The following is a 53,615-nucleotide window of genomic DNA, read 5'->3' as shown; positions in this document are numbered from 1 at the left end:
AGAGGGAGAAGGGGATAAAAGTGTTAATCCACCCGAATTAATGAACCCGGGTGTGGGGGATTTTTATTTTATTCCGCTTTAAGTTCCACAAACTTGACCATCGAAGCTGTAAAGTTGCCATTTTGGAATTTTCTCTGGGAAAGAAAACTGTCAAGTGGCGAGAGAGAGAGATAAACAATACCCCTGGAGAGGGGGGGGGCGGATTGATTGTTCGCGAGGCCCCCGAATATGAATAATTCATATATGCTGATTAGGCGTGGTGACGTCACGGGCGACGTGGGATTCCGTTAGAGGACGTAACGGCGACGTGACTTTGGGCCGAGGGCGGGGGGGAGGGACTCGTCTAGTGGGGAGGGGCTACTGTAGTGGGGGTGTGGCTTGTTCTGTCAGGGAGGGGCTACTGTAGTGGGGGCGTAGTTAGTTGATTGTGAGGGGGTCTTTGGGGGAGTGGCTTGTTAATTGGGGGTGGGGCTTGTTGGGAGAGGGGCTACTGTAGGGGGGTGTGATTAGTTGAGTGGGGGAGTGGCTTGATTATTGGGGGTGGGGCTTCTTTAGTGGGGGGTGTGGCTTGTTGGGGTGGAGTGGGGCTACTGTAAGTGGGGGGTGTGGTTTGTTTAGGGAGGGGCTGTAGTGGGGAGGGGCTTCTGTAAGTGGGGGGTGTGGTGGTTTGGGAGGGGCTTGTCTGGTTGGGGAGTGGGGTCAGTTGATTGGGGGTGGGGCTTGCTGGGGGGAGGAGGGGCAACTAAGTGGGGGTGTGGCTTGTTGATTGGGGTGGGGCTTCTAGCAGGGAGGGGCTTGTCTGGTGGGGCGGGGCAGACTCTGGTGGGGGTAGGGTTGGGCTGGTACATGGGCTGCTGCCCTGTTGGCGTAGGTGGTGGTTAGGCTTAGACCAGTGGAGTTTGGCTGCCCGTCACTGCCGCTGACACCTCCCCTCTCGGCTGCCCAGGGCCCATGCCCGCCTGACGCCTGGGATGGCGACTTCAGTCAATGAAGACCCCCTGCGGGAGGTGACCCTCCTGAAGCCCGAGTACCTGTCGGCCATCGGGGCGCGGGTGGAGGAGCTGAACCGCCCGCCTCACCACCAGCACCACCCCCCTCGCCGGCACCCGGGCCGGGGCCTGACGCCCGTCAGCGAGGAGGGGGCCCTGTCGCCGGGCCCCAAGGACGGGCTGGGGGGCGACGAGAATGTGGCGGAGCTGAGCCGGCCCAGGAACGGCCTCCAGCCGCAGCAGCAGCAACAGCAGCAGCAGCAGCGAGCCTTCAAGCGGAGGAACAGCCTCAACGTGGGCTTCAAGCACCCAGGCTTCAAGCGGCGTCGCCGGGCCAACTCCGACTGCGACCCGGTGCTGCCCAGCAACTTCCTGCTGGGCGGCAACATCTTCGACCCGCTCAACCTCAACAGCCTGCTGGACGAGGACGTCAACAAGGCGCTGAACGCCGAGACCCCCAAGTCCTCGCCGCTGCCCAGCCGCAACCGCGACCCGGTGGAGATCCTCATCCCCAAGGACATCACCGACCCGCTCAACCTCAACACCGACTCCGAGGTGCTGCCGTCGCCCCTCAAGCTGGGCCGCAAGCGCCGACACCGACACTACCACCACCCGCCCAGCCAGCTGCCGCAGGCGGCGGCCGCCGCTGCCACCGAGCCGGCGGAGAGGGGGCAGGCGTCCGCGCCGGACCCCGGCACCCGGGACTGCGCCGCCGGTCAGAATCCGCCGGCGGCAACGGCGGGCGGTGTCGGTGAGGCCCCCCCGGAACCCGAGGGGCCCCAGCCTTACGAGCTCAACACCGTCATCAACTGCCGGGACGAGATCGTGTCGCCGGTGCTGCGCGGCTCGGGGGAGCCCGCCTCCGCCGGCAACCGGCACCGCAAGCGCCGCAGGACCTCCAGCAAGTCCGAGCCGGGCAAGGCCGGCGGGGCGGAGGAGGAGCCCCGGCCGGCGGGCGCCGAGCCTAAAAGGCAGCCGCCGGAGAAGCCCAGAGGGAAGGCGTCGCACCACCACCACCACCACCACCATCACCACCACCAGCAGCACAGCTACCAACGGCACTCCAGCCTGCACCGCGACGGCAAGGCTCAGCCCCTCTTCCAGAGCAAGCACAAGAGGTTCCAGTACGGCAACTACACCAAGTACTACGGCTACCGCAACCCCGGCCGCGGCGAGGACCCCCGGCTCGGCGTCTTTAAGCCGGACTGGTTCCGGGGCCGGGACGTCCTGGACCTGGGCTGCAACGTGGGCCACCTGACCCTGCGCGTGGCCAAGGAGCTGCAGCCCTCGCGCATCGTGGGCATCGACATCGACGGGGGGCTGGTCCACTCCGCCCGCCAGAACATCCGCCACTTCCTGTCGCAGGACGTGCTGCCGTCGCAGGGGGACGGTCCGGCCAAGCGCCGCTTCCCCCTCTCGTTGACCAAGTGCAAGGGGCCCATCGCCGCGCCGCCGGTGGCCGTCGACCGCTGTGTGTCCGAGTTCCCCAACAACGTCACCTTCATCCAGGTGGGTGCTGCGGGGAGGCGGTGGGGGGGGGAGCACAGGGAGGGAGCAAAGGGTGAGCTGGGGGTGGGGCTGGAGAAGGACTGGGCGTGTGGGGGAGGAGCTGGCATTGTGGAGGTGGGGTAGCATGGGGGAGGGAGAGAGCAAAGGGTGACAGGCAGGTGGGAGTGGGAGGAAGAGGGGCGAGAGGTTTGGGAGCGTAGAATGCATGATGGGCAGGGGGAGGGAGACTTGGGAGCGGGGCTGTAGTTGGGGTGCACAGGAAGGGAGAGCCCAAGGAGCAGGAAGCACGGGGGTAGGGGGAGAGGAGGAGGCGGGGTGAGGGTGCATGGGGCATGGTGAAGGGGTGTAGAAGGGAGGGGGAGGGCGTGAGGAGGATGCAAGGGAGAGGAGGGGAGGAGGAGGGTATGTGAGAAGGGGTGAGGGGACATGAGGAGAGGGTGGGCTTTATGCAGGGAGAGTGTGTAGGAGGGGATGCGGGGAGGGAGAGGGTATATGGCAGAGGGAGGGGGCACAGGGGAGGGTGGATGAGGTGGGCTTTGTGCGGGGAGGGTGTATAAGAGGGGATGGGGAGGGAGAGGGTTTATGAGGGGAGGGGTGAGGGAACCTGGGAGGGGATGCGGGGGTTGGGGGGGGGGTTGGAAAGAGGGTATATGGTGGGGGGAGGGGGTCCAGGAAGGAGGGGAAGGGTGTATGAGGGAGCGGGCCTCATGTAGGAGGGGATGGGGAGGGAGAGGGTTTATGGGAGCGGGGTGGGTGAGGGAACCTGGGAGGGGATGAGGGGGGTGGTCACAGGAGGGGATCCATGGTGGGAGTGGGTAAATGAAATGATCCTGTGTTGACCCTGGTCGCTGGAAAGGTGCAAGTGTGTGTTGGTTACTGAGAGGGCTGGCTGGAAGGTGTCCAGGGCTGTTGGTCTCTCTCTGCCTTTGCCAGACGGGGCAGTGGGTGATGTTCAGACAGGTTTGGAGGGTGTTAGATAGATTGGCACTGCAGGATCCTGCCCATGTGTCTCCAGCATGGTCGGGGGGAAGTAAGGAGATTGGGTTCAGCTTTAAACAGCGATGCCTCTCAGACACGGTGGCACAGTGGTTAGCACGGCAGCCTCACAGAGGTTTAATTCACAGCTTGGCAGCACGCTCCGCACTTCCCCCTCAGGGCTTTCCCCTGATCTCTCGTTGCTGTGTGGTTTTAGTGGGTTTTGAAACTCCATTTTTTTTTTAAATGGTGCTCGACTGACGCAGTGAATGTTCACGGCACACACGCTGCCTGCTCTCGGCCTTGCTGAGCTGAAACACTTTTTGAAGGCCTGTCCACAGTGTGGTGTTGAGCGTGGGGCAGTGGCTTATTGCTTCTCCTTCTTGGAGGCTTCCTCACTTTGTCTGCCCGGTGCATTAAAGATGCAGGTTGATCTGTTGCTCGGAAAGCACTGCCCCCTCTCCTTCTCCCTAACATCACTCCTCCAGCTTTCAAATTTCTCCCTCTTGCCACCTTGGAACTTAATTGAAAAGCTTCTTGGCCTCTGAAGCTCATTCCAACCCCATCTTCACTTCCCCCACTACCTGTATCCTCTTTAGGAGGCCGAAGTTAACTCTCAAAACAAGTAACGCCATCGATGTAGTTCAGTGGTTTAAATTCTCAACGTGTGGCACCTCCTGCAACCGTTTGACCGAACCTTTCGAAGGTGTTTGCCTTTTTTTTTTATTTGAAGCACCCCCTGGGAGGGCATGGGAAATACAGAAGCGTGCGCACGCTCGCAGATTGCACTGTTGCACTGAAGTTGGACACTTCAGTTCAGGCGCTGGGAGGTGTCCCCCTACCATCTGAACAACTGTGCGGGTGGCACATGTTTAGCACTGCCGCCTCGTGGCACCAGGGACCCGGGTTCGATTCCCAACTTGGGTCACGATGTCTGTGCGGAGTCTACACATTCTCTCCGTGTCTCCGTGTGTTTCCTCCGGGTCCTCCCGTGGTCTGAAAGACGTGCTGGTTAGGGTGCGTTGACCGTGCTGAGTTCTCCCTCAGTGTTACCCAAACAGGCGCCTAAGTGTGGCAACTAGGGGATTTTCACATTGACGTTGCAGTGAAGTTAGAAGTGGATTGACTCTGCTAAATTCTCCCTCCATATACCTGAACAGGCGCTGGAGTGTGGCGACTGGGGGATTTTCACAGTAACCTCATTGCAGTGTTAATATAAGCTGACTTATGTCACTAATAAATAAACTACAACTAACCGAGCTGTTGAATTTGCTGTGTGCCCCTCAGTTGGGATTTGGCAGCGAGGAACACTTTAATTGCTTCTGCACGCTGGATTTCTACTGTTTACACTGCTCTATCCTAGAAGGACTATCCTATCCCAGGAGCTCACTGGTACTGTTAGTGAACTAGCAATCCAGAGGCCTAGATCAATGATCCGGGGAGACGCGGGTCGAAATCCCATCACGGGAGCTGGGGAATTTAAATCCAATTGCATCTAAATATTTAATTAAATGAATACATTTGGAATAGTGAAATTAGCCTTGTTACCGGAATAAAATCCCATCCGGTTCGCTAATGTCCTTCGGGGAGGGACGTCTGTTCGTCCTTCCCCTGGGCTACACGTGACTCCCGGCCCACAGCAGTTGGCTGGCTGGCTCTTTTAGCCAATCCCCTGAAATGGCCGAGCTAGTCCAGTTGGCCGTATTGAAGGTGGCACACCTCCAGGACTGTCGTGGGTGGATGGACGACGAGGTACCCGTAGCGTGTGAGCCAAGGGACTCAGCGAGTTTCCGTTTTTGACATGTACTGGGATACGGTGAAAAGTATTGTTTCTTGCGCACTATACAGACAAAACATACCATTCATAGAGAAGGAAACAAGTGCAGAATGTAGTGTTACAGTCGTAGCTAGGGTGTAGAGAAAGATCAACTTAATGCGAGGTAGGTCCAGTCAATAGTCTGACGGCAGCAGGGAAGAAGCTGTTCTTGGGTCAGTTGGTACGTGACCTCAGATTTGTCGGAGGAGGCTGTTTCACCCATCGTGTCTGAATTGTCTCTCCAAATGAGCATCATGGCATTTTGTTTTTGCATTCCCCCACACGTGGTTTCTATTCAAATAACCATCCAATTCCTTCTGGGAGGCCTCGATTTGTACCTGCCTCCACCACGCTCCCAGGCAGAGCATTCCAGACCCCAATCATTCGCTGCTTTTGCAAATCGCTTTCACCCAGTGCCCCCCTCGTTCTCAATCCTTTTCCAAGTGGGAACACTTTCTCCCCCTCTACTCTGTCCAGCTCTTTCATGATTTGAACTTCTCTGTCAAATCTCCTCACAGCCGCCTTCTCTCCCAGGAGAATGGTTCCAACCTATCCAGCTTCTCACCCCGGGACCGTTCTTGTAAACCTCTTTTGCACTCTCTCCAAAGCATTCACGTCCTTCCTGCATTGTGGCCCCCCAGAACTGTGCACAGACCCCAGCTGAGGTCTAACTTGTGTCTCAGCTGGACCTCCTTTGGTTGGGGGGGGGTCCTGGATTGTGGAGTTGCTGCAGAAGCTCTGCAGCGCTTTTCACCCTGTGGGGGCGGCGCAGTGGTTAGAACTGCTGCCTCGCAGCGCCAGGGACCCAGGTTCAAATCCTGGCTTGGGTCACTGTCTGTGCGGAATCTGCATGTTCTCCCTGTGTCTTGCATGGGTTTCCTCCAGGTGCTCTGGCTTCCTCCCACAGTTTGAAAGACGTGCTGATATTAGGGTGTGTTGACCCATACAGATGCCAGAGTGTGGCGACTGGGAGAATTTCACAACTTCATTGCAGTGTTAATGTAAGCCATACTTGTAAGTAAACTTCTGAGGGCCGCTCAGAAGTTCCCAGTCCTTGGGTCTTGACTTGGGACCACGTTGTGGGTAAGCTGTGTGCATGTGTGGCTCTCACTGGCAGCTAACAGCAACCTCTGATCTCAACAGATTGTGTGTTTTCAGTCCTGACTGACCCCTCTGGGACTTTTTTTAAATGGCTTGTAATCTCAGAAAGCCCTGCCCATTTCCTTCGCCCAGCTGTTTTAGAATAAATCGCCCTCTCTGCAGTTCTGTTTTGCCTGTCACCCAGTTCACGATCGATCACTCGTGTGTTCCGAAACCAGTTCCTGACCCAGTCTCAACTGGATAAATTGGCTCGCTTTTGTTTTTTGACAAGCTCGTCTGAGCAGGCAGACTGGAGCAGTAAGCACAACCGCTGTCACTAAAATGCTCCAAACACTTGCCATCTGACGTGACGTGTACACGGTGCCTCGCTGTGTTTCGGACATCCCCGGTCCAGCCTCACGGGGAGTCACAGAATCCTGAGGACAAGTGTGGAAGGAGGCCGTTCTGGCCCATCGGGTCTGCACTGATTGCAAACCCACCAGTCACCCCACACGTTTACCCTGCTAATCCCCCCTGAGACTAGGATCAATTGAGTACCCTAACCAGCACGTCTTTGGGACTGTAGGGGGAAACCCACGCAGACACAGGGAGAGTGTGCAAACTTCACACGGTGACTCAAGCTGAGAATTGAGCCTGGGTCCCTGTCGCTGTGAGGCAGCAGTGCTAACCCACTGTGCCACCATAAACACAGCAGCCCAAGCGCTGAGATGAGTGATTGCTTGAACTTCTTTTTTTAAATTGTGTCAGTTGAAGGGAAAAATGTTGGCACGAGCACCAGGGAGGTTCACTACTCTTTAAATAGCACCACGGGATCCTTCAGCATCCTTCAGAATGAGCAGGGGAGGAGGGTGGGTTTATGGCACATTGCCAATGGAAATCTCCTTCAGCATGCCACTGTCTCCAGAGGAGCAACTCAACACTAGAACATAGAACATTACAGCGCAGTACAGGCCCTTCGGCCCTCGATGTTGCGCCGACCAGTGGAATCAATCTCATGACCCTCTAACCTAAACTATTCCAATGTTTTCCATATCCCTATCCACTGACCATTTGAACGCCCTTAAAGTTGGCGAGTCCACAACTGCTGCAGGCAGGGCATTCCACACCCTTACTACCCTCTGAGTAAAGAACCTACCTCTGACATCCGTCCTATAATTACCACCCCTTAATTTAAAGCTATGTCCCCTTGTGTTAGCCATCACCATCCGAGGAAAAAGGGTCTCACTGTCCACCCTATCTAATCCTCTGATCATTTTGTATGCTTCAATTAGGTCACCTCTCAACCACCTTCTTTCTAACGAAAACAACCTCCAGTCCCTCAGCCTTTCCTCATAAGACCTTCCCACCATACCAGGCAACATCCTGGTAAACCTCCTCTGCACCCTTTCCAGCGCCTCCAGCGTAACGTGGCCACCAGAACTGTACGCAATACTCCAAGTGCGGCCGCACCAGAGTTTTGTACAGTTGCAACATGAACTGTCAGACAAGAACCCACAGCCTTCAAATCTTGAGCAATAATAACAATTAGCCCAGGCTGATCAACTTATCTCCCTCGGGGGAGGGAGGGGAGTGATTACTGCCCTGCTCTGGGACTTTCTGCTCAGTTTATCCCTCACACCTGGGAGGCATGGTGGCACAGTGATTGGCACTGCTGCTTCACAGCTCCAGGGACCTGGGTTTGATTGCCAGCGTGGATCACTGTCTGTATGGAGTCTGCACATTCTCTTGGTGTCTGCGTGGATTTCCTCCGGGTGCTCCGGTTTCTTCCCACAGTCCAAAGATGTGTGGGTTAGGTTGGTTGGCTATGCTAAATTGCCCCTTGGTGTACTGAGATGCATAGGTTAGAAGGATTAGCGGGTAAAATATGTAGGGATGTGGGGGTAGGGCCTGGGTGGGATTGTGGTCGGTGCAGGCTCAATGGGCCAAATGGCCACTTTCTGTGCTGTAGGGTTTCTATGATTCTGTGAAAATGGTGGCCGGTGCTGAGCTGATGGCTGCTCTTTGCTCATCCAGGAACAATGAGTGCAAGATTCCAGCTGTCAGGTCGACAACTTTGCACAGACATGGGTTTAAACTTCCATCAATGCTGCAAAACCTGGTTCTGGGAGTTGTCTGCCTTTTGTAAGGTTTAAAATCAGCTTATGTTAACACTGCAGTGAAGTTGCTATGAACATCCCCTCGTCACCACATTCCGGTGCCTGTTTGGCTAACACTGAGGGAGCAGTAAGGAGTCTGTCAACACCAGGTGATGAAGGGGCAGTGCTCTGAAAGCTTGTGATACCAAATAAACTTGTTGGACATTAACCTGGTGTTGTGAGACTTCTTATTGTGCCCATCCCAGTCCAACGCTGACATCTCCACATCACTGAATTTAGGGAGAATTTAGCATGGCCAGTGCACTTAACATAAAGTTCATTTATTAGTGTCACAAGTAAGGTGACGTTAACGCTGCAATGAAGTTACTGTGAAAATCCCCTGTTTACCACACTCCGGTGCCTGTTTGGGTAACAGAGGGAGAATTTAGCACAGCCAATGCACCCTAACCAGCACATCTGTGGGAGGAAACCCATGCAGACATGGGGAGAATGTGCAGACTCCACACAGACGATGACCCAAGTTGATCTTTTTCTGAGGAAGGATGCTCTTCCTTCAGTGGGAGTGCAATGAAGGCTCCCCAGGCTGATTCTGGGGATGGTGGGACTGATGTACGAGGAGAGACTGACTGACGAGGTTAGGATTGTTTTCACTGGAGCTCAGATGAATGAGGGAGGCGGGGGTGGGGAGCAATCTGAGACTTATAACATTCCAACAGGACTAGACCGTAGGTGCAGAGAAGATGTTCTTGATGGGGGAGTCCAGAACCAGAGGGTCACAGTCTGAGGATTTGGCATAGACCATTTAGGATGGAGGTGAGGAGACATTTCTTCACACGGTGAGCCTGTGGAATTCATTACCAGAGCAAGTCATTGATGTCAAAAACATTGAATGTCTTCAAGAGGCGGCTGGATATAGCAATTGGGGCAAATGGGATCAAAGGTTGTGGGGGAGAAAGCAGGATTAGGCTATTGAGTTGGATGATCAGCCATGATCGCAATGAATGGCAGAGCAGGCTCAGTGGGCTGAATGGCCTCCTCCTGCTCCTATCTTCTATGTTTCTATGTCTATGTGAGCTGGAAATTGAACCCGGGTCCCTGGTGTTGTGGGGCAGTAATGACGTACCACCTGTTTGTCTAGCTGTTCCTGAGGGGAAGCCCCAGCTTAAAGTGTAACTCCGTCGCGCTGAGCGGTATTTGGATGGAGTGGCTTGTCCCAGGTACTCAAACAGTCTCTCTCTCTCTCTCGACAGGGAAACTACGTCTTGGAGAAGGATGAGTTACTGGAGACGCAGAGACCAGAGTACGATGTCATTCTGTGTTTGAGCTTGACGAAATGGATTCACCTTAACTGGGGCGATGAGGGTCTAAAACGGATGTTCAAACGCATCTACAGGCACCTGCGGCCTGGTGGGATCTTCATCCTCGAACCACAGCCCTGGTCTTCATATGGGAAGCGGCGGAAACTTACAGTAAATATTTTTATTTTAGTCATTCATGGGACATGGGTGTCGCTGGCTGGGCCAGCATTTTATTGCCCATCCCTAGTTGCCCTTGGAGGACAATTAAGAGTCAACCACATTGGCTGTGGCTCTGGAGTCACATGTAGGCCAGCCAGGGTAAGGACGGCAGATTTCCTTCCCTAAAGGAACCAGATGGGTTTTCCATCAATAGGTCATCAGTAGATTCTTAATTCCAGATACTACTTGTTGAATTCAAATTCCCCCATCTGCTGTGGCAGGATTTGAACCTGGTCCTTCAGAACATTTAGCTGAGTTTCTGGATTAATAGTCCAGCGATAATACCACTGGGCCATCACCTCCCCACATATGTATATTTGCTCATGGACTAGACCGAGCATTTATTGCCCATCCCTGATTGCCCCTTGAGAAGATGGTGACTGAGCTGCCATCTTGAACTGCTGCAGTCCCTGAGGTGTCGGTGTACACACGGCGCTGTTGGAGAGGGAGATCCAAGATTTTGACCCACTTACCTGGATGGATGCGGCTCCCAACAACACTCAAGAAGCTCAACACCATCCACGACAAAGCAGCCCTGCTTGATTGGCACCTCATCCACAAATATTCAATCCCTCCACCACCAACGCAGCCGTATGTACCAGCTACAAGATGCACTGCAGCAACTCACCAAGGCTCCTTCGGCAGCGCCTTCCAAACCCACCACCTCTTGCATCTGGAAGGACAAGAGATACCTGGGGACACCACCACCTGGAGGTTCCCCTCTAAGCTACTCACCATCCTGACTAGGAAATATACTGGCCATTCTTTACTGAGTATTCCATCACACTCCTGATTTATGTCCTTGTAGATGGTGGACAGGTTTTGGGGGAGCGTTGGGAGTCGGGGTGAGTTACTCTCTGCAAGATTCCCAGCCTCTGACCTGCTCTGATAGCCATAGAGACACTGTGGCTGGATCCAGTTCAATTCCTGGTCAGCAGTAACCCCTCCCAGGATGGTTTTGTGCTGTTACTTGGGTCCAGGGGTGGAAATGTGTAACCTAGTTATCTACTTGCCCTTTGTGTAATGGCGGCTCTGGGGGAAGAACAATGATTGTTCCAGCTGCCTGGACACACTTTTTGATTTACTATTGTCACGTGTATTGGGATACAGTGAAAAGTATTATTTCTTTTGTGCTATACAGACAAGGCATACCGTTCATAGAGAAGGAAAGGAGAGAGTGCAGAAGGTAGTGTTACAGTCACAGCTAGGGTGTAGAGAAAGATCAGCTTAATGCGAGGTGGGTCCATTCAAAAGTAATGGTAGCAGGGAAGAAGCTGTTCTTGAGTCGGTCGGTACGTGACCTCAGAGTTTTGCACCTTTTTCTCCACGGAAGAAGGCGGAAGAGAGAATGTCTGGAGTGCGTGGGGTCTTTGAATATGCTGGCTGCTTTTCCCAAGGCAGCGGGAAGCGTAGACAGAGTCAATGGATGGGAGGCTGGTTTGCGTGATGGACAGGGCTACATTCACGACCCTTTGTAGTTCCTTGCAGTCTTGGGCAGAGCAGGAGCCCATACCAAGCTGTGATACAACCGGAAAGAATGCTTTCAGTGGTGGATGGGAGGCTAGTTTGCCTGATGGACTGGGCTTTGTTCACAACATATTTAAGCTGTGTTGGGGAATTTTACTTTTGAAGTGATTTGCCTCTATAGAATTGAGCAAAATCCTGGTGGCAAAAGGCGGGTGAGTTTACAACAGAGAGCCAGGGTTTGACTGGTCACTTGGGATGCTTCACCTGGCCTAAGCGTAGGTGGTGGGGGGATATCTGGCCAGGATGGCTGCTGCTCCAAGCAGCCAAGATGTTGGGCTTGACAGTGATGCTACCCCTGCTGTTCGGTGTCCTAATCTGTGGCCATGTGCCAAATCCGAGCCACAGCAGCTCACCAAACGACTAAAGCAAAAGACGGCACCCTCAGGGAGGGTCCCAAGGTCTGAGTGGGCAGGCTGGGAACCTGACCCCAGATTATGGGCACAAAAAGTGGCTGGTGTCTACTTGTCAACTTAACAGCTCCTTCCCTGCTGCTGTCAGAGTTTTGAATGGACCTACCACGCATTAAGCTGACCTTTCTCTTCACCCTACCTCGACATTCTGCACTCCTTTCCTTCTCCATGAACAGTATGCTTTGTCTGTATAGCACGCAAGAAACAATACTTTTCACTGTATCCCAATACACGTGACAATAATAAATCAAATCAATATTTGCACTTGGCAGACACAAGAAAGCTTACCTCGTTCCCGGATCAATGTTCTAGGGTTATTCTCATAAAAGACTCTGGGGTACAAGTACCAAATGATAGCATTAAAAGTCGATTGTTAATTCTCCAAAAAATGAAATCCCCTTCACGTCAGTCCACCCTGCTCTGGGGTAAATGGTATTGAATGTACTTGGAGGCGTCTGATCTGACACCGATTGTGGAGTGAGAAACTGTTGTTGACTGTAGCCGGAATTCAACACTGAATCATAAGAGCGGTGAATTTAAATACGGGAAAGTTGTCAAGTGCACTTCCTGTTACCATAAGTGGAACTTTTTACTTGGTGCAGAAACACCAGTCCGAAAGCCCACACCATGAACGCTGGTGGTGGTTGCTAATGGGATCGTTGGCCGTAGCACCAGAGAAAAGCTACAGCACAGACGGAGGCCAATCGGCCCATCTTGTCCATGCCAGTTTGAGGGCTCCCAGGTGCCCTTTCTAATCCCACCTTCCTGCACCCGATCCATAGCCTTGTAGCTGACAGCACTTCTTAAGGTGCAGATCCAAGTTCTTTTTAAAGGACTTGAGAGTCTCTGCCTCCACCACCAACTCAGGCAGCAAATTCAAAACATCCACCACCCCGGTGTCTTTTTTAAAAAAAATTCTTCCTCATTTTCCCCTCTGCACCGACTGCCTCTCACCTTGAATCTATGCCCCCGATTCTGGAATGGTGGCACAGTGGGTTAGCACTGCTGCCTCTCAGTGCCAGGGACCCGGGTTCGATTCCCAACTTGGGTCACTGTCTGTGTGGAGTATGCACCTTCTCCCTGTGTCTGCGTGGGTTCCTCCGGGTGCCCTGGTTTCCTGAAAGATGTGCAGGTTAGGTGGATTGGCCATGCTAAATTCTCCCTCTGTACCCAAACAGCCTAGAGGAGCCTGTTCTATAACCGAACATCCCTGTTCAACCTCACCACTTCTTGCCATTACCATTGACTAGGGGATTTTCACAATAACTTAATTGCAATGTTACCGGAAGCCTACTTGTGACACTAATAAACTTTAAACCAAAACTGAATAATGACTATCCCAAACTGGCACAGTGGTTAGCACTACTTTTCACAGCGCCAGGGACCTGGGTTCGATTCCCGCCTTGGGTCACGGTCTGTGTGGTGTCTGTACGTTCTCCTTGTGTCTGCGTAGATTTCATCCGGGTGCTCAGGTTTCCTCCCACAGTCTGAAAGTTAAGTGGATTGACTGCAAAATTACCCCTAGTGTCTGGAGGATTAGTGGTGAATTATGTGGGGTTGTGCGGATAGGCTTTGGGTCGGATTGTTGTCGGTGCAAATTCAGAATAGCCTCCTTCTGCACTGTCGGGATTCTGATTGTTCTCTCTCCCCTTCCTCACCAGATAAAGACTAATCAGGTTCCAGCGTCAAGGTCACTCGCTCGCTTAATCCTGTCTGATCGCGAGTGTTTACAGTTGTCCAATTCCGGCCACTGAAAAGATTTTTTTTTTCCTTCAGGAGACAATCTACAAGAACTATTACAAGATCCTCTTTAAACCAGAACAGTTTACGTCTTACCTGTTGTCCCCGGAGGTTGGATTCTCGAGTTACGAGCTGGTGGGAACGCCTCAGAGCACCTCTAAAGGTAAGGGGCAGGCGTAGCTTTGACCGTGTTACTTGCCGCTCAGCCAGCGGGATGTTTGGGCTGTGGTGGTGCTGGCCCATTGCAGAATGGCCCATAAGCAGGCCAGCATCATGGGCCAAATGGCTGCCTCCTGATCTAATGATATATCGATTGGCTGGGCTTTAAGGTTGAACGGCAGATTTAAGGATACCCTCCACGTTGCTCTAACAAGAGGTCTCTTCCTCTTTCACTGTTTTGGACCCTTGCAGAAGCAGGGGCTACTTAGGACGGCGCCCACAAACCAGGGCGGTATTCTGAGATTCCCAGTGCTACAAGCCATGGGTTGTTACCTGGAGGCAGTTTTGGCTTCCTTTTCTGAGGAAGGATGTTCTTGCTCTTGAGGGAGTGCAGCGAAGGTTTACCAGGCATGGAAACAGGCCCTTCAGCGCAAATTGTCCATGCCACCTCTTTTTATTTTTTAACCCCTAAGCTAGTCCCAATTGCCCATATCCCTCTATACCCATCTTAGCTGTGTAACAGTCTAAGGCTTAAAAGACAATTGCCTTGACTACAACCTCTGGCAGCTCCTTCCAGACACTTGCCATCCTCTGCAGTGAAGAAATTGCCCCTCTGGCCCCTTTTTTTTTTCTATCTCTCCCCTCTCACCTTTATATCTATGTCCTCTAGTTTTAGACTCCCCTGTCTTCTGTGATCCAACAAAAACAACCCCAGCCTATCCAACCTCTCTTCATCAATCATAGGCTCCATCCCAGGCAGCATCCTGGTGAATCTCCTCTGCACACCCTCCAGTGCGTTCACGCCCTTCCTATAATGTGGCTACCACAACGGCACACAGTATCCAGTCCATCTTGTGATTTTTCTCCCCTTCCCCCCAGCTATGTTGTAGTGTGGCTTTGCAAAGTCTAATGAAGGTACCTGTTAATAGTAAATAGATTTGATGTTCTGTTTGGCAATATTGTGTTCTTCCTTCCTCCTATTTAATTGGAAACATGTAGCCACGCTGCAGATTGCTGGGAGTTTTAAAGAAAGGCAATGGCTTGCACATAAATGCGATACTCTTGACAAAAGCAAACTTGCAAATACTCAGCAAGTCAGGCAGCGTAATGGAGAGGGGAAACATTGAGTGAATCGTCTGAAATGAAAGTTCCTTCTCCAAAGGACGTCCATGAATCAAATATGTTTTTAACATGCGAATGTTGTTGATGAAACTTTAAAGTTTATTTATTAGTCACAAGTAAGGCTTACATTAACACTGCAATCAAGTTACTGTGTAATTTCCCCCAGTTGCCACACTCTGATGTCTGTTTGGGTCAACGCACCCTAACCAGCACATCTTCCAGACTGTGGGAGGAATCTGGAGCCCACGGGGGAGAAACTTCATACTTTCGTCTAGACTTGATGCTGATTTCCCCAGTGGGATTGGAACCCCTGTCTTAACATCCCAGCCTTGCAATTAGAAATGTCCCGTTCCCCATCCGTCTGTCTGTCCCCAGGCTGTCTCCTGTGTCTGGAAAAACTTGCCATCAACAGCCCCAGGCAGAGGGGCGACCAAGGGGGTCGTCCAACCCGACTGTCTGCCCCTCTACTGCGGCTATATTTGTGGCTGGGTTTCCCTGAAGTGAGGGAGCACGTGGTGTCTGAGGATGCTGTTAATGCTTTCCGTGCCTGCTGGGCACTGTGAGGACTGGGGTGGAATATTGACCCTTTTTTTTTAATCACATTTCAATTTGATTTGTTTCTTTTCCGTGAGCGGTTGGGGGTGGCACGGTGACACAGCGGTTAGCACTGCTGCCTCACGGTGCAGGGTTCGATTCCTGGCTTGGGTCACTGTCCGTGTGGAGTTTACACATTCTCCTCATGTCTGCGTGGGTTTCCTCCCACAATTCAAAATACGTGCTACTTGGGTGGATTGGCCATGCTAAATTCTCCCCCAGTGTTACCCAAACAGGCGCCAGAGTGTGGCAACTAAGGGATTTTTACAATAACTTCATTGCAGTGTTCCGACTTGTGACAAGTAAACTTCTTCCCCTCCTTTTGGGAGCTGCCCCTTTTAATTTGTCCCCTTGCTGATTTGATTTAGTTTATTTGGTTGGCCGAGAGGATTAGAACCTGTGTCTCCACACCAGTCACCCAGCTTCACGATTAGTCATGTCCCATTTTCCCCCAGCTGCCTTGGTGGGATCAGAACTCGTGTCTTGATGTCCCAGCCTTGCGATTAATAACATCACCGTAACCGCTGTCATTTTTTATTTATTCACGGGACGTGGGCATCACTGGCCAACCAGCATTTATCACCCATCCCTTCTTCAAAGGGCACTAAGTCAACCACATTGCCGTGGCTCTGGAGTCACATGTCGGCCAGACTGGGTAAGGTTGGCAGATTTCCCAGAAATGTATAAGAGGAGGCCACTCAGCCCTTCAAGCCTGCTGCACCATTCACTACGATCATGGCTGATCATCCAACTTGACCTAATCCTGCTTTCTCCCCGTAATCTTTAATCCTATTTGCCCCAAGTGCTATATCCAGCTTCCTCTTGAATACATTCCATGTTTTGGCATCAACTATTTCATTTGGTAATGAATGCCACAGGCTCATCGGGTGAAGAAATGTCTCCTCATCTTGGTCCTAAATGATCTACCCCGAATCCTCCAGACTGTGACCCCTGGTTCTGGATCCCCCCCGCCTGCCCCCACACCACTGGGAACACCCTCTCTGCAGCTACCCTGTCTAGTCCTGTCAGAATTTTATAGTTCTGTCTTGAGATTCCCCCCTCATTCATCTGAACTCCAGCAAAAATAATGCTAACTTAATCAATCTCTCCTCATGCATCAGTCCTGCCATCCCCAGAATCAGCCTGGTAAACCTGGCTTCCCTAAAGGACATTAGTGAACCAGATGGGTTTTTCCGCCAATGGGTCATTAGTAGATTCGTAATTCCAGACTCTTTTTTTAAACTGAATTCAAATTCTACCATCTGCCGTGGCGGGATTCGAACCCGGGTCCCCCAGGACATTAGCTGAGTTTCTGGACTAATAGCCTAGCAATACCACTAGGCCATCACCCCTCCAACTGAATTCAGAATCCACCGTCTGCCAGGACAGGATTTGCATTCTGGTCCCCAGGACATTAGCTGAGTTTCTGGATTAATAGTTTCGCAATAATACTGCTGGGCCATTGCCTCCTCTAACAGCTCCACAAGTCCTGCAGGTTTAAGATAAATGAAGTGGCGTAGGGTGGGGGCTAACGTTTGGATTGCCCTCCCTATACAGACGCTGACATTGTCTATTTTACAATGTTTTTTTTTTATTTGTTGTTGAATGTCTGACGAAGCTGATTGTTCTTCCTTGCAGGGTTCCAGCGACCAATTTACCTCTTCCACAAAGGTCGTCCATCTAATGCGAACTGAGACTTCCAAAGCCAACTCCTGGCTGCCACTTCCCGTTTCTTTAATTCATTGGGTGGCTCTGTCCTGACCATCGCACCTCTCTCTGTCTCTGTCTCTCTTTCTCTTTCTCCTGTCAAAGCCAAGGGGAAGACCTTGCCCTGGACATGCGGCCTATCGTCACGAGCACTGCCTGCCTTGTTTTTTTTTCTCTTTGGTTTTAAATTGACTGGATATTCTCCCCGATCTGCTTCACGTTTATTACAAAAAAAAGGCTCAACGAATGTATAAAAAGAGGGAAAACGTTTTAGGGTTACGAAAAAAAACTGCTTTTGCCGACTTTGGGCACCTCCTTGGATGAGGAAAGACGTTGTGTGATTTTTTTTTTCGGAATGGGGAACTTGAATTTACACGCAGAGTGCCAGTATTATTGGTGCTTTGCCTCTCTGAGGAGCTCACCCTCCCCGCTTTCTCTGCCAAACTGTACAAGCAGGCTACTACTGCATCTGTTGTGGATCGGCGAGGAGAGGCATGGACACTTAACGTGAACGGACGTCACAGGAGGAACTACCAAGATGGGCCGATGTCTTTTTGCATTGTTTTCTCTCTTCAACGTGAGATTTTGCCACCCAGCACGGCGGCCACTCGTCCGTAGGATCATTTGCCACTGCGCTCTTTCCTCCTCCCTGCTCTCCCACTAGAAAAGTCTTGCTGGAGACTGTAAACCAACCGGTCCCTGAGACCTATTGGGCTTCCAGGAGCAATCAAAGCCATCTTCGTTCTGCTGGCACGGTCGGCCATGTAAGAGTCTGAGGCCGGATCGGGATGATGGGAGGGGCTGCTCTGTTCTGGTGGCCAGTTTCCATCGTCCGGTTTAAAACTGGTTTTGGAACACCCGTGTGTCACGTCATCCAAAGAAATGACAAAAGGAAAAACAATCGCCCGTGTCGTCGTTGCTGAATCTTCCTCCCTGCGTGACTCGGAGCCGCTTCCGGCTCTCGCAACCCTTTCTTTTGCGGGGAGGAAGTTCGTTACTATTTTTTCCCCATCTCTCTCCCTTTCCCTCCCCAGACTCCCCACAAATACATCCTAGTATATCCCTGCCACCTCCCTGAGTTTAAAAATACAGAACCACTGTGCGTGCAGTAGTACAACATGCCCCACATACTTGTAAACAGACAGCGTGTGGTGGTGCACATTAGCAACAAGTATTTGGAAGTGGGGGGGGGGTGAAGTCAGGAGGTCACTGAGCTGCTGTGGACAGGACCTGCACTCTTCCCCGACTGCTGCTGTGAGCCGGGGACGGGTGTGGTTTGCCTCTTTTTTTTGCTCCAGTTTGTAACTGCCAGGCCCACAGAATGCCGTCACAATCATTTTAACACCATTAGTCTGAGCCCACACCCCATACAAAACAGCCCACTCTTTCAGACTGCAGTTTGGCCTTCTCCGCTAACAGATAAGAGTGGGATTGTCCTAGATACAAAATCTAGCAACTTTTAAAATAAATAAACCCCTTCAAATTTAGTGTGTGTGTGTGTGTGTATGTATGTGTGTGTGAGGGCGAGAGAGAGTAGGGAATGAGCGTAGTGATGGGATCGGTCTGTAAGCAAAACCTTAGATTAGGAGCTCCTTTTGCAAAAGGATAATTGCAATGACGCAGGGGAGACTGCACCTGTTTTTTTGTTCTCCCTCACTCTCTCTCTCTGAAAAGTTCTTCTGTTTTTATAAAACCCAATTTTCTGAAAGTTTGGCTTCTTTAGAAACAAGCCAAGACCTCGTGTGATTGCGTGCGTGTGTGCGCGCGCTCATGTACTGGAAAGGATTTACTGCATCGGGGAGACTTAAACCCCCACCACACAACGCATGCCTGCCCACCCCACCCCAGCCCCCAAATTTTGTAAACCTAGGGCTAATCTGTACAGATACAAAATTAAGTGCATGTTAACACACTCTTCCTCTTCCACCACCCTCCCCAAATCTGGACCAATGAGTTAGATGATGAGTGACACAGTTGGATGAATGCAGTAACCCCTTTGCCAGGCGCTTGTTGCGATGCACTTGTAAATATTCCCTGCAGTACAGTATGGAAATGAATGCTGTTGTAATTTTTTTCTCTCTCCTAAAAGTTTTAAGATTTTTCTGACTTCCATAGGCCATTTGCTGCTTTGTTTCCACATTGTAACCCTCCTGACTGCTCTCGCCATAACACTTCCTCTCATCTTAGACCTCCTACGCTCCTGTTTGTAAGGCCAGTGTGCGGGCGAATGGGGAGGGTGGCCAGGGGAGGGGGAGATCTAATGCTTAAAACGTGTTGTGCAAGTGAGGGGGAAAATGTTTTAAAAATAAAAGGTTGGGAGCTCATAGCCTTACAGGTGTTTTGGGTCCACACACACACCACCCACCAGGATCTGAGGAGAGTTAACCATCCTGCTGTGCTTTTCACGGAAATATGATTTGTTCTCTCTCTCTCTCTCTCTCCCCCCCCCTCCCTACCCCAATCATTGGGAGACCAGTTCAAGCTTTGGGGCTGAGGCCAGTCCCAGAAATCGTTTTGGCATAAAATGAAAGAATTTGCTTTGCTCTGAGCCTCTTGCTGGGATGTTCCTATGTCTCGGGTGCCACTCCGATTTGTAGAATCCACCCAGGCGGTGATCGGGAGGGGGAAATGACCTCTGTAGCCGATCGGACCTGCAGCCCAGCCAGTCCAGAAGATCAGTATCAAATACGGGGGGGGGGAACACGGCCTACAGGCTTCTGATCTGAAGGTCTTGGTCGTTGGTGGCTAGCGCGGAGATCCAGGGAGCACTAGCACGATCAGTTTTACTTTGTGGTGGAGGGGAGGGGACGTTTTTGTGTTCCCATTCTCTTCCTGTCCCCTCTCTCTCTCGCCAGTTTTATCTTCAAGGCACTTAAATGATTTTTGTTTTGGCCAGATTAGAATTTCAACCCCCTGGCCCCAGTCACCCTTCCAAACACTCACCCGTAATTAGCTTCTGAATCCAGCTGACGTTCCTAACTCTAAAAACTTAGCAACGCCAGGAATTTTAGCATCCATTTATGGGCAGTCATTCTCAGTCTGGGTTTCAGGTGTTAAGGATCCTTACTTGTATTTTGAAGAGGTGGGAGGTTTCTGTGCACGTGGGTGATGTTGCCTTTTTGGGTAAAGGAATTGCCGGAATCCCTTTGTTTGCAGACACAGATGGCTTCTATCTTTTTTGTTTTTTTTTTATTGAAGCATAACCTGGGAGTAGAGAACTTCCTTCAGGGGTGTGTCCAGCTGATCCCGCTGTTCAGATCCGACCTCCCATACAAAAGTTGGAGCAATGCTGCCTCACGGCACCAGGGACCCAAATTCAATTCCAGCCTCATCACTCTACGTGTGTGGAGTTTGTACGTTTTTTTTCCCCCTCCTAACTGTGGGTTTTCTTAAGGTGATCTAGTTTCCTCCCACAGTTCAAAGATGTGCAGGTTGGGTGAATTGGCTGTGCTAAATTGCCCTTTAGTGTCCCAAGATATGCAGGTTAGGTAGATTGGCCATGCTAAATTGCTGCTTAGTATCCAAAGATGTGCAGATTAGGTGGATTGACCATGCTAAATTGATGTAGTCATGGCAGAGTGGTTTAGGCGATGGACAAGAACTCCTTTTGGGGTTTCCCCGCACAGGTTCAAATCTTGCAGATTCCGTATTTCATAGTTAGGTTCCCGAAAAAGACATCTTAGTGTCCAAAGATGTGCAGGTTAGGTGGACTGGCCGTGCTAAATTGCGCCTTGGTGGCGTGGGGGAAAGGAAACTAGCAGGGTAAATATGAGAAGCTCAGGGCCTGGGTGGGAATGTCGTCAGTGCAGCCTCAGTGAGCAACATCAAGGTTGTACAGATCGTCCCGCTCAGCGTCTCAATTGAGTTGGCCGCGGCGTGTGCGTTTTGCCTCCCCGCGGTCCCACTCTGTCCTCCTGCGCCCTCCACGGGTTTAGCAATCCTCCCATGAACAAACAGATCGGTGCTCCTGTTTTTGGGGGGGGGGGGAACCTGTGTGGCTGCCTTTCAACCTGGGCCACAACCTGATTGGAACCTAGAAATTGACTGAGCCCCCTTGGCAACTTGCACTGGTCTCTCAATAATTTCTCTTTCATTCTATTTTTAAAAACTAAATGAAGCCACGGCTTGTAAAAGAGGTGCTTTTTTTTTTCTCTGACTATTTACCAGCTCTTCGTACAGGATGATGATGATGATAATATGATAAAATTGTATCTTTGACAACTGGTTCACTGCAGCTTCCAAACAGGGAGGGTGGGGTGGGGTGGGCAGCTGTATGTACGTGTCTGCATTACAGGGGGGCTGGTTAAGTGCAAATAAACTTGAGATTCTAGATTTTTAAGAAAAAGAAGTAAATAAAATGTTGTCTTTGATATAAAAAAAAGTTTCAGGAATAAAATTGTCATTTGTGAATTTTTGTAAAAAAAAATAAAATGCTGCAAAAATCCAATGTCAAAAATACATCAAGTGTCATTACAATAAAGGAATATAAAGTGTTAATGCTGCCTCCCTGTCTGATTGTTATTTTGAAATTGGCCCTTGTTCGTGTCCGATAACCATCTCTCTTTCTCCAGCCTGTCCTCACGAACTGCGGATCGAAATGAGGCCTGTTGCTGACACTGTTGTGTTTTTCGTTACAAAGTAGACCTTTGACTTTCTGTGTGGTGGCACAGTGGTTAGCACAGTTGCCTCACAGTGCCAGGGACACAGGGTTCGATTCCCGGCTTGGGTCACTGTCAGTGTGGACTCTGAGTGTTTCTTCTGGGTGCTCTGGTTTCCTCCTCCAGTCTGAAAGACATGCTGGTTGGGGTGCATTGACCGTTCTGAATTGTCCCTCAGCGTCCAAAGATGAGTACGTTAAGGGGCAATTTAGCATAACCATTCCACCTAATGTCCAAAGTGTGCGGGTTAGAACAAAGAAAATTACAGCACAGGAACAGGCCCTTCAGCCCTCCAAGCCTGCACCAACCATGCTGTCCAACTGAACTAAAACCCCCTACCCTTCTGGGGAACCATATCCCTCTTTTCCCATCCTATTCATGTGTTTGTCAAGATGCCCCTTAAAAGTCATTCATCTCTGCTTCCACAACTGCCCAGCAACGAGTTCCAGGCACCCACCACCATTTGTGTTTTTAAAAAAAACTTGCCCCTTGTCCCTTAAACCTGTGCCCCTTAGTAATTGATTCATCCATCCCAGGGGCAAAAGCTTCTCACTATCCACTGAGTCCATGCCCCTCATAATCTTGTAGACTTCTATTAGAGTGCCCCTCAATGTCTGTTGTTCCAGTTTCTCCAACCTCTCCTCAGAGCTAATGCTCTCCATACCAGGCAACAATCTGGTAAATCTTTTCTGTACCCTTTCCAAAGCCTCCAATATCCTCCTGGTAGTGTGATGACCAGAATTGAACACTATATTCCAAGCGCAGCCTAACTAAGGTTCTATAAAGCTGCCACGTGACTTGCCAGTTTTTAAACATAATGGCCTGGCTGACAAAGGCAAGCATACCGTATGCCTTCTTGACTACCTTCACCTGCATTGTCACTTTCGGTGAACTGTGTATCTGTACAGCCAGATCCCTCTGCCTGTCAATACTCTGAAGGGTTTTGCCATTTACTGTATATTTCCTATCTATATTAGACTTTCCAAAATCCATTCCCTCACATTTGTCCAAATTAAACTCCATCTGCTATTTCTCCGTCCAAGTCTCCACCTGATCTACATCCTGCCGTATCCTCTGATGGTTCTCTTGCTATCCGCAAATCCACCGACCCTTGTGTTGCCCACAAACTTACTAATCAATCCAGTTACATTTTCCTCCAAATCATTTATATATCTTACAAACAGCAAAGGTCCCAGCACTGATCCCTGAGGAACGCCACTTGTCACAGCCCTCCATTCAGAAACACACCCTTCCACTATTACCTCTTTGACTGAGCCAGTTCTGTGTCCATCTTGCCATCTCCCTTCTGATCCCATGCGACTTCACCTTCTGTACCAGTCTGCCATGGGAGATCTTGTCAGGTGGATTGGCCATATAAAATTGCCCATTAGTGTCTAAAGATGTACAGGTTAGGTGGAATGGCCATGTTAAATTATCCCTTAGTGTTCAAAGATGTGTGGGTTTGATGGATTGGCCATGCTAAATTGCTCCTTAGTGTCCAAAGAGGTACAGGTTAGGTGGATTGGCCAAGCTAAATTGTCCCTTAGTGTTACTCAAACAGGTGCCGGAGTGTGACGACTGGGGATTTTCACAGTAACTTCATTGTTGTGTTAATGTCACACTTCTTGTGACACTTGTGATTGGCACAGTGGTTAGCACTGCTGCCTCACAGCACCAGGGACCTGGGTTTGATTCCCAGCTGGGGTCACTATGTGGAGTCTGCACGTTTTGCCCTTGTCTGCGTGGGTTTTCTCCGGGTGCTCCGTTTTCCTCCCATGGTCTGGAAGACGTGCTGGTTAGGGTGCACTGACCCAAACAGGTACCAGAGTGTGGCAACTCGGAGAATTTCACAGTAACTTCATTGCAGTGTTAGTGTAAGCCTTACTTGTGACTGATAAATAAACTTTAACATTAACTTTAAAAACAAACCTTAAAACTGTGCATTACAGTTAACAAGAAACTTGGTTGTCTTTGGGATACGTTCAGCAAGTCAGGCCTGTACAAGTTGCTAAGAAAAATGCCAAGTGATCTGACTGAAGCATGTAGGATCCTGATGGGGGTTTGATAGGGTAGTTACTGAGTGGTTGTTTCGCATGGGGGAAATCTGAAACCATTGGGTACTGTTTAAAAATAGTGGTTTTCCCATTTAAAGTGGAGATAATATATGGGATACTTGCCTTTCTTAGCCCTTGCATAGAATTTAGGGACAGGGAGGTAATGATGGAGCTGTATAAAACACTCATTTTATACACAGCTAGGGTATTGTGTGCAGTTTTGGTCCCTACATTATAGGAAAGATGTGATTGCACCAGAGAGGGTGCAGAGGAGATTCACCAGGATGTTGTCTGGACTGGGGCTCTGGAGAAAGGTGGGGTTGTTTTCCTTAGAGTAGAGAAGACTGAAGGAGGACCTGATAGAGGAGGTGTACAAAATTATGAGGGACACAGATTTAGATTTGTGGATCCTGAACTGGAGGGGGACTAATACCCTGGTGGGCAGATTTGCTAGAGCCACTCGGGAAGGTTTAAACTAGTTTCACAAGCGGGGGGGGATCCAAAGTAATAGGGAGACAGAAGAGAAGTTTGAGCACAGTGCAGAAGTTAAAGAGAGCACATTAAGTAGTACAGGCAGTGTCAGCAATCCTCATACCAGACAGATCAGGCAAAAGCAAGTCAGAGAGCAGGGGATGTCCAGATTAAACTGCATTTATTTCAATGCAAGAGACCTGATTGGCAAGGCAGATGAACTCAGGGCATGGATGGATACATGGGACAAGGATGTGATAGCAAAAACTGACACATGGCTAAGGAAGGGACAGAATTGGCAGCTCAATGTTCCAGAGTACAGATGCTGTAGGAAAGATAGAATAGGAGGTAAGAGACGGGGGGGGAGTTGCACTGTTTATCAGGGAAAACATCACGGCAGTAATGAGAGGGGATATATCCGAGGGTTTGTCCACTGAGTCTTTATGGGTAGAACTGAGAAATAAGAAGAGGGAAATCACTTTGATAGGATGGTACGAAGTAGCAGGAATATGTAAGGAGATTACAGATAGCTCCACAAAAAATAGGGGATTTTTAACTTTCCCAACATTGACTGGGACAGCCATTGTATTAGAGGCTTGGATGGAGAGAAATTTGTTGAGTGTATTCAGGAGGAATTTCTCATTTAGTACGTAGATGGCCCGACTAGACAGGGGCAAAACTCGATCTCCTCTTGGGAAATCAGGAAGGACAGGTGACAGAAGTGTTAGTGAGCAATCACTTTGGGACCAGTGGCCATAATTCCATTGCTTTTATGGAGAACAATAGGTCTGGCCCAAAAGTTAAGATTCTAAATTGGGGCAAGGCCAATTTTGATGGTATCGGACAGGAACTTTCAGAAGTTAATTGGGGGAGTTTGTTGGCAGGCAAATGGACGCCTGGTAAGCAGGAGGCTTTCAAAAGCTTGTTAACCAGGATTCACGGTCGGCACATTTTTCTTAGAGTGAAGGGCAAGGCTGGTAGAAGTAGGGAACCCTGGATAACTCGGGATATTGAGGCCCTGGTCAACAAGAAGGAGGCACATGACATGCATAGGCAGCTGAGATCAAGTGGACCCCTTGAAGAGTATAGAGGCTGTAGGAGTAGAGTTGAGAGAAATCAGGAAGGCAAAGACAGGACACGAGATTGCGTTGGCAGATATGGCAAAGGGGAATCCAAAGAGATTCTACAAATACATAAGGGACAAAAGAGTAACACTTAAGGATCACCAAGATCATCTATCACAGAATCACAGATTACTATAGTGCAGAAGAGGCCCTTCGGCCCATCAGTCTGCACTGACACATGAAAGGCCCTGATCTGCCCACCTAATCCCACTTGCCACCACTTGGCCCAATGCCCTGAATGTTATGGTGTGCAAAGTACAGATACTTTTTAAAGGATGTGAGGCATCCGCCTCCACCACCTTCCCAGGCAGCACATTCCAGAGCCTCACCACGTGCCTTTTTCACCACCCTGCTAACCTACCTTTCCACCTTCAGAGATCTACAGACACACGCACCAAGGTCCCTTTGTTCTTTGGATCTTTTCAGTGTCAGACCTTTCATGGTATACTTCCTTGTCAAATTACTCTTTCCAAAGTGCACCACCTCACGCTTTTCAGGGTTAACTTCCATCTGCCACTTATTTGACCATCTTGTCTATGTCTTCCTGTAACCTAAGACACACAACCTCACTGTTAACCACCCAGCCAATCTTTGTGTCATCGGTAAACTTACCGATCCTACCCCTCCACATAGTCATCTATGTCATTTATATAAATGACCAACAATAGGGGGCCCAGCACGGATCCCTGTGGTACACCAGTATTTAGATGTTTAGATGAACACTTGGAATGCCCGAGCTCACAAGACTACTGACCAAGTGCTGGAAAATGGGATTAGGATAGAGGGCTTGATGGCCAGTGCAGACACGATGGGCTGAATGGTCTCTTTGGGCGGCACGGTAGCACAGTGGTTAGCACTGCTGCTTCACAGCGCCAGGGACACGGGTTCGATTCCCGGCTCGGGTCACCGTCTGTGTGGAGTTTGCACATTCTCCTTGTGTCTGCGTGGGTTTCCTCCGGGTGCTCCGGTTTCCTCCCACGGTCCAAAGATGTGCGGTTAGGTTGATTGGCCATGCTAAAAAAAATTGCCCTTTAGTGTCCTGGGATGCGTAGGTTAGAGGGATTAGCGGGTAAATGTGTAGGGATATGGGGGTAAGGCCTAGGTGGGGTTATGGTCTGTGCAGACTCGATTGGCTGAAGGGCCTCTTTCTGCACTGTAGGGTTCTATGATTCTTTCTGTGTCATAAAATGATGACTTAAGAGGAATTTCTAGTGAGACAGTTAATAAATCTAGTGGAACTGTAGGTTGGTAGATAAATGTTGGCAGAAGAGCTCCCCCCACTGCCCTTCAAACACCACTGTGAGATCTTTCTTCCCAAGATGGCAGCAGAGTGTAGCAAGTGTTTGCAAACTGTGCCCAGCATTCCTTCTAATTCCGACTTTTAGTCTCGTTCTGTGCTTCTCAAACTTCATTCTAACTCTTTAAAACCCTTTAACAATGCTCTAATTCATGTCCTACAGATTTGGCTAATTCGCATTAAGTTGATCTTTCTCTACACCCTAGCTATGACTGTAACACTACATTCTGCACTCTCTCCTTTCCTTCTCTATGAACGGTATGCTTTGTCTGTACAGCACGCAAGGAACAATACTTTTCACTGTATCCCAATACATGTCCCAATAATAAATCAAATCCTTCTCCCCTAAGTACTACGAACAGTATGCTTTGTCTGTATAGCATGCAAGAAACAATACTTTTCACTGTATCCCAATACATGTGACAATAATAAACTAAATCAAATCCTTCTCCCCTATGTACTCTATGAATGGTATGCTTTGTCTGTATAGCATGCAAGGAACAATACTTTTCACCGTTTCCAATACATGTGACAATAATAAATCAAATCCTTCTCCCCTATGTACTCTATGAACGGTATGCTTTGTCTGTATAGCGAGCAAGGAATAATACTTTTCACTGTATCCCAATACATGTGACAATAATAAATCAAATCACATCATTATCCACTCGGGCAAATAGAAACTCAGTTTTGACACGTCTGAAAGATGGGAGCTCTGACAGAGCAGCACTCCTACTGTACTACACTGGGTGCGTCAGTATGGATTTTGTGCCAATGTCCCCGGGGTGGGATTTAAATCTATCATCTTAGAACTCAAGATTATTGCTGAGCCATGACTGGTACCTCAAATGTAGCTTCAAAGTTACAAAGTCTTGATTTCTTTTAAATGAGAGATTTGAGTGTTACTGAAGAAAAAGACACATGCTGTCAAAGCTTCTTACCCTGCACTTCTCAGGACAGTCCGCAAGAATACCAAATGCAAAGATTCTCAAATTTGGAGGAGTGCAGAGCTAAAGTAAAGTTAAAGTTTATTTATTAGTATCACAAATCAGCATACATTAATACTGCAATGAAGTTACTGTAAAAATCCCCAAGTCGCCACACTCCGGCGCCTGTTCGGGAGAATTTAGCATGGCCAATACACCTGGGATTTTTTTCCTCTGGAGGGTAGGAGACTTCGGGGTGATCTAAAAATAATGAGGGGCGTAGATGAGCTAGATAGTCAATATTTTTTCCCAAAGATAGGGGAGTCTAAAACCAGAGGGTTTAAGGTGAGAGGGGAGAGACACAAAAGGATCCAGAGGGGCAACTGTTTCACACAGGCGGTTACAAGTGTCTGGAACAAGCAGCCAGAGGTAGTAGTAGAGGCAGATACAATTTTATCTTTTAAGAAGTATTTAGATAGTTACATGGGTAAGATGGGTATAGACAGAAATGGGCCAAACGCAGACAATTGGGATTAGCTTAGGGGTTTAAAAAAAGGGGCTGCATTGACAAGTTGGAATAAAGGGCCTGTTTCCACACTGTAAACCTCTATGACTCTACAACCTAACCAGCACGTCTTTTGGACTGTGGGAGGAAACCGGAGCACCCAGAGGAAGCCCACACAGACACGGGGAGAATGTGCCGAACCCGCACAGTGACCCAAACCGGGAATCGAATGCGGGTCCCTGGCACCGTGAGCACCTGCCGCCCCCTGTAGGATTGGAGGAGCTTGTACGGCTGTTTTACTTCAGGGATCCTCACCGTGTCTCATTCCTCCCAGTGCTTGATGGCCTCCAGTTCCGCGATTCTCAGGGAGCTGTTTGCAAATCCATAGACATTTTAACCCAAATTTCTTCACAGTTTGATGAGCAGGGGGAGTCAGTAAAAATCAGGTGAGGCCCGAGAAAGCAGGATCACGCCCTGATTTCTCGCCTCTTTGCGATCTTTCCAGCGCTGGATATCCGGCGCAGCCAGCCTCTCGCCCACTTCCAGTCGGGGGATGAAGAATTTATCCAGGTTTACAGGGCATTAGCCAGCCTGGGACGCAATCCTCCGTGCTCGCTCGCCTCTGTGGCCTCACCAGAAGGGGTTCTCCCTGGCGAGGAAATCTCCTGCACCTCATAAACAGGGAATAGTCGCCAGTAGAACCGGAGATTGTCGAGGGCGGGGGTCCCCTTGGGCAATGTCCTTGGAGCTCAAGGGCAAGGGGAGTGCCCGTTGGACGGTGCCTGGATAGGTTGAGGACATGGGGGGTGCCCCTAGGCCAGGCTGGCATCTTGGCAATGCCCACCGGGCACCCTGTCATTGTCCACCCGGCCTCCCCTTCCCCTCCACCAGGCAGTGTAGCAGTGAGGACAGAAGTGGGGGGTGGGAGGTGGACAGGCCAGAACGCCTAATCAGTGGAGGGGAAGGAGAGGGCACTGCACATTCTGCCAGAGATCATGGGTGGGGGAGCAAGAAGGGGCCCGCAGCTGCTCTGCATACGATCGGTTGGGTTGGGTGCGATCGGTCTGGGTGGTGTTGGGGGGGGGGGCAGTGCAGGCTCTAATTTTAGGTGGTCTGGGGCTTGTAGTCAGCTGCGGGCTCCCACGATAGCGGGGTGGGGGGACCGTCTAGGTTGAGGCTGGCTGCAGCAGCAGAGGACTGACAGATCGCTCTGTCTCAGTCAGGCCTCTGCTGTTCCAATGGCATGTGTGCAGCCACAGAAGTCTGCACATGCGCGATAGCTCCCTCTGCTGCTGGCAGGCAAGTTAATTCCCGCTCACTGCTTCCACGAGCTAGAAACAGTCTAGCCCATCTTTTCATGCACCAAGTGCAAAACATTGAGAGTAAAACCCCATCAAAAAATGGATATGCAACTGTCCCACTTTCACACTAGCTGGACACTTAGCCTTTTTCTCATGAAGTTCTGCCCTTTATGTTTAACCCTCATTCTTGATCCCTGTTTTAGAACTCTACTTATTTCCTTGCCATCCATGTTCCCCTTACCTTGTTCTTTCCTATGCTGTCCTGCCCTGTAAAAATTTACATTCAGACTGTTTTCCATTTCTTGTGGGCGCCGCTCTTACTAGTTTAAAGTTTTTGGAATAAGTCTGCCCAAAATATGCTTACTAAGAAAAAACTCCCCTGACGTTCAACCAAAGGTCAAAGGAAATAAAATGCTTATTGCCCCTGTCTGCCAAATAGCCCTAGGATATCATACATAATGGCTGTGTTTTCCAGAAACTGTCGCCAAGGGACTCAATCAAATAATCTGCATCAAAAAACCTAATGTGAAATATACCAGCATGCAAAAATATCCAAGATGGGCCACTTCCAAGCAAATCGTAGAACCTCTACACTGCAGAAGGCAGCCATTCAGCCCATCAAGTCTGCACTGACAACCCAGACTCTATCCCTGTAGGCCCATGCATTTACCCTGCTAATCCCCCTGTCACTGAGAGGCAATTTAGCATGGCCAATCCGCCTAACCTACACATCTTTGGACAGTAAGGAGCAATTTAGCGTGGCCAATCCGCCTAACCAACACAGCTTCGGACTCTAAGGGGCAATTTAGCATGGCCAATGAACCTAGCCTATGTATCTTTGGGCACCAAGGGGCAATTTAGTATGGCCAATTTATCTAACCTGCACATCTTTGGACATTAAGGGGCAATTTAGTATGGCCTATCAACCTAACACATATATCTTTGTACAGTAAGGGGCAACTTAGCATGGCCAATCCTCCTAATCTACACATCTTTGGATGCTAAGGGGCAATTCTGCATGGCCAATCCACCTAACACATATCTTTAGACACTAACGGGCAATTTAGCATGGACAATCCACCTAACCTACATATATACGGACACTGAGGGACAATTTAGCACGGCCAATCCACCAAATCTGTATATTTTTGGACACGAAGGGACAATTTAGCATGGCCAATCCACCTAACCTGCACATCTTTGGGACACGAAGGAGCAATTTACCCAGGCAATCCACCTAATCTGCACATCTTTGTATACTAAGAAGTTTGTAGTCTGAAAGAATTAATTGAAACAGAATTTGCGACATGGGGAATGTGGTTGAAATCTAAAACCCAGACAGAAACTGGGATTCAAGCATAATTTGTAGCAGGTCAGTCCTCATGATTAAATCTTCTCGCTGATTAGATATTATAATTAAGCAAGCATGCCAACGTAGTGATTGGAATTTAACATTTGTAACTTATGCATGATGTAACCTTAATCAATAGTCATGAGGTGATAGAAGTAACTCCTCTTCCTTGATTGATATATGATAATTACTTGTAATTGAACCTGAAAATATATCTGCTTGAGCATTCCTGAATTCTATGCTCTGTCTGACGACGAGCTGGCTGCCCAGAGCTTAAATAAATCATTGTTTTAAGCTCTATTTATTATTGTCATTAGGAGGCTTACATTAACATGGCAATGAAATTATTGTGAGTATCCTCTAGTTGCCGCACTATGCTGCCTATTCGGATAACACCAAGGGAGAATTTAGCACGGCCAATGTACTCTAACCAGCACGCCTTTCAGACAGTGGGAGGGAAGCAGAGTACCTGGAGGAAATCCACTCCTCCCATGGGGAAGAACATGCAAAGTCCACACAGACAGTGACCCAAGTCGGGAATTGAATCCGGGTCCCTGGCGCTGTGAGGCAGCAGCGCTAACCACTGTGCCATTGTGCTGCCCATAAAAGGTAAATCAACCGCAGAGGGCTTTGAGGTTCTGGTCCATTGGAGTCCTGTCTCATATCCAGATACTTCTGATTGGCATTTCAAGATCCCGCCTCTCGACAAATCCTGAGCAGTTTCCCATTGCTCGATTTCTAACCACCTCTCTCGTTTCTGATTTACCATTTCCCCTCTTCTTTGGTTCATACACTTATTCCAAGGTTTTAAGTTTATTTCTGAGTGTCACAGTCAGCTTACATTAACACTGCAATGAAGTTACTGTGAAAACACCCCCAGTCGCCCCACTCTGGTGCCAGTTCGGCCAACACTGAGGGAGAATTTAGCATGGCCAATGCACTCTAACCAGCACATCTTTCGGACTTTGGGAGGAAACCGGAGCACCCGGGGGGAACCCACGCAGACATGGGGAGAACGTGCAGACTCCACACACACACACACACACACACACACACACACACACACACACAAACAGCGAAGGTCGGGAATCGAACCCGGGTCCCTGGCGCTCCGAGGAGACAGTGCTAACCACCATGCCACCTTAGCTACTTGAAGGGAATAAAGATGTAAATAAATGAACAAGCTGAACACCAAAGAAAGCTCCCCAACATTGATGCTCTGGTTAGGATCAAATGAGGAAAGGTAGTTCCTCAGTGGAATTTGGAGTCACACTGCATACGAGGCAGACAAGACACCCAATACACACACACCAGTTCTCTGAGTTACCCAATCAGTCCCACTCACCATTCTCGTTTCCCCATTAGCCCTATAAAATTATCCTTAATAAGTATATATATCCCATCCTCTTGTGAGAGTTACACCTGAACCTTGTTGAAAGGGCACTCTCCTCAAATAAAACTAAACTTTTGGTAGCAGCATAAATGAGAAAAGTCCCTTGGTTTCAGTGTTTAGACATTCCATACAATTGTTGCGATGCAGGAGGCCACTTGGCTCACTGAATCTGCACCAACCACAATCCCACCTAGGCCCTATTTCCTTAATTCCACATTTTTTACCCTGCTAATCCCCCTGACAGTAGGGCCAATTCAGCATAGTCGATCCACCTCACCTGCACACCTTTGGACACTGAGGGGCAATTTAGCATGGTCAACCCATCTAACCTACACAGCTTTGGACACTAAGGGACAATTTGGCATGGCCAATCCACCTAACCTGCACATCTTTGGGCACTAAGTGGCAATTTAGCATGACCAATCCACCTAACCTACACAGCTTTGGACACTAAGGGACAATTTAGCATGGCCAATCCCTTCCATTCCCATCCTATTTGTCAAGAGCCCCTTAAAAGTCACAACTGTATCTGCTTCCACTACCTCCCCTGTCAGCGAGTTCCAGGCACCCACCATCCTCTGCCTAAAAAACCTGCCTCATACATCTCTTTTAAAACATGCTCCTCGCACCTTAGACCTGTGTCCCCTAGTAATTGACTCTTCCAACCTAGGGAAAAAGCTTCTGACTATCCACTCTGTCCATGTCCCTCGTAATCTTGTAGACTTCGATCAGGTCATTTCCACCCCCCCCGCCCCCACACACACAATCTCCATCGTTCCAGTGAGAACAAAACCTCCGTCGTTCCAGTGACATTAGTGAACCAGATGTTTTTTTTCAATAAGACAATTGACAATGGTTTCAGTCATCCAATCAGACATTATTCAAATGTCACCATTTGGCAAGGTGGGATTTGAGCCCAAATCTACACAGCGTTACCCTGGGTCCCTGGATTACCCGTCCAGTGACAGTAACCACTCTGCCACTGCCTTCCTGATGATGATGACAAAGTGTCGGTCGAGTCGGAGCATGCGATTCTGAGAAAGCAAAATTTGAAAACACTCAGAAAGGGTCCTGGATTTTTACAGCACTCACAGGCTCGGCCGTCACAGGCGCGCTTTAGGCATCGAAGACAGCAACATCGTAGACAAGACTTTTAATATTTTCACGTACATGTTGAGGGCAAGAGAAACACGAGTGCTATAAATCCTTAAGCCTGGGAGCATTTTGAAAGGGGCAGATTTGGCATGGCAACATAGCAGTGAATATATTAAAGGCACCCAGTGAAAACGACACCCCCTCACAGCTCAAACAGCAGCTGCAGTCACTTAACCCTGGACACACCACAGGATGTAGCTGGCAGGGTGAAACGCAGATTACCGCTTACACCGACTGTTTTGGATTAAGGTACAAAAAAAACTCTGCCCAAATATTAAAGGGTCTCCACGATCTTAGCGTGTCCCCTCAGCTCTGATAGACCCCAGTACCGCTGGCGCTCGGTTCCTGCTGTTTGCCGACAGCACTGCTCCATCAGCGTTCTCACTCCAAGGAGACGGCCGTCCAAAGCAAGACTGCCTCCGACATTGAATGGGGGGGGTGGGGCTAGTTCTGGTGGTGCAAGTGATGTGGTTCAGCCGAAGAGGGTCCTTGCGGGCCAATGGTTCATCCAACAGTCTTTAGGCCCCCAGAGCGCCGGTGGACGGGCCACAGGAGCACTTCCAGCTTTGGCGTTCCGTGATACGGGGAGGTCCAAACCCAGTGAGGCTTCCGTCGTGCTTCCATTTTGGAGAGTTAAGGCATAAAAGACCCCTTTCTCCCGGGTGTCAGCGTTCTAGACAGAGTGTGTGCGTGTACACTGATGCTGGGGAAGCATCAAGACATTCAACGCTCGAAGCTTCAACGGGATCTGGGCCTTCACACCGCACGGTTCCGGAGTGAGTTTATCCTGCGACTAACCTGAGGATACCTCTGTTCCCCCTGCGCCAACACGCACCGTATTAACAAGCCCAAAATTAGAGTGAGGGAAGGAAAATAAAGTCAGTGGCTCATGAAACACTTGCAGGGTGGCCACGCGCTCCCTTGCTCCCTCTCTCTCTACCTCGCCGCCACTTCCTGCAAGCGCTGCTCCAGCAAGTCCCAACCGCCTTCCTGCAGCACGACTGCCAGCCCCTCAGCTCGGAGGAGCCTCCGCCTGCTCACTCACGGCCGTCGCGGCGCTCCTGAGGGTGGCCAGTCTGTTCTGAAACATACTCCACACCTGATGGGGGAAAGTCGAGCAGGTTAACAGGTATTTAGGAGAACTTTGGCTGTCAGAGTGGGAGGACCGCTCACAGCAAAGCTATGCCAGACAGACAGAGAGAGAGAGAGAGAGAGGGAGTGTGGGAGACAGGGAGAGCGTGGGAGACAGGGAGAGCGTGGGAGTGAGCTCGGGGGCAGAGGGCAAGTTATGATATTGAATTAAGTTGTTCCAGGATGGTACAATACTGGGGCTGTTTATTCTAATGATGGAACTTCTGTATAAAACTCAGCACAAGGATTTACAGCTGGCTTTACTGCTGAATCACAGAATCCCTACAGTGCACAAGGAGGCCACCTGGCTCATTGAGTCTGCACCGACCAAGGCCCTTTCCCTGTAACCTCAGGTATTTACCCTAGCTAGTTTCCCTGACGCTAATGGGTAATTTAGCATGACCAATCCACTTAACCTGCACATCTTTGGACACTAAGGGCAATTTAGCATGGCCAATCCACCTAACCTGCAAATCTTTGGACACTAAGGGGCAATTTACCATGGCCAATCCACCTAACCTGCAAATCTTTGGACACTAAGGGGCAATTTAGCATGGCCAATCCACCTAACCTATACATCTTGAGACACTAAGTGTCAATTTACCATGGCCATTCCACCTAACCTGCACATCTTTGGACACTAAGGGGCAATTTAGCATGGCCAATCCACCTAACCTGCAAATCTTTGGACACTAAAGAGCAATTTAGCATGGCCAATCCACCTAACCTATACATCTTGAGACACTAAGTGTCAATTTGGCATGGCCAATCCATCTAACCTGCGCATTTTTGGACACTAAAGGACAATTTACCATGACCAATCCCCCTCACCTGCACATCTTCGGACTTCTTTTGTTTGTTTGTCACAAGTCGTCGCCACACTCCGGTGCCTGTTCGGGTCACACCGAGGGAGAACTTAGCACGGCCAACGCACCGTAACCAGCACGTCTTTCGGACTGTGGGGCAAAACCGGAGCACCCAGAGGAAACCCACGCAGACTGGGGGCGATGCTGCGAGGCAGCAGTGCTAATCACTGTGCCGAATCAATCTCACCTTCGCTTCACTGGAAAGACCACGCACAAGTCAAGAGAAGGTAGAAATTTGCCAGTAAAGGAGGGAGGATGCTCCTTCCGACAGTGTAGCTGCTACCTGGGATTTATCAAAACCGGGTGGCGATTCCCTCACTCCTGTAGCTTTATCAGTGACGAGCAATGGGAGGCACCCACTAACTCTCAACAGTGTAGCAACTCCCATCAAGTAAAGTTTATTTATTAGTATCACAAGTCAGCTTACATTAACACTGCAATGAAGTTACTGTGAAAATCCCCCAAGTCGCCACACTCCGGGCGCCTGTTCGGGTAACACTGAGGGAGAATTTAGCACGGCCAATGCACCCTAACCAGCACGTCTTTCGGACTGTGGGTGGGGGGGAACTGGAGCACCCGGAGGAAACCCACGCCGACCCAGCCAGTGACCCAAGCCAGGAATCGAACCCGGGTCCCTGGCGCGGTGAGGCAGCAGTGTTAACCCACCGTGCCCCCACCTCCCCTTCAGTGGGTAGAAATGAAAGTGTGGCACAGGCAAATCAATTTCTGAGGTGGTAACAGCGCAAATCGCAGACACTGACCTGTGCCATTTTCTCCACGTCGCCCGTTTTCTCAGCCCAGTGGCAGAGGTTCTGGTTCAGTTGAGCCATCAGCAGCACAGCTTCCTCCAGCTCCTGTCAGAAAACAGCAAGAACTGAGAGGATGCAACTCGAAAGTAAACCACATCCTTTCACTGCTCCCATTTGCTGCTCTGTCTGCGCCTTTGCAAAGCACTGCAGCACAGTCTCTCGATCCTGGGTTAGTTTCTGTGTCTAACCCAGCCTCTCTATCCTGGGTTAGCTTCTGTCTCTAACCTGGTCTCTCTCTCTCTCTATCCCGGGTTAGTTTCTGTGTCTAACCCGGTCTCTCTCTGTATCCCGGGTTAGTTTCTGTGTCTAACCCGGTCTCTCTCTCTATCCCGGGTTAGTTTCTGTGTCTAACCCGGTCTCTCTCTCTATCCCGGGTTAGCTTCTGTGTCTAACCCGGTCTCTCTCTCTATCCCGGGTTAGTTTCTGTGTCTAACCCGGTCTCTCTGTCTATCCCGGGTTAGTTTCTGTGTCTAACCCGGTCTCTCTGTCTATCCCGGGTTAGTTTCTGTGTCTAACCCGGTCTCTCTCTCTATCCCGGGTTAGTTTCTGTGTCTAACCCGGTCTCTCTGTCTATCCCGGGTTAGTTTCTGTGTCTAACCCGGTCTCTCTGTCTATCCTGGGTTACTTTCTGTGTCTAACCCGGTCTCTCTCTCTATCCCGGGTTAGTTTCTGTGTCTAACCCGGTCTCTCTGTCTATCCTGGGTTAGTTTCTGTGTCTAACCCGGTCTCTCTCTCTATCCCAGGTTAGTTTCTGTGTCTAAGCCAGTCTCTCTCTCTATCCCGGGTTAGTGTCTGTGTCTAACCCGGTCTCTCTCTCTCTATCCCAGGTTAGTTTCTGTGTCTAACCCAGTCTCTGTCTCTCTATCCCAGGTTAGTTTCTGTGTCTAACCCAGTCTCTGTCTCTCTATCCCAGGTTAGTTTCTGTGTCTAACCCAGTCTCTGTCTCTCTATCCCAGGTTAGTTTCTGTGTCTAAGCCGGTCTCTCTCTCTATCCTGGGTTAGTTTCTGTGTCTAACCCGGTCTCTCGCTCTATCCTGGGTTAGATTCTGTGTCTAACCTGGTCTCTCTCTCTATCCTGGGTTAGATTCTGTGTCTAACCCGGTCACTCTCTCTCTATCCCGGGTTAGTTTCTGTGTCTAACCCGGTGTCTCTCTCTCTCTTTATCTCAGGTTAGTTTCTGTATCTAACCCGGTCTCTCTCTCTCTATCCTGGGTTAGTTTCTGTGTCTAACCCGGTCTCTCTCTCTATCCTGGGTTAGATTCTGTGTCTAACCCGGTCTCTCTCTCTCTATCCCGGGTTAGTTTCTGTGTCTAACCCGGTCTCTCTCTCTCTCTATCCCAGGTTAGTTTCTGTATCTAACCCGGTCTCTCCCTCTCTTTATCTCAGGTTAGTTTCTGTGTCTAGCCCGGTCTCTCTCTCTTTATCTCAGGTTAGTTTCTGTGTCTAACCCGGTCTCTCTCTCTTTATCTCAGGTTAGTTTCTGTGTCTAACCTGGTCTCTCTCTCTTTATCTCAGATTAGTTTCTGTGTCTAACCCGGTCTCTCTATCTCCGATTAGTGCCTGTGTCTAACAGAGTCTCTCTCTATTCCAGGTTAGTTTCTGTGTCTAACCCGGTCTCTCTCTCTGTCCCGGGTTAGTTTCTGTGTCTAACCCGGTCTCTCTCTCTCTCTCTATCCCGGGTTAGTTTCTGTGTCTAACCCGGTCTCTCTCTCTCTTTATCTCAGGTTAGTTTCTGTGTCTAACCCGGTCTGTCTCTCTACCTCTGGTTAGTTTCTGTTTCCAACCCGGTTTCTCGCACTCTTCATCCTGGACTAGTTTCCATTTCTAACCCGGTCTCTCTCTCCCGGGGTTAGTTTCCGTTTGTAATCCAGTCACTCACCATCCTGAGGGGGTTTCAGTTTCTAACCTGGTCTCGGGGGTGGGGTGGGGGGGGGGGGGGGGGGGGTTAGTTTCTGTTTCTAGTCCAGTCACTCTCCGGCCCAGGTTAGTTTCTGTTTCTGATCTAGTTTCTATCCTGGGTCAGTTTCTGTTTCTGATTCAGTTTCTCTCTCTCTCCATCCCGGGTTAATTCTGGTGAATTGTAACTTTTGGGGGGTATTTTTGCTCTGTCACTTCACCCTCCCGGTTGCTGGTGCCCTATTTTCCCTCAGTGCCGCCTCTTACCTGGTTGATGCTCCGCTGGAAAGACAGTTTTGCCGCCTCGAATTCAGCGGCCGAAAGACCAGCGCCACCGTTTCGCGCCATTTTTCGCCGGGGCCCTTGGTCGCTTCCGCGCATGTGCGACTGGTTTGTGACACTAGGCCTGCGTGGCGCCGGCACCTGCCGGACGTCACGCCTGCGTGGCGCGCCATCGCGTCTGCGCGGCACCGGCGCTGCCGTTCATCGCGCCTGCGTTCTACCAAAGCAGCGACTTGCTGCTGCGGCGTCCCCTTCGCGCCTCTGCTCCCACTGCGCTTGCGCGGTGATGCAGCCTCTACTTTAGTGTGGTGCCCGCCCCAGTCGACTTGCCCTTTAAATGCCATCCTTTACAGGCATTGCCAAAACTCTTCACTTTTCCCCTCCAAATGTCTTTTGCCCATCTGCTACCATGGTCTGAGAGCAGAACAGGGGTTTTTTCCTGCCTTCTGGCCCAGTATTGACCCACATGTGTTCGTGGGATCTTGCTGTGCATAGTCACCTGCCAACCTTCCTAACAGATAGAGAGAGACTACACGGCTCAAGAAAACTTAAGAAAGCTCTGGTGCGCTTAGTAACTTTTAACACAGAATCCCTCCAGTGCAGGAAGAGGCCATTCAGTCCATCGGGCTGACTGCGACACGGCATCCTACCCACACCATTCTGTCTGTCCTATCGCTGCTGGGCTAAGCACTGAGACACTCCCAATGAATGAAGGCATTGGTTTCACACAGGTAACAGCCCCCCACTTCTCGCTACGTCACGTTAACCATGGTAAAAATAACACAATTGCCTTTTGAAATTTGGCATGTCTGCACCATAGAAAGCATTCTTTTTGGATGTATCACAGCTTGGTATGGGCTCCTGCTCTGACCAAGACCCCAAGAAGCTACCAAAGGTAAAAGGGGGGCGGTTTAGAACGGAGTTGAGGAGGAACTTCTTCACTCAAAGGGTGGTGAAGCTCTGGAATTCTCTGCCCGTTGAAGTGGTGGAGGCTGCCTCGCTAAATATTTTTAAGACGCGGGTTGATGGGTTTTTGATGAGAGGGGATTAAGGGTTATGGGGAGAAAGCGGGAAAGTGGAACTGAGCAGTGACAGATCAGCCATGATCTTATTGAATGGCGGGGCAGGCTCGAAGGCCTACTCCTGCTCCTATTTCTTATGTTCTTATGTGAATGTAGCCCAATCCCTCGCACAAACCAGCCTCCCATCCACTGACTCTGTCTACACTTCCCACTGCCTCGGGAAAAGTAGCCAGCATTTTCAAGGACCTACGCACCCCGGACATTCTCTCTTCCACCTTCTTCAGTCGGGAAAAAGATATACAAAAATCTGAGGTCATGTTGTTTGTCCATCGTCATTGACGAGGACCTCGATGCCATTAGTCAGTTTGAGGCTGGTTGCAGTGTGTCCGAAGATGACTGATTAGGCCACTTCGGGCACGGAATGTCCTGGCACATATTGGACAGACTTGTGTAGACGCTGTAGTTGTTGCGCTGGTGGCTCTGGACTTGCGCAGCTCGCGCTTAAGTTGTGCTTCAGCAATACACCTTGCTTTGTAAGCTTGACAGCCTTTGTGGATGAGGCAGCGCCAGGTAGGGCGGTTTTGTGGCAGCATTGCCCAGGTGGTTGTGTCTATGTCAAGCGACTTCAGGGAGGCCTTAGGTGTACCTTTGAAATGTTTCTTCTGCCCTCCATGCGAGCGTCTTCCAGTAGAGTTCCCCAGAAAGGAGCTGTTTGGGTATGTGCTCGTCTGACATACAGATGACATGACCTGCCCACCAGTTCTGCGGTCTCATCAGCAGTGTGTGGACTGATGGTAGACTTGGTCTCTGAGAGAACTTCAGTGTCTGGTACTTCGACTTGCCATCCGATGCTTAATATTCTGCGAAGACAAGTCATGTGGAAATGATTGAGCTGTCTTGCATGCCTTCGATACACAGTCCACATTTCACAGGCACACAGGAAGGTAGTACCGCAGCACTGTCGACCTTCAGTTTTGTTGCTGGGCTGATTCCTCGACGTTCCCATACAGTGGAGAGCAGTCTTCCAAAAGCAGAACTTGCCTTTGCTATTCTGCAGTTAACTTCTGTAATAACAGTCGCTGCTTGGGAGAGGGTGCTGCCAAGATAAATGAACTGGTCCACTGTCTGTAGTTTCTGCCCTTTCTTTGTGATTACCAACCAACTCAAGAACAGCTTCTTCCCTGCTGCTGTCAGACTTTTGAATGGACCTACCTCGCATTAAGTTGATCTTTCTCTACATCCTAGCTGTGGCTGTAACACTACATTCTGCACCCTGTCCTTTCCTTCCCCCCCCATGTACTCTATGAATGGTATGCTTTGTACAGTGCACAAGAAACAATACTTTTCACTGTATCCCAATGCATGTAACAATAATAAATCAAATCAAAAAAATTGACACAACCTTGGGACAAAACTATAAAAGAATCAGCTTTAATTTATGTAAATAAACTTAGAACAGTTCGAGAGTAACAAATTACAAAATATGTTAAAATTGGCAACATATGTTAGGGACGTGAGTGGTTGCATTTTCATGGACAATGTTACAAAAGTGAAGTTTATTTATTAGTCACAAGTAGACTTACATTAACACTGCAATGAAGTCACTGTGAAAATCCCCTAGTCACCCACACTCCAGCACCTGTTCGGTTAACACTGAGGGAGAATTTAGCATGGCCAATGCATTCTAACCAGCACGTCTTTCAGACTGTGGGAAGAAACCAGAGCACCTTGAGGCAATCCACACAGACACAGGGAGAATGTGCAGACTCCACACAGTGAACCTGGGTCCCTGGCGCTGTGAGGCAGCGTGCTAACCACTGTGCCGCCTCAAATCTTTCAGTTATAAGAGGTTAAGGGAATGGCCAGGAAATTGTGGATGGGGTGATTTTGAGCCCTTCAAGGAGTGGGATAGCCATGCCGGTTTGATGGGCACTTGGTGCGAGGCATCCAGACTGTGCAGCAGATCTGGATATGAGTAACATTGCCATGGTCAATGTTCCTTCCTCAGCCAACAGCCCCAGAATCAGATTGACCCGTCACCTGTCTCATTCGCTGAGTGAACAAGGTTGCTAATGGGCCACAAATGCATCTCCACAAGAAGTGATGGCAATCGTAGCATCCTCACTGCCCAGCCCCAAACAGCCCACCCTGGGGAGAAGGCCTGGCATCTTCCAGCAAGGGCACCGAGAAACATCGACAACTCTCTCTGCGTTCTCTAAAGGGTGGCTCGAGAATGGGGAGGTGAAGGAAGGGCCAACTTGCCTCTCAAGATCCTATTTACATTCATATTTCTTGTGAGCTGGTTCACTCCTGTTTGAACTGGGCCTGGAGGTTTGGAAAAGGGGCTGTTCACACCACTGTTGCCTCATTGATGGGTAAATCCAAGATCGGAATGGAGTTATTGGTCGATATTAGTGAATAAAGACATGTCAATGACCTCGAAGAACCTCGCAATACTTACTTAAACAGCATGAGGTAAGGGAAGCACAGAGGCCTTTGCTTTTCAATGTTAAAATTCTCGCACCCTATGCTGTCCAGCGATGTTGCAAAATCGGCCAGGCATCGTCAGCACGAACGCGGAACGGGCGAAAGGAGTAATAAATATTGCTTTGCTTTGTACACACAATGCACCCCCTGGGTGCTAGGCCTCCCACTGCCTGAGTTTGCGGTAGAGGTCGAAGGGGGAAGTTGCTGGTTTGGGTTGGGCTTGCACCTTTAGTGGCGGCAGGCCCTCCACAGAGAGGTAGGGGGTCTCGGTCAACAGCTCCAGGGGATTGTAGAATATCATCAGGTCAGGTGCTTCCGTCCCATCCGCTTGCTGCAAGGACAAAACCAAAACAGATTAACACTCCTCCCTCGCTCGAGGTCCTGCCTGCCCTTTAAACCAGCCTTACCTATCTTATATCCCATTATCATAACAAACTTAATATGACCCACCCTCACACTGCAATTTATTTTTAATTTCCCTTCTATCACTGATATTTTTACCTCTTTCTCCATTGCGTAAACTGAAACACTTAATAAAGCTGCTTTTTCCCTCACTTCTCTTATTCAGTAGATGTGCCCAGTGAGATTATGTTTCAGGTTTCTGCTAGATCTTCTTAGTGGAAACGCCTGGAACAAAGAGCAGTACAGCAGGGGAACAGGCCCTTCGGCCCACCAAGCCTGCGCTGACACATGGCCCCTTTCTAAGCTAAAGACCTTTGCCTCTGTGCGGTCCATATCCCTCTATTTCCTGCCTATTCATGTTATCTGTCAAATGCTTCTTAAACATTGCTTGTATCTGCTTCCACCAACTCCTCTGGCAGTGCATTCCCTCCTCCCGTGTAAAAAAAACTTTCCTCTCACATCTCCTTGAAATTTCCCCCCTTCTATCTCAAACCTACATCCCCGAACAATTGACAATAATTAGAGGAGAGGCGATGGTATTACGCTAGACTGTTGATCCAGAAACTCAGTTAATGTTCTGGGAGAACCAGGTTCGAATCCCGTCACAGCAGATGGTGGATTCCAAATTCAATAAAAAAAAATCTGGAATTAACAATCTACTGATGACTCATTGTCGGAATACCCTATCTGGTTCCTTCAGGGAAGGAAATCTGCCGTCCTTACCCGGTCTGGCCGACATGTGACTCCAGAGTCACAGCAATGTGGTTGACTCTCAACTGCCCTCCAAAGGGCAACTAGGGATGGGCAATAAATGCTGGCCCAGCCAGCGATACCCATGTTCCACGAATGAATAAAAAATTGACATTTCTACCCTGGGAAAAAGCTTCTGACTATCAATTCTGTCCATGCCGCTCATAATCTTGTAGACTTCTGTCAGGTCGCTCCTCAACCTCCATCGTTCCAGTGAGAACAAACCAAGTTTCTCCAACCTCTCCTCATAGCTAATACCCTCCAAACCGGTCAACATCCTGCTAAACCTTTTCTGTACCCTCTCCAAAGGTCCCACACCTTTTGGGGGTGGCATGGTGACCAGAACTGTGCGCAGTATGCCAAATGTGGCGTAAATTGATTGAATTTAAACCCTACCATCTTCCATTGTGGAATTTAAACCTGTGTTCCCAGGGCATTAGCCTCTGGATGACTAGTCCAGTGATGAGTAGTGTACTGGATTAGGCCTCTGCATTAGCCACTATGCCATGATCTCCTCTCACTGGTTTCAGGAGAAACCTTGGGCAGGTGAAAATAAAAGAGTGTGGAGATGAGGGAGGGTGAAGAGGCTATGAGAGGACAACCTCCATTACTTTGTACTCCATCTCCCTCCGGATAAACGCTGACATCCGTTTAATCTTTTGTTCCACTCCACTAGTTTATAGTGATTTATACTTGGACCAAGCCCAAATCACCATTCCTGCACAGTCCGCAGCTTCCCACTGGGGCAGAGTTTCCATTCCAGCCGCAACAGGGAAGCTGTTCCCAAAAAATGTCCAAATCTGTTCCAGAGAGATTCTGGTCCACATTGCTGTTGGAACCGCAGTGGCGACACAAGGGCAAAAAACTCTTAACGTGGCCTAGGGTCCAGAGTGCGCTGCCTGAGTGCGCGCTGGGAGGTGGGTTAGAACGCAGCTTCTGACAGAGAACTGGATTGTTAGCGGGAGAGGGAAGATTTGCAGGGCTGTGGTGGGAAAGGCAGGAAAGAGCGGGACAAGCTGAGCTGGTCCTGCAGAGTGGATGTGATGAGCCGACCGCCTGTGCTACGATTGCGTCTGTGTAGCCGCGCTGTGATTCTACAAAACTTCATAGAATGCAGCTGCTTGTTTTACTGCCAGGAACAGGCATCCCTCGGTGTATCTCAGAGCTTTATTAATAGAGCCAGAAGTGGGTTTATTAGGTAAAAAAATCATCAACATTTTCTATTCAGGATGTCGCAGTCCTCTCACTGAGTGTAACCCAATTCAAAAATCTACTGACACTGACTTTGTACCAGGTTCTAAACCTATCTATCCTCAGTTTCTAATTCCCTGAACTTTTACGCTGGCTGTGTAATTACTCTGTAATCCGGAGGGGACAATGCTTCCTTGCTCTGACCTCTCTTTCTGAGCCTTAAAGTGGTTGATCTCACACTTTCCCCAATTGTAAAATGGCCCATGGCAATGTTTGAAGGACGGCACTGAGGATGTCTCCACGGTGTCCCTGACCCAATATTCACCCAATAGCCCCAAAACAGAATCACACAATTGTTACATTACAGTAGGAGGCCATTTGGCCCATCCTGTCTGCACTGGCTCTCCACTCAGTGCCCATTCCACTCAGTATCCAACCACACCCCTCACCCAACACATGCTGTTTCTATTCAAATAATCTTCCAATTCACCCTCGAATGAACCTGCCTCCACTGCATGACCAGACAGCGCGTTCCAGACTCACTGGGTGGAAAATTTTTTCCTCACATTGCATCCGTTCCTTTTACGAATCACATTAAATCTCTCGTTCTGATTCCTCTTACGAGCGGGAACAGTTTCTCCCTCTCTACTCTGTCCAGCTCTTACATGACTTTGAGCATCTCTATCAAATCTCCTCTCTGCCTTCTTTACTCCAAGGAGAACAGTCCCGACATTGCCAATCTATCCTCCTCACTGAAGGTTCTTGTAAACCTCTCCTGTGCTCTCTCCAACGCGCTCATATCCTTCCAATAGTGTGGCACCCAGAACTGTTCACAATATTCCAGCTGAGGTCTAACTTGTACAAGTTCAGCATAAACCTCCTTGCTCTCTTACCTGATGCCCCTGTTGGTAAATCCTAGAACACTGTGTGCTTTATGAACTGCTCACGGCACCTGTCCTGCCACCTTCAATGCTCATATACGCCCAGATCCCTCTGCTCCTGCACTCCATTAAGAATTTTACCCCTTTGACTGTTGCCCCATGTTCTTCCTACCAACATGCAACACGTCACGCATCTCTGCGCTGAACTTAATTTGCCACCTAACTGCTCACTCCACCGACCGCTCTCTGCTCATTATCAGACTGCTGTTTGTGGAATCTTGTGCGTAAAACAGTTGCCAAGTTTCCTACAATACAACAGTGAATACATTGCAAAAAAAAATATAGATTGGGGGAACGGCAAATTGTGCGGAGGGTGTGGAGAGTCTGCAGAAGGATCTAGATAGGCTGGGCGAATGGGCCAGGAAATGGCAAATGGAATTTAATGTTGGCAAGTGTGAGGTGGTCCACTTTGGTAGGAATAATGGTAGGAAGGACTATTACTTACGTGGCGAAAAACTGCAGCAGGCGACGGTGCAGAGGGACCTCGGGGTCCTTGTGCACGAGTCGCAAAAACCCAGCTTGCAGGTGCAGCAGGTGGTCAGGAAGGCGAATGGGATGCTGGCCTTCATAGCGAGGGGGATTGAATATAAAAGTAGGGAGGTCTTGCTGCAGCTGTATAGGGCATTGGTGAGGCCGCAGCTGGAGTACTGTGTGCAGTTTTGGGCGCCGCACCTGCGCAAAGATATTTTGGCCTTGGAGGGAGTGCAGAGGAGGTTTACTAGGCTGATACCGGAGTTGAGGGGGTTGAGCTATGAGGAGAGGCTGAATAAACTAGGCTTGTACTCGTTGGAGTTTAGAAGAATGAGGGGAGATCTCATTGAGACGTATAAGATGATGAATGGGATGGATAGGATAGAGGTGGAGAGACTCTTCCCGCTCAAAAAAGACAGTAGGACTAGGGGGCACAGCCTCAAGATAAAGGGGGGGCAGTTTAGAACGGAGTTGAGGAGGAACTTCTTCACTCAAAGGGTGGTGAATCTCTGGAATTCTCTGCCCGTTGAAGTGGTGGAGGCTGCCTCGCTAAATATTTTTAAGACGCGGGTTGATGGGTTTTTGCTAAGAGAGGGGATTAAGGGATATGGGGAGAGGGCGGGAAGATGGAACTGAGCCACGACAGATCAGCCATGATCTTATTGAATGGCGGGGCAGGCTCGAAGGGCTAGATGGCCTACTCCTGCTCCTATTTCTTATGTTCTTATATGTTATGTTGCCTGGGAGTGTGGCAGAGGCAGATGGAATCGAAGCCTCACAAAGAGAATGGATGATCATCTGACACTATAGTTAAGAAAGCCCACTAATGCCTCTACTTTCTCAGAAGACAAAAGAAATTTGACGCGTTAGTTACGACTCTCACCAACTTTTACAGATGCACCATAGAAAGCATTCTTTCTTGTTGTATCACAGTTTGGTATGGGCTCCTGCTCTGCCCAAGACCCCAAGAAACTACAAAAGCTCATGAATGTAGCCCAATCCGTCCCACAAACTCAGCCACCCATCCACTTACTCTGTCTACACTTCCCGCTGCCTCAGGAAAAGCAGCCGGCATAATCAAGGACCCCCACGCACCCCGGACATTCTCTCTTCCACCTTCTTCCGTGGGCAAAAAGATACAAAAGTCTGAGGTCACGTACCGACCGACTCAAGAACAGCTTCTTCCCTGCTGCTGTCAGACTTTTGAATGGACCTACCTCGCATTAAGTTGATCTTTCTCTACATCTGAGCTGTGACTGTAACACTACATTCCGCACCACCTCCTTTCCTTCTCTATGAATGGTATGCTTTGTATAGTGTGCAAGAAACAATACTTTTCACTGTATCCCAGTACATGTGACAATAATAAATCAAATCCTTGGTCCCTATATACTCTATGAACGGTGTGCGTTGTTTTTGTGGAGGGCCAGCATGAGGGAGGGGGTGTGCTGAACGGCCACCTTCTGTGCTGCAACCATTTTTACGATTCTATAAAGCACTCTGGGATGTCCTGATATTGGGAATATTTGCTCTTTTTTCCAGCTGAGAGGCTAACTCTGAGCAAGCGAGCTGCTGCAGTATTATGAGGGTCTGGCAGAGATAGGGTTAATGTGGGACCGAGTACAGTGCAGTACGGCTCACTCAGTGATGTATAACAGGGCACATGACCCACAGTGAGTGTTGGACAGAGCCGTGTGCACAAGTGGGGAGTCAGATCCTAGCTGGAACCCTTTACTGGATATAAGTACAGGGTTGTTAAGAGTTAATACACACACACAGTTAAAGCTACGGGACGTCATTAAGACAGGCCGAACAGTACTCAGCACCCTATGACAGTTACCTTCTTATTCACAGCCTTTGGCCTCACCAGCATCATTTTCTCTTGTACGGCCACACTCAGCACCTCATCCACAGGCACCTCCAGGCTCACCAGTCCTTTGTAACGTTGCAGATCCTTTGGCACATTCAGGCCTGCAACAGAACTCACGAGTCACAGGCTGTTTTGTGTTGAGCCTCCACCCACCACCGCCCCACCCTTTGGTTACCCCTGCTCTCGAATACAGCAACTCCGCCACCCCTCACCCTCCACAATCTCAGCAGCTCCTAACTTGCACCAATGTCATCTGTCACCTCTTTGAAGGGTCACTGAGTCCAAAGTATTATCTCAGCTCTCTCTCTCTCCGCAGACATTGCAGGAATATTTCCAATATCTTCAGTTTTTAATTAAGAGTTTAACTGCTGTCGGATGAAGAAAGTCTTCATAAAATCCTAACAGTGCAGAAGGGGGCCATTTGGCCCATCAAGTCTGCACCGAAACTCCAGCAGAGCAGGTTACTCAGGCTCTGTCCCTGTAACCCTGCACATTTACCCAACTCATCCACCTAACCTACACATCTTCGAACGCCAAGCGGCAATTTAGCATGGCCAATACACCTAACTGGTATATCTTTGGAAACTAAGGGGCAATTTAGCATGGCCAATTCACCTAACCTACAGATCTTTGGACACTTCGGGACAATTTAGCACGGCCAATTCACCTAACATGCACATCTTTGCAGGAAACCAGAGCACCTGGAGGAAACCTATGCAGAACAGGGAGTATGTGCAAACTCCACACAGACAGTGACCCAAGGCCGGAATCGAACCCGGGGCTCTGGCGCTGTAAAGAAGATTGCTAAGTTCTGGTTCCAGGCCAGCAGAAAAGTCGGGAATGAAACATTTGGCTCTCTCGTGATCTCTTCTTACCCCCCCACATCTCACGTTCTGAATTGCGATGGATTCTCCACATACACACGCATTCCTGTAAGAAAGGGCTCATTTGACCATTGCCCCCTCCACCAATGCCACGCTCTAATTCCTCCTCCCATTCGGGAGTAGCTGTTTTCTACATCTCCAGACCTCTACAATAACCGGTTAGACCCTCGCGGGTGGAATGGTGGACAGGAAGGGGCAGGCAGCCATTCAGCCCCTGGGGTACGTTTGGCCATTCCCTCAGATAATGGCTGATCCGCATCTTACATGAAGTTTATTTTTCTCTCTCTCAGGAGGGTTGCACAACTTTGAAACTCTCTGCCTCAGCAGGCGAGGTCATTTGAAAGCAGAGGTCGACAGACTTTTGTTAGGCAAGGGTATCAAAGGTTATTGTGGATAGATGGGACTGTGAAATTCTAAATGCAAACAGCCACAATCTTGTCGGAGAGTGGAGCAACTCCAGGGGCCAAATCGAGGGGGCAGCAGTGGTTAGCACTGCTGCCTCACAGCGCCAGGGATCCAGGTTTGATTGCCTAGCTGGGTCACTGTCTGTGCGGAGTCTGTACATTCTCCCCATGTCTGTGTGGGTTTTCTCAATATTTAAGGCAGAGATAAATAGGTTCTTGGTTGGTAAGGGGATCAAAGGTTACGGGGAGAAGGGCAGGAGAATGGGTTTGAGAAACATATCAGCCATGGTGGGGCAGGTTTGATGGGCCGAGTGGCCTAATTCTGCTCCGATATCTTACGGCACCGCATGTCACCTCTGCCCTTTACCTTCTGCCACTTTCCCTTCCACGCACTGACGCGTCACTGATGACTTCCTCAGCTGCTGTGTGACAGCTTGCTTGGCATCGAAGCCCGTCTCCCTCAGCTGCTGCAGCTCCTGCCCCAGTGCCAGGGTGGTGTTATATTCAGGGTAGGCCAAGGGGCAGTCCCCAAGCTCCTCGGCACTCGCCTGCAGTGCTCCCCGCCCGGGATACCTGCTCGGCCGAGGGTATTTCACCTTCCGTGAGCTGCCGTGGGCCGGGCCTTTATCCTGCCAGTCGGTGGGGAAAAAGGAGGACGGCTTGGTCGGAGCCTGGACGTTCGAGTCGCTCCCTCCGGGTGCTGATTTGGGGGCTGGGTTCACAGGGCTGGCGGCCTCCTCCTCCCTGCTCTCCGGGTCGCCGGGGGTGACCTCTGCCTTGGCACAACCTTCTGACTCAGAGCCAGTGTCAAACCGCACCTGCAAACAAAAGCAAGCGTGGACAATCTTCCAACACCCAACTGCAAGATGCCCTCCAAGACACTCAGCACCCTGAACTGGAAATATATTCTGCCTTTCCTTCACTGTAGCTAAGTCAAATTCCCACGTGTAAACAACTGCTTGGAACAATGCTGTAATGGGCTCCGGCTAGTTAGCAGTGCTGTGGAATAAGTTTCGTCCTCCGTTATCCCCTCCCTCTCCCACCAAATCCTGCCCATGGCTGGTGTACGTGGAAAGCTTACCACTATCGGATAAATACTTGCAACACCGAGGGCAGTTTTCCCAAGGACAGATTAGTCATAATAAGTTGAGTGGAGCAGGTTTGAAGGGCTGAATAGACATGTCTTACTCTGTGCCTGTTTCTGTACTACAGTTGTTGTCACATTCACTTCACACGAAGGTCCCCAGTTCGATCCTGGGCAAGAATATTTCCATATGCTTTAGTGGGGCACAGTGGGTTAGCACTGCTACCTCATGGCGCCAGGGACCCAGGTTCGATTCGTGGCTGGGGTCACTGTCTGTGGGGAGTCTGCACGTTCCCCCCGTGTCAGCCTGGGTTTCCTCCCACAGTCCGGAAGGCGTGCTGGTTAGGGTGGATTGGCTGTACTAAATTCTCCCTCAGCGTTACCCGAACGGGTGCTGGAGTGTGGTGACTAGGGATTTTCACAGTAACTTCACTGCGGTGTTAATGTACACCTACTTGTGACAGTAATAAATATAGCTTAAAGTTAAAATTCTCTCTCAGTGTTACCCAAACAGGCTGCCAAAGGTAGCAGTAGAGGCGGGTAAAATTTTGCCTTTTAAAAAACATTTAGATAGTTCCATGCATATAGAGGGATATGGGCAAACTTGGTCAACTGGGACTAGCTTAGTAGTTTCAAAAAAAAGGGCGGCATGGACAAGTTGGGCCGAAGGGCCTGTTTCCATGCTGTAAACCTGTATGACTCTATGAAGATATTATCGTCTAAAGAGATATTTATTGGTGAATCTAACCAAGTAGGAAGTCTTTAAAGGGGAACATTCTGAAAGACAAAATTTAACTGTGTAAATGTAATCTTGCGTGTTTAAGTTTTCTTTCAGTGCCACATATTTTAATTTAATATTTAAAATTGTTGATAGAATGTGTGGACCTCACGGGTTCCCCTTACCTGCCGACGGCTGACTTTCCCTCGCACCACGTCGCCGTCCGGCCCTTCCCGCCTCTTCAGTATCCCCACCGATTTGCCGATCTTGTCCGGTGTCAGGGAAACATCCAGCTCTGAAAGGGACTCCATCCGATCTGGCCCCACGAGCAGGGGTGCCGGGACAGCCCGAATGGGTAGGCTGTCTTCGTCCAGGTAATTCTGAGGGGTGTACATCTTCGCTGGGAAGCCCAGGGTATCCGTCTTCATTTTCCACGGTGGTGAGGTCCAAACACCCGCTTACTCTGTTAAAAAAGAGTAGGTAGCTAAAACGCTCACTTACACAGACGTTTCTGCCTCAAAGCTTGCACAGAAATACAACAAAGATACTATTTACAGATGTGAAAGGTGAAAGTTTTCAGTCGGAGGGAATGAGTTGAACACTGAGGCTTCAGATGGGAAAACAGCCTCTTCCCGTAAGATAACCACCCACAAGAACGATCAAGCCCAAGACAGGAGGTGAGAGCCCTGTCTTGTCAGCTTGCATCGGGAATGTCTCACTTGTTGAGACTCTGAATTGGACTTGATTTGTTTGAATTGGACTCCAATAAAGAAAGAACTGGGTCACCCATCTTCTCCCCACCCTCACTAGCCACCATCTTATTCCTAACGCTACCATCTTGTCTCCACTGCTCCCACCCCCACCCCTGCCATCTTATTGTAGACATGATGTAGAGATGCTGGCGTCAGACTGAGGTAAGCACAGTAAGAAGTTTCACAACACCAGGTTAAAATCCAACAGGTTTATTTGGTAGCACGAGCCACGAGCTTTTGGAGCTCTGCCCCTTCATCAGGAATTTATGTTCACAAACAGGGCATATATAGACACAAACTTAATTTACAAGATAATGGTTGGAATGTGAGTCTTTACTGGTAATCAAGTCTTAAAGGCACAGGCAATGTGAGTGGAGAGAGGGTTAAGAACAGGTTAAAGAGGTGTGTACTGTCTCCAGCCAGGGCAGTTAGTGAGATTTTGCAAGTCCAGGCAAGTCGTGGTAATGACAGATAGTGTGGCATGAACCCAAGATCCTGGCTGAGGCTGTCCTCATGTGTGTGGAACTTGGCTATCAGTCTCTGCTCTGATGAAGGGGCAGCTTATGGCTTATGCTTCCACATAAACCGGTTAGATTTTAAGCTTGTGTTGTGAGACTTCTTACAGTGTAGAAGGAGGCCATTTGGCCCATTGAATCTGCACCAACCACAATCCCACACAGACTCTATCCTCGTAACCCTTCGCATTTACCCTAGCTGGACCTCTGACACTACGTTCAATACAGCAAAGCCAATCTACCTAACACACACATCTTTGGATTGTGGGAGGACACCGGAGCGCCCGGAGGAAACCCACACAGACATGGGGAGAACATGCAGACTCCGCACAGACAGTGACCCAAGCTGGGAATCGAACCCGGGTCCCTGGCGCTGTGAGGCAACAGTGCTAACGTCTGTGCCATCCCATCTTGTCCCCACCCCCCCCCCACCGCCCCCATCTTGTCCCCACCCCCCCCCCACCGCCCCCATCTTGTCCCCACCCCCCCCCCACCGCCCCCATCTTGTCCCCACCCCCCCGTACCGCCCCCATCTTGTCCCCACCCCTTACCGCCGCCCCCATCTTGTCCCCACCCCCCCCGTACCGCCCCCATCTTGTCCCCACCCCTTACCGCCGCCATCTTGTCCCCATTCCCCCACCGACGCCGCTTTGTCCCCGCCCCCCCGACTCACCTCACGCACTCCGATGCGGGGTCGAATCCCTCACCCCCGGCCGAGGAAAGCTGCAGCCGAGCCGGGACACAACCAACATCCCATTCGCCCGTCGAATCCAGTCACATTAATCATTTAATTATCGGTTGACTGGAAACGTCCCGCCCGCGGGACATGCCAAGCGGCGGCAGCAGGTTCAAACCGTCACCCCGGGGACAGGGGGAGGGGCCAGGTGACTGACAGGTACGAGGACCAATGGGAGAGCGCGCCTGGAGCTGATTGACAGAAGGGGAGCAGACCAAACAGAGCGCGGCCCAGTCACTGAGTGACAGGACGGGGGCGGTATGAGGATGAGGCAACGGCCAATCAGAGCGCGGCGCAGTGAGTGATTGGCAGTCCTGTGGGCGGGGTAGAGAGAAAGGCAGCATCCAGTCAGAGCGCGGTCCTATCAGTGATTGACGGATGTGGGGGCGGGGTTAGGATGAGGCAGAGACCAATCAGAGCGCGACACAGTGATGGACAGGTGTGGGGGCGGGGCAAAGAAAGGGGTGGCAGGGCGGGTGTAACCGGCAGGTGATGGACAGGGGAAAGGGGCGGTGACTAGAGCCCGTGATTCCAATCGGAGTGCAGTACAAACGTGATTGACAGGTGTGTGGGCGGGGTGCAGATGCAGCGGCAGCCAATCAGCGCGGAGTTCATAGCAAGTGTTTGACAGGGGATAGGGGCGGTGACCCAATTTGGGGGGAGGGCAGACCAATCAGAGTGCGGCTTGGTCGATGATTGACAGACATGGCGGCTGAACGGAGAAAACACAGTAAAAAGTCTGACAGCACCAGGTTTTAGTCCAACCGATTTATTTGATAGTAAACGCACAAGCTTTCGAGGTTTCCCTCTTCGTCAGGTGAATGGAGAGTTCTGGCCTCAGACAGAGCATATAAAGCACAGACAGTTTAGAGATTACAGCGGCAGTCAATCAGAGCTGCGGCACGTG

At 49.8% G+C, this 53,615-nt stretch overlaps 2 protein-coding genes and 1 long non-coding RNA gene across 5 annotated transcripts; 1 reads left to right on the top strand and 2 right to left on the bottom strand.

Annotated features, from left to right (window-relative positions):
• The first annotated feature begins 836 nt into the window (after window positions 1–836).
• On the top strand, window positions 837–21,243 carry LOC145338980 (7SK snRNA methylphosphate capping enzyme-like). Its single transcript, XM_080183399.1, has 4 exons — window positions 837–2,498; window positions 9,737–9,955; window positions 13,717–13,843; window positions 17,194–21,243. Exons 1-4 carry the CDS (start codon window positions 972–974, stop codon window positions 17,247–17,249), a joined length of 1,929 nt encoding a protein of 642 aa, XP_080039525.1. The 5' UTR covers window positions 837–971; the 3' UTR covers window positions 17,250–21,243.
• Window positions 21,244–33,163: 11,920 nt separating this feature from the next.
• On the bottom strand, window positions 33,164–38,558 carry LOC145338981 (uncharacterized). Of its 2 annotated transcripts, none has more exons than XR_013885940.1 (3): window positions 38,467–38,558; window positions 36,256–36,348; window positions 33,164–34,596 (listed from the first exon to the last, which is right to left on the bottom strand). It is a non-coding gene; the product is annotated as an uncharacterized LOC145338981 (long non-coding RNA). The 2 variants fall into 2 exon arrangements; XR_013885941.1 differs by having other exon boundaries at window positions 33,164–33,376.
• Window positions 38,559–40,918: 2,360 nt separating this feature from the next.
• ppp1r35 (protein phosphatase 1, regulatory subunit 35) lies at window positions 40,919–53,062 on the bottom strand. Of its 2 annotated transcripts, none has more exons than XM_080183402.1 (5): window positions 52,680–53,062; window positions 50,891–51,168; window positions 49,271–49,721; window positions 47,586–47,716; window positions 40,919–42,321 (listed from the first exon to the last, which is right to left on the bottom strand). In XM_080183402.1, the coding sequence occupies exons 2-5, from the start codon at window positions 51,131–51,133 to the stop codon at window positions 42,145–42,147; spliced, it is 1,002 nt and encodes a 333-aa protein (XP_080039528.1). In that variant the 5' UTR covers window positions 51,134–51,168; window positions 52,680–53,062; the 3' UTR covers window positions 40,919–42,144. The 2 variants fall into 2 exon arrangements, with proteins under 2 accessions (XP_080039528.1, XP_080039527.1); XM_080183401.1 differs by having other exon boundaries at window positions 52,646–53,061.
• Window positions 53,063–53,615: the final 553 nt, after the last annotated feature.

Source organism: Carcharhinus amblyrhynchos, unplaced genomic scaffold (genome assembly GCF_965287045.1).
Source record: "Carcharhinus amblyrhynchos unplaced genomic scaffold, sCarAmb.v2.hapA chromosome_277, whole genome shotgun sequence".
Taxonomy (NCBI): Eukaryota; Metazoa; Chordata; class Chondrichthyes; order Carcharhiniformes; family Carcharhinidae; genus Carcharhinus; species Carcharhinus amblyrhynchos.
Note: the sequence above shows the minus strand (reverse complement) of the source record. Positions and strands in the feature narration are given on the sequence as shown.

What these genes read in the sequence shown, in the direction of transcription:
- LOC145338980 (XM_080183399.1), top strand. Translation starts at nt 972, where the DNA reads ATGGCGACTTCAGTCAATGAAGACCCCCTGCGGGAGGTGACCCTCCTG. An exon ending in ACAACGTCACCTTCATCCAG is followed by an intron (nt 2,499 to 9,736) that starts GTGGGTGCTGCG and finishes CTCTCTCGACAG; the next exon opens with GGAAACTACGTCTTGGAGAA. An exon ending in GGAAGCGGCGGAAACTTACA is followed by an intron (nt 9,956 to 13,716) that starts GTAAATATTTTT and finishes TTTTTCCTTCAG; the next exon opens with GAGACAATCTACAAGAACTA.
- ppp1r35 (XM_080183402.1), bottom strand. Translation starts at nt 51,133, where the DNA reads ATGAAGACGGATACCCTGGGCTTCCCAGCGAAGATGTACACCCCTCAG. An exon ending in GGAAGGGAAAGTGGCAGAAG is followed by an intron (nt 47,717 to 49,270) that starts GTAAAGGGCAGA and finishes GTTCTGTTGCAG; the next exon opens with GCCTGAATGTGCCAAAGGAT. An exon ending in CAAAGGCTGTGAATAAGAAG is followed by an intron (nt 42,322 to 47,585) that starts GTAACTGTCATA and finishes TTGTCCTTGCAG; the next exon opens with CAAGCGGATGGGACGGAAGC.